The 69,135-nt window shown below is 52.6% G+C and overlaps 1 protein-coding gene across 4 annotated transcripts; it reads left to right on the top strand.

The window, feature by feature from the left end:
* Positions 1-14,316: 14,316 nt before the first annotated feature.
* On the top strand, positions 14,317-46,007 carry LOC104297138 (methylenetetrahydrofolate dehydrogenase (NADP+ dependent) 2 like). Of its 4 annotated transcripts, XM_054172569.1 has the most exons (11): positions 14,317-14,492; positions 17,908-18,092; positions 18,590-18,712; positions 20,440-20,592; positions 21,725-21,832; positions 24,374-24,466; positions 28,417-28,542; positions 40,307-40,396; positions 44,012-44,132; positions 45,021-45,173; positions 45,931-46,007. In XM_054172569.1, exons 1-11 carry the CDS (start codon positions 14,347-14,349, stop codon positions 45,983-45,985), a joined length of 1,353 nt encoding a protein of 450 aa, XP_054028544.1. In that variant the 5' UTR covers positions 14,317-14,346; the 3' UTR covers positions 45,986-46,007. The 4 variants fall into 4 exon arrangements, 3 of the variants coding, with proteins under 3 accessions (XP_054028544.1, XP_054028542.1, XP_054028543.1); XR_008462849.1 differs by lacking the exons at positions 40,307-40,396; positions 44,012-44,132; positions 45,021-45,173; positions 45,931-46,007 and adding exons at positions 35,656-35,980; positions 36,228-36,247; XM_054172567.1 differs by lacking the exons at positions 40,307-40,396; positions 44,012-44,132; positions 45,021-45,173; positions 45,931-46,007 and adding an exon at positions 35,656-37,418.
* Positions 46,008-69,135: the final 23,128 nt, after the last annotated feature.

Below are 69,135 nucleotides of genomic sequence, written 5' to 3'. Positions count from 1 at the left end.
CAACTCCCTCAGCCTATGTTCTCAGCACCACTGCAAAGAGCAGAAGGTGTTCTTGTCTCCCCAGGACAGAGGCAGCACAAATGGTGCTCAGCTGACTTTGTGTTGCCTTTTTTTCCCTACAACAATGTCCTGATAATGCCCCTTGAAGTATGAGCCAGCCTAGCACAGCCTGGAGGGACATGACTGAGCAGTGGCTCCTGAGCACATGAGGCATTTGTTTGAGTCTTGTTGCATCTTGAGCTTCCTCCCACTCCTGCTCTCTTGGTGTGGTGGGTGTTTGCACAAGACTTCCCAAAGCTCTAGTCTGGGCCAAAGGTCAGGCCAGCTCTTGAGGAGTTTGGTGCAGCAGGGAGTTGAGGTACTCCAGCCCCTCAATTAATGCTCTTCCGAACGTCAAAGCAAGCCCTGAGTTACACCACGGGGAAATGACTGGGCAAAGAAGCTCCTTCATGAGCGTGGCAGATGCTACACAGCTGTCAACAAGCACATTTGCTGATTGAGGAGAATTTCCTCTTTGGCATGGTGAAGCAATCTCAGAGCTTCTTCACCTCTTTTTGCAGTGACTTTCTGCCTCCCTGACACATCACCGTTCTGCTGTCACGAGCTGCTCCGCGCTCAGAGCTCCCCTCAGAAGCAGTCCTGTCCCAGCTCAGCTGCTGAATGGGTGCTGAGTCACGGCACAGCTCACACCACGGCCAAGCCAGAGGGATGGATGTCAAAGAGCATGAGCCAGCAGTGTGCCCAGGTGGCCAAGAATGCCACCAGCATCCTGACCTGTGCCAGCAATAGCGTGGCCAGCAGGAGTAGGAAAGGGATCCTGCCCCTGTGCTGGGCACTGTGAGGCCACACCACAAATCCTGGGATCAGTTTTGAGCCACTCCAAGGAGGGCATTGAGAGCCTGGAGGGGGTCCAGAGAAGGACAGCAAAGCTGGGGAAGGGTCTGGAGAACAGGGCTGGGGAGGAGCAGCTGAGGGAACTGGAGGTGTTTAGTGTGGAGAAGAGGAGGCTGAGGGGAGACCTCATTGCTCTCTACAGCTCCCTGAAAGGAGGCTGCAGTGAGGAGGGATTGGTCTCTTCTCCCTAGTCTCAGGTGATAGGAGGAGAGACAATGGCCTGAAATGGTGCCAGGGGAGGCTTAGGCTGGAGATGAGGAAAAATGTCTTTGCTGCAAGAGTGGTCAGGGATTTCTCCCAATGGCTGCCCAGGGAGGTGGTGGAGTCCCCCTCCCTGGGGGTGTTCAAGAAACCTGTGGCCAAGGCACCTGGGGCCATGGTTTAGTGGCCATGGTGGGGTGGCGTTGGACAGGATGATCTCAGAGAGCTTTTCCAGCCAACACAACTCCATGATTCTGTGGCTTTACTCTTTGCAACTGAAACAGATTGCTTTGAAAAGTTGCACTGGCACAGGGAGGTGGAGCTGGCCCAGAAGAACATGGGCACATTGGCTGAGCCCTGAAGAGATTAACTTCCAAATCCTGCCCTCCAAATTGCTCCAGTACAAAGACTGCAACTTGTCCAGCTCACAAGGAGCTGAGTTTTACACGAAGCTGGCTTGGAGGTGTTTTTTTTAAGGCCCTCTAAATGATTTGTTATGAAATCTCTCCCTGGAGACAAGGCAGAGTAGGAAGCAGCTATCCAGATGGCTGAGAAGGCAGCAGAAAGCAATGCAGTTCAAGATGCTGTTGCTGGAGCTGACAGTTTGAAAGCCATGGCCCAGTGAGGAGCTCCTCACTGCTGGCTGCCCAGCTGCATGTTTAACTGCCGAGCTAAGGCAGCCATTGATGCTCCTATGGATGTCACCAGCTCAGCCTGCTCCTGCACACACATTCCTGCTGACTGATTTGGGCAAGGCTGCAGCAGCTGCTCAGAGCAGGGAAGTCTGCTCTGTTCCTGCAGAGCTGTACATGACACAAGGCACCAGCCTCTGCCCAACAGAGGAATCCTTCTCCTGCATGAGATGGGCTCCCAGTGCACCATCTGCAGCAATTTCCTAAGGGCTCAGCCACTGCTGCCCTCCATGAATTGCTCAAAAAAGGGGTAAAATGCAGGTCAGCCCCAACTGTTCTTCCACACCTGGTCTACTTAGAGTGACAGAGGAAGCCAGGGGGGAAACCAGCTTCGTCTAAGCTGCCACTGACGTCAGTGTGAGGAGGACTTGATGCAACAAGCGAAGCCCTTACCCTGAAATCCAAGCTCAGAGCCAGAGCAGCAAGCCTGTTTCCACAGAACACCCTGCAGAAAGAAACACAAACTGGTGGCATGGGAAAGACTTTCCCAAATAAACAGAAGTCAGCACAGAACAGCTCAGCACAGAACACCCTATCAGCTGCCACGGGCCAGGAGAGGGCAGCTCACTCGTGTTGGGAACGTGAAATATGGGGAGAGAAACGCCAGAAACCAGTTCCCACAGAGCCAGTTCATAGAATCACAGAGCCATAGAACTGTGGAGGTCAGAAGAGACCTTTGAGATCATCAAGTCCAACCACTCACCCAGAGCTCACAGCCCCAGCTGCTAAGCCACCACCACTGAACCACAGCCCTCAGCACCACATCCATGTGTCTGCTAAATCCTTCCAGGGATGGGGACTGCACCACCTCCCTGGGCAGCCTCTTCCAGTGCCTCACAACCCTTGCTGGGAAGACATTGTTCCTCATACCCAACCTGAACCTCCCCTGGCACAACTGGAGGCCATGTGTTTGCAGAGTCTTCACAATGCTTTTGCATCTGGCACACCCAGCACACCACCTCAGGCTCTGCTCTGAGTGTTTCTGGAGAAATGGGATTCTCAGCTAGAAAATGTCCTTTTTCTGTGGCAACTTGTAAGGAGATCTCACAGAAACAGGCAGGGTCCTAGGTGAGTTTGGGTGGTGTGGAGCAAGGACTAGCCTCCAAGTCAGTGCTTCCCTGTGGAGCTAGAGCCTGTGGATCCCTCAGAAACCTCATGAGCAAGGCAAAGGCAACTACAAATAGGTAGGAATTAGGTATTTTAACAAGAAGGCAGAGAAATTGGTTGGTGTGCAGGGCAACACCTGACAGGCAAATTGTGAACACAAAACTGTTCTCAACTTCCCTCTTCCTGGGGATATTTTGCAATTAAGCAGGGAGTTGATTTACAAGCTTGCAAACACCACACTAATAAATCAGTCTCTGCTGTCAGCTCCACCTGCCCAAGCCAAAAGAAATGAGGTGTCCATTGCCTAACATCAAGTTGGGTTTTGCTGCCCAGACCAAGGTGGTGGGGGGAGGGAAATCATACAATTATTACATCTTTGAAAAGATCTTAGGGGGAAAATTCTGATCGGTCTTCACTGGCCCAGAAAGCCCAAAGCAGCCCAGGGCAAAGCAAGGCTGAAATAAAGCAATGCATGATCTCCAAGGACTAGGAGGAAAGGGTGGGATGGCTGGGGCAGCCCTGGACTGCCCCTGCTGCTCAGAGGCACCCCTGGATCCTCTGGCAGACTTTAAGCCTTGACCACTTTCTAGCAGGCTGGAGAGGGCCCCTACCACTCCCTGCTCACACAGCAGCCAGGGCTCTCTGCTTTTTGGCTCACAACTAAATCCACAGTGCTCGAATCTGTGTGCCGGGCAGAGAAACCAAATGCAATGGGAACTTCTCTTTTACACAAAGGATTTCATGTCTCAGTTTCTGCTTCCATCTTTTAGGCTTAGGAACATTAAAAATAACTTGGTCTGGGCTACATTTAACACAGAGAGTCACACAGAATGGTAGGGGTTGCAAGGGACCTCTGGAGATCATCCAGTCCAACCCCCCTGCCAAGGCAGGGCCACCTAGAGAAGGTCACACAGCCACATATCCAAGTGGTTTTGCAATGTCTCCAGGGATGGAGACTCCACCACCTCTCTGGGCAGCCTGCTCCAGAGCTCCAGCACCCTCACATTACAGCAGTTCCTCCTCATGTTCAGGTGGAACTTCTGATGGTCAGGTTTGTGCCTGTCACCCCTTGTCCTGTCCCTGGGCACCACCGAATAAAGCCTGGTCCCATCCCCCTGCCACCCACCCTTGAAGTATTGATCAGCACTGATGAGATCCGCCTCAGATTGCTCTTTTCCAGCCTAATTCTTTCAGTCTTTCCCCATCACAGAGCTGTTCCAATCCCCTCAGCATCTCTGCAGCCCTTTGCTGTCCCCTCTCCAGCAAAGTCCTTGTCCTTAACCTCCAAATTCTGGTGCCTAAACGAAAGTCCGTCCCTGTACGAGCTCCACAGCTGGCACCGGCACTGCTGGGCTCCCAGTAAGTGGAGCTCACTGGGACAGGCAGAAGCGGCGGGCACGGGGACCGGCGGGGCACGGAACCCGACCCCGTAGCCCCTCCATGCACCCGTGCCGTGCCGTGCCAAGCCGGCAGGTGACAGGCAGAGGAGCGGGCGAGCAGCGGCCGCCCGAGGATGCGCAGGGAGGAGGCAGTGTCCGTGACGGCGGGTGAATCACGTTTCCCCTGCCCGGCAGCTCCCGGAGCAGGATAAAAGCCCCGCGGACACCGTGGCTGCCCAGGCTTTTACCGCAGCCCCACCGCAGCCAGCACCGCCATGGGACAGCGCCTTCGCCTCCTGGCCGCACTCTTGCTGGCCGCCGCCGCCGTCTGCCAGGGTAAGAGGCTGCGGGAGGGTCCCGGGGGCTGCGGGGGGTGCCGAGGGGGTCCCGAGCCGAGGCTCAAGCGGCTCCTCCCGCTGCCAGGGGTGCCGCTGGCCGGGGAGTTGCGCTGCCGCTGCCTGCGCACCGTGTCCGAGGTCGTCCCGCCGAGGAGGCTGGCACGCATCGAGCTGCTCGCCGAGGGGCCGCACTGCTCCGTGCCCGAGGTCATGTAAGTGCCCGGCCCGGTCCTCACCTCGGTCCCGGTCCTCACCCGATCCCCAGTCCTCACTCCGGCCCCATTACTCATCCCACTCCCAGTCCTCAAAGGGTCCCGGTCCTCATCCCGGTCCCAGTCCTCACCCATCCGGGACGGTCCTCATCCTGCCTTGATCCCCACCCTGATCCCGCTCCTCATCCCGGCTGCAGTTCTCACCCAGTCCCCAGCCATCATCCTGGCCGCGGGCTCAGTGCAGCGCTGGTCTCACCCCTTGTGTCACTCTGCAGAGCCACGACCAAGCAGGGACAGACACTCTGCCTGAACCCCTCTGCACCCTGGGTCAAGCTCATCCTCACCAGGATCCTCAAGATGAACCAGCAGGGGCCAACCCTAACTCCAGCCCTTCTGGAGGCCAAGGTAGCTTCTGGCTGAGTGTGAAATCAGCCTGGGTGTCCCAGGAGTAACAGGCACTGGTCTCTGGAGGGCAATCTGCCTGGTTGTGCCACCACCACCAGCAGCAGGCACCTCTCCAGAAGACACATCTCCTGTGGGACTTGGTGTGTGGCATGCAAAAAGGAGAGATCTCCTGACTGGCTTTGTGACTTGACTAATGCCTGTTGCAGCTCTGAGGAGGAGACATCTCCAAGTGAAGCTACTGGTGAAGATGGATGCTGGAAGAAGCTGACAGCCCAGCTCTCCAGTTCTGATGGCTTTATGGACCAGCTGTTCTACATTCAGTCCCCCTGAGACCCTCCCCTCCCTTTGCCCTCGTATTTATTACTGCCCATTCCTACCTGTGTATTTATTGACTAGGATAAAGAGATTGAAGCAGTTTGATAAGGCAAGACAGACCTTGCTAGACACCTCTGAGTGAGCTTCTGCACAAACTCTTCCTCTCCAAATACTATTTGCCAACAAGCTCTTACAAACAGCATTAATACCCAAAAAGAAGAGGAGGCCAGCGTGGAGACCTTTGTGCCAGTGTCTGCAGACAGAGTGATCACAGAGGTTGGAGTGGGACCACATTGCAGTGGCTGTTGCCTGCCCCTTGCTGTCTACAACTACCTGAAGGGAGGCTGTAGCCAGGTGGGGGTTGGTCTCTTCTCCCAGGCAACCAGCACAAGAGGACACAGTCTCAAGCTGTGCCAGGGGAGGTTCAGGCTGGATGTTAGGAAGAAGTTCTTCATAGAAAGAGAGATTGGCCATGGGGATGTGCTGCCCAGGGAGGTGGTGGAGTCACCATCCCTGGAGGTGTTTAGGAAGAGACTGCATGGGGTGCTTGGTGCCATGGTTTAGTTGATGAGATGGTGTTGGGTGAGAGGTTGGACTGGATGATCTCAAAGGTCTTTTCCAACCTGGTTAGTTCTATTCTATTCTATTCTATTCTTGGCACTGGAGTGCCTGCTTAGGCTTAGATGGGAATAAAGGAATCCCAGAATGCCAAGGGATCCCAAGGATCATCTGGCCCAGCTTCCCTAGGTGATGGTTGAAACAAGGGCAGCGTGGTGCTGCCACACTCAACCTGCTGCCTCCGGTGCCTGAAGGAGCCTTGGGCTTGGAACGTTCTTTTCCCACCACTGCAACTCCCTAGCAGCTACTGTGGAACCCCCCTGTGAGTTAGCACAATGGAATGACAGGAAGCTTGCTCCTCAAGTCTCTCTACTCAACGTTCACAGTCCTTTGAGAGCTTCCATGGAGCTGGGAGGTTTCCTGCTGGGATGGTTTTGGTTTCAAACAAAACCCTGCAGGGACTGGGTGGTTTGTTCATTTCCAGACAAGTTGACATTGGATTGTTTGGTGTTTATACACAAGCCCTAAGAGAACAGTAAATGTTCTGAAGAGGTGAGATATTTTATGTCTGCTTGGTATGACACACTGTCAGAATCCAGAGGGGAAGGGCAGTTTCATATATTCTGCTTTGGGGAGTTGTGTTTGCACCAGGGGGTGATCATGTCATGAAACAGACTGCAATAAAACCTACTTTTCTTGTTGAAAACTCCAGCATGTTAATGTCATTCTGTGTGGATTGGAAGGGCTGTGGTTAGTAGGTCGAGAGAGGTCCTCCTCTCCCTCTGCTCCACCCTGGGGAAGCTGCATCTGGAATATTGTATCCAGTTCTGGCCCCATCAGGTCAAGAAGGACCCCAGGGAACTGCTTAGTATCATAGTATCAGTCAGGGTTGGAAGGGACCACAAGGATCATCTAGTTCCAACCCCCCTGCCATGGGCAGGGACACCCCACACTAGGTCAGGCTGGCCAGAGCCTCATCCAGCCTGGGCTTAAACACCTCCAGGGACGGGGCCCCAACCACCTCCCTGGACAACCCATTCCAGGGCTTCACCACTCTCATGGGGAAGAACTTCCTCCTCACCTCCAGCCTGAATCTCCCCACCTCCAGCTTCATTCCATTCCACTACCTGACATCCTGAGAATTCCCTCCCCAGTCTTCTTGTAGCCCCCTTCAGATGCTGGAAGGCCACAATTAGGTCACCTGGGAGCCTTCTCTTCTCCAGACTGAACAGCCCCAACTCCTTCAGTCTGTCCTCACAGGAGAGGAGCTCCAGCCCTCTGCTCATCCTCATGGCTCTTCTCTGGATACCTTCCAGCACCTCCAGATCCCTCTTGTACTAGGGGCTCCAGAACTGGAGGCAGTACTCCAGGTGGGGTCTCACCAGAGCTTAGCAGAGGGGGAGAATCACCTCCCTTGACCTGCTGGCCACACTTCTCTTGATGCAGCCCAGGCTCTGGTTGGCTTTCTGGGCTGCAAGTGCTTGGATGAGTCCAGCACAGAGACACAAAAATGATGAAGGGAATGGAACATCTTCCCTGTGAGGAGAGGCTGAGGGAGCTGAGGGCTCTGTAGCTTGGAGAGGGGTGCCCTCATACATGTTGATAAAGATGTGCAGGGTGAGTGCCCAGAGGCTGGAGCCAGGCTCTGCTGGGTGATGCCCAATGACAGGACAAAGGGCAGTGGGTGGAAGTTGAGGCATAGGAAGCTCCATGGAAACAGGAACCCCTGTGAGGGTGACAGAGCCCTGAACAGGCTGCCCAGGGGGGTTGTGGAGTCTCCCTCTGGAGATACTCAAAACCCACCTGAACGCGTTCCTGTGTGATCTGCTCTAGGTGCTCCTGCTCTGGCAGGGGGTTGGCCTGGATGAGCTTTGGAGGCCCCTTCCAGCCCCTAACATTCTGTGATTCTGTATTATGGCATAAAAAACACTGACAGAGGACTTTGCTAAAACACTAAGAGGTTCAGTCCCTGAAACAGCTTTTCTCCCTTTCCTTCCCACCATCCCCTCCTGCCATTTACAGGGGACCTGAAATTACTGCTCCAAGAGCCCACAGACCTAAGTTACCTCCTGGAAGAGATGTTTAGAAGTTACTCTGGGAAGCTGTGGCTCAGTGCAGCCTGCTGCAATTCTTGCCTTGCTGCCCTATGTCATCTGTTTTCCTGCAGATGCACTTAATCTACTGAAATAGCAATGGGATTATCTTGTGCAACTCTGGACTTTTGCCTCTCCAGCCCAATTTCAGCCATGGACATCGATTGCCTAACAAGAATCATTAGTAAAGCAAGAGACATCAAAAGCCTCCCTTTATTTTAAGTCCAGAAGGGATTTAGGATGTTTTAGAGTCAGGCCTTTGAAATTCTCCAGACACTAAGAAAGTTAAGCTGGACAGTCCCCTAAAGAGCTCCAGATAAATTCCTTATAAACCATCACACTGCAGCTATGGTTGCAACTTAAGACTGGATTTAAGCCCTGCAGTCACTTGGTGTAAAAAGTGGAGCCAGAAAGAGGGCTTCCAAGAAAAGTTCCAGCTTTGAGTGATTAGCTTAAGGGGCTTTGTGCTGTACTGTAATGAACCTGATGAACTGAGGTCTTGGGTTGAAGGCTGGACTTGATGATCTTAAAGGTCTCTTCCAAGCACAACAATTCTATGATCCTATGATCTTTAGGGGGATGGTGAGCAAAGTGCTGTGCTCTCCAGAGCTGCAGAGGGGTTAGGGATTGCTTCCTCTAGACTATCCTCACTTCTGGCCCTTTCATTTGGACCAGCATCTTCTGCTTTCCAGGAACACCACACTGCTCAGCACAAGGGGCTCCAAGTGGATTTTTACTACCACATAAACAGATCCTCTTTCTTTCTCTACTCAGACCAAGCTAGAACATCCTCAGGCAATTCTTTGTGCATTTTCTCCCGTGCCACTCTCTCCAAGAGACAGGAGCCAGGATCAAATACACATTTGCACAGCCCCAGTTCTGTAAGTCTCCAGCTGATCCCAGTCTGCTGGCAGCACACAGGCTCTCCAGCAGTGACACACTTCCATCCCTTAGGCCATGGAGATCAATTTTCCAACCCTCCTCAGCACAGAAAGGTGTGTCCCAAATTACAGAGTGCTCAGATTGACCTAACACAAATCTGCCTCTGTCTTTCCCCAGCCCACCAAGTTACCTGCAGCTTTTCCCCAGGTGATTTCCAGCCCTTTCCAGCCCTGCTCATAACTTTCAATCAGCTCTCACCTCAGCCATGAACGCCAGCATTCCACCCTTGGCTCAGAAGGAAACACCTCTTCAGCCTCCAGAAGCAAACCTTAGGTAGCAACCATTTGTCCAGGCCTGAAGGAATAAAAACCCAGAACAAAAAGTTAGTGATGGAAAAGTAGAGAGTTTGAGCTCTGCTGGACAGCAACTTTGTGCCATAAAACCACCAGAACCAAGTACAAAGAGAGAGGAACTTTGCACCAGTGGCAGTTACTGCTGCCATGTGCCCACTTCCTCACAAAGGATGGTGAAACTGGGCAGATGTATGAGGGAATGTGGGGTCCACAACATTTTCAGGCAGATCTGGGACAACACACACATTTTCAGTAAAGAAAATGTCACAAGCTTAGAGAGTGTGGCACAGATAACACCAGCAATACACCACTGGGGGTTAAGCTTTTCTCACCAGGATCAGGTGATAGAAGGAGAGGAAATGACCTGGAATTGTGCCAGGGGAGGGTTAGGCTGGAGATGAGGAAAAATTTCTTTGCTGCAAGAGTGGTCAGGGATTGGCACAGGCTGCCTAGAGAGGTTGTGGAGTCCCCCTCCCTGGGGGTGTTCAAGAAACCTGTGGCCATGACACCTGGGGCCATGGTTTAGTGGCCATGGTGGGGTTGGGTTGGACAGGATGATCTCAGAGAGCTTTTCCAGCCAACACAACTCCATGATTCTGTGGCTTTACTCTTTGCAACTGAAACAGATTGCTTTGAAAAGTTGCACTGGCACAGGGAGGTGGAGCTGGCCCAGAAGAACATGGGCACATTGGCTGAGCCCTGAAGAGATTAACTTCCAAATCCTGTCCTCCAAATTGCTCCAGTACAAAGACTGCAACTTGTCCAGCTCACAAGGAGCTGAGTTTTACTTGGGGACATGGTTAGTGGCCAAGTGGTGGTGTTGGGTTGCTGGTTAGACTCACTGCTCTTGAAGGGCTTTTCCAACCCAAACAGTTCTGTGATCTTGGCTGCATTTTGAACATGAAAACAAGATTGAAAGTTGTGCCCTGCCTTGCTTTGATTTCCAGGTTCTTTAGTTACACTGCTGACTTGGAGAGAAGTTACTTTTGGGGGTTGCCTTGTCTTACAAACCAGTGTTCTGCCAAAAAAAACCTAGGGAGCAGCTCTGTCAAATGCAAAGCCAGCTGAAGAACAGTCTGGCAAGCCACAGGAGTGAAGGGACCTGGGGTGGGGTTTCTGGGAACTTCAGTGGGGCTTCACTTCATTTTAAATTCACAAAGACCTCTCCTGCCCAGTTCAGGAACACTGCAAAGGGCATCTGCATAGCAAAGTAAAAGCAACAGAAAACCCTGGGGTTGTGTTTTGCTGATGCATGGTATTTTTAAACAATGATTTAATTGGTGCTTTTCTTCTTTTAACAGCACAAGCTTTAACTGAGAGCCACAGGAGCATCCCTTTATCAGCCCCAACCGGGAACGTGTGGTTAGACCACATGCCAAAACTCTTGGCAATGTTGGTAGCTCCTAATGATTCTTTCAGAAGAGCCTACAAGAGGCTGCAAATGCAATTCATATCTGTCAAGCAGGCTTAAGAGATGCTTCCCTGGGCTGAAAATCCACATTCCCTGCTGTTGTGCTCATAGCAAAGAGCTCAGGCACCCACTCTAGGTACCTCACTTGGACGTGGGCAAAGTTCTGCAGTGAATCACAGTCTTCCAGAAGAGTCCTGGCAGAGAAAATGCTCCTCTCACAAATTTAGCTGGGAAGTGGTGCCACCTGAGTAGGATCTGCTTCAACTGACAGAGCATTTTACACTCCTTGCAGTTAAAACAGACTAATAATTGAAAGCAATGAAGAAGTCAAATTATTCTGTGCTCCTGCTAAAGCTGCAGAATTTGGAGCTTGTTACTGCTTAGGAATTGTTGTGCTGCTCTTAATAACAGCCATGACTGCCTGCCAACGACTTTGATGGCACTCACATCAGTCACTGCAGAGTCAGAGCGTGCCAGACAATAGATGCTAGTTATTAATCACAAATGCACCCATCCACAAACTTCAGCATCCTGAGAGCACTGATTCCCTGTGCTGACATCTGTAGAAAGGGAGGCTGAAGCAACTTGGACTAAAAGCTCTCATTAAAACAGACTTGGCTGGGTATTTAGCTCTTCAAACTGTATTTGAGCTGAGATTTTTCCAGCCATGCAGTGTTGCCTGGTAGCCTGAGGATTCCTAATGGAAAGGACAGGGGGAGTTTCCAAAATACTGCCTGTGCTTTGATGCCTTTCTCTTCAAGATCACAAACATGAATTTCCACCTTGAATCCATTTCTCTTCCATTTCCCACAAAGAATTTGTGTTTTCTGTTTCAGCTGACAGCTACAGGGAACAGAATTTGTGCTGCTCTCTGTTTCCCTGCCACCACCATCCAGGAACAGGTCCTAAGAGAAGGTAAGATTAAAGTAAGTGGAGCGGCTGGAGGCTCCTACTTGATAGAGCAGTGACTAGATAGAACAGGATGCAATTAATGCCATCACTAATCACAGAGTCATAGAAGGGTTTGGGTTGGGAGGGACCTTAAAGATCATCCAGTCCCAATCCCCTGCCATGGGCAGGGACACTTTCCACCAGCCCAGGTTGCTCAAGGCTTCATCCAGCCTGGCCTTGAACACCTCCAGGGAGGGGACATCCAGAACCTCCCTGGGCAACCTGTTTCAGTGTCTCCCCACCCTCACTGGAAAGAATTTCTCCCTTATCTGCAGTCTCAATCTTCCCTTTTCCATCTCAGCGATGCCCACGACCTTGCGAACCAGCTTCGGCTTCCCGAGCAGCGCATTCGCAGAGCGCAGCAGGAGCGACAGCGAGGCTGAGGTGGGGGATGAGCGCCGCCTGGTGGCCATCCTCCGCGTAGCATGGCTGGCCCGGGCAGGGCAACACTCCTCCGGCTTACACCCAGCCTGAGCCCGCAGCAGGTGCTGCGAGTGCCAGGTCATGGCAGCATCTTCACCCCGGAGCTGTTCATGGAATGTGTGGACGTGGTGTTTTGGGACATGGCTTAATGGCCGTGGTGGTCTTGGGTTGACAGTTGGGTTTGATGATCTTAAGAGGTTGTTTCCAAACAGAACAATTCTAGGATTGTTCATCCCCAGTACGGGTATCCCTCAAGCAGAGAGGCTGCAGGTGGGGGTAGCACTGTCAGAAAGCAAAAGAAAGGCAGAAAACAAGTGTTCTGAAAGTACAAACTTTCCTAGGGTAATGAGGCTTCTTCTTAAATGACCCAAATGCAAGCCACCTGTGCCACCACCATCTGCAGAGGTCTCCACCACAATGCCCTGGAGCTGGCATGGGCAGGGACAAAAAGTCACACCCCAGCACACAAACCCATCAGCCTCAGGCTATTGATGAGAGAAAAAACCCAGCGGAGATGAAGACTTTGTAGCAAAGGGTAACTCTGCAAACTGACACCAGGCAGATGTTCACACCACAAACAGCAGATTGGGAGGAACCTTGCTGCTTTGATGAAGGAGCAGACCAGCTCAAATCAGGCCATCCTCAGATAACCTGAGGTCTGAATCCCAGAGCTCCAGCAAACTGTGCCAACTCAGTACCAAAGTTCAACCAAAGGACACCATGTTAGACCCCACGGGCACCACCAGAGACCCCTCAAAGGCTACCAGAGGTCCTTCAGAGGCCACCAGACACCCCAGAGGATACCCTAGAGCTGGACTGTAATAAATATGTAAATATGGTGATTAGCTCCAGGAAATAATCTGCATATGCACACCTGTCCCTGGCAACCAAATGCATGTGTTCAAGAAACAAAAAGCAGCTGCTCCATCCCCTCGTGGTGCAAGAACAGGGACAGGAGGCTCCTTGCTCCCAGCGCTGTCAGGATACAGCTGCTGGCCTCCTGGCACCCCCAAGGGAGGCTCAGGTGCGTTTCAGATAGGGGAACAGAACCACAGAACCATTCAGGTTGGAAAAGCCCCTCAGGATCACCAAGTCCAGCCATTAACCCTGCTCCACAAGGGTCACCCCTAAGCCATAGCCCCAAGCACCACATCCAAATCACCTTAAAACACATCCAGGCTTGGGGACTCCACCACCTCCCTGGGAAGCACATTCCAGTGCCTGATCACTATTTCCTACTGTCCTGTCTAAACCTACCCAGAGGCAGCTTGAGGCTGCTCCCTCTTGTTCTATCACTAATTATCTGGGAGAGGAGACCAGCACCAGCCTCTCTGCCACCTCCTTTCAGGTAGTTGTAGACAGCCAGGAGGTCTCCCCTCAGCTTCCTCTTCTCCAAACTGAACAGCTCCAGCTCCTTCAGTCACTCCTGGTAAGATTTATTCTCCAGGCCCTAACGCTGGGTGTACTGCACCCAGTTCTGGAGCCTCTGTGCCAGGAAGGATCTGGAGGGGCTGGAAGGTGTCCAGAGAAGGGCCAGGAGGAGGAGCAGAGGGCTGGAGCTGCTCTGCTATGGAGACAGACTGAGAGAGTTGGGGCTGTGCAGGCTGGAGAGGAGAAGCTCCCAGGAGACCTCATTGTATCTACCTACCAGGAGCTGCAGGGGGCTGCAAGAAAGCTGGGGAGGGACTTCTGAGGGTGCCAGGGAGGGATAGGACTGGGGGGATGGAACAAAACTAGAAGTGGGGAGACTCAGATTGGCTGTTAGGAAGAAGTTGTTGCCCATGAGGGTGGTGAGAGCCTGGCACAGGCTGCCCAGGGAGGTGTTTGCAGCCAGGCTGGAGGTGGCTGTGAGCAACCTGCTGCGGTGTGAGGTGTCCCTGCCCGTGGCAGGGGCTGGGACTGGCTGAGCCTTAGCTCCCTTCCAGCCCTGACAACGCCGTGGCTCCGCGGCGCCGCTCGCCGCCGTGCCCGGTCTCTTTCCCGGGCCGGTGCCTCCCCGCGGCCTCTCCGCTGGGCCCCGCCTCCTCCCGCGCCCCGCCCCCGCGGCGGCCGCCCCGGTCCCGCTACTCGCCCTTGCTCCTCCCCCGGCGGCTGGGCTGCGGCGCCGCTTGCGTCGGTGGGTCGGGCGCGACATGGCGGCGGCGGCCGCGGCCGCCCTCTGCTCGTCCCGCTGCGTGCTGCGCCCGGGCTTGGCGCCGCTGAGGAGGTGGCGCAGCCTCGCTCGCCCCCTGCCCCGGGCCGCCTACAGCACCAGCAGCTCCCCTCGCAGCGCCGCCAGGTACGCCCGCGGCGGCTTCCTCCTCGCTCCCGCCTCCCTCTTCCTCCTCCTGCTCCTCCCGCTGCGGCGGGGGGGCGGCAGCCGCCGTGCACGGTCGCCATGGGCGGCCCCGAGATGAAAGGGGCCTGAGGCCTAGGGGAGAGCCCGGGGGGCGCCGCCTCGTCCCCCGCCTCCGGCGTCAGGCGCGGCCCTGCCGGGGACAGGCGCTGGGCAGGGCGGGCTGCGGCGCCGGCGGTGCCGGTCCCGGCGGGATTTGAGGGGTTCACGGAGCTGGGGACCGCCGACTCTGTCACACTCCCTGCCTCGGCCCCCAGCGGCGTCCCGCGGCACCCTGGGGGTGATCCTTACCCTTCCCCTGATCCTTGCAGGCTCTCGGAGGCACCAGGATGCGGTGGGCTTGATCCTGGTGCCTGACAGACTGAGAGTTGGGGCTGTTCAGTCTGGAGAAGAGAAGGCTCCCAGGAGACCTCATTGTGGCCTTCCAGGATCTAAGGGGGCTCCAAGAAAGCTGGGGAGGGACTTTTGAGGGTGTCAGGGAGTGGTAGGACTGGGGACAATGGAGAAAACTAGAAATGGGGAGAGTCAGGTTGGATGCTAGGAAGAAGTTGTTCCCTTGAGGGTGGTGAGAGCCTGGCACAGGCTGCCCAGGGAGGTGGTGGAAGCCTCCTGCCTGGAGGTGTTTGCAGCCAGGCTGGAGGTGGCTGTGAGCAACCTGCTGCAGTGTGAGGTGTCCCTGCCCATGGCAGGGGGTTGGGGCTGGCTGAGCCCTGAGGTCCCTTCCAACCCTGACAGTTCTGTGACTGCAGATGGCTGCATGTTTCTCATGGGGCCAAATATTCTTCCAGAGTCCAGTGGGAATCTCCCCAGCAGTGACTTGTCCCCATCAGTGACTTGTCTTTTCCATGGGACCCCTTGTCAGAAGGGAGTCTGCGTCCTCCTGGTAGCCACCCTTTATGTACTGGTCCATGGTGATGAGGTCTCCCCTGAGCCTTCTCTTCTCAAGGCTGAGCAAACCCAGCTCTCACGTGGCAGCTCTGCAGGGCCTCTGCTCATTGGCTTGGACTGGATAACCTTCAAAGAGTTTTGAAGTGCACATAGGGAATGTGACAGCATTTGCTGAGTTGTGCTAAAGAAGTGTTCTTGATGTTAGCCTGCTGTGTGAAAACCTGAGTTGTTGAATGGAAGACTTAATGATTTTTGTAACTGACTTGGAACTGCTCCCACCGTGGCAACCTGCCTCAACAGGGATTAAACACCAATGTTCCAGGAGTTTGTGACCTTAACCTCCACCAAAGCTTCCACCGTGTCAGAGTGGAAATGTTTCAGTTTCGGGGTGTTCAGAGTAGTCAGGCAATGAAAAAGATCACTGCTGAGGGATGTCCTGCTTTTATGCTCTTAATACCTCATCAACCACTTTTCAATCTGCTGGGCCATTGTTTTGTGTCTCTCTGTCTGTCTTCTTCCCAAGAAGGTTTTTCTGGGGGACTAACCCCCCGCTTCCGTTGCACAATAGGTAGTGCACGTTGCTGTGATCCGCTTAGTTTGTGCCCTTGTCTTAAAATTGTAGATGAAACCCACTAGAACCCAAATTGCAGTGTGGCCAGCAGGAGCAGGGAGGTCATTCTGCCCCTGTACTCAGCACTGGGTAGGCCACACCTTGAGTCCTGTGTCCAGTTCTGGGCCACTCAATTTAAGAAGGATATTGAGACACTTGAAGGTGTCCAGAGAAGGGCAACAAGGCTGGGGAGAGGTCTGGAGCACAGCCCTGTGAGGAGAGGCTGAGGGAGCTGGGGTTGCTTAGCCTGCAGAAGAGGAGGCTCAGGGGAGACCTTCTTGCTCTCTCCAACTCCCTGAAGGGAGGTTGTAGCCAGATGGGGGTTGGTCTCTTCTCTCAGGCACCCAGCACCAGAACAAGAGGACACAGTCTCAAGCTGTGTCAGGGGAGGTTTAGGCTGGAGGTGAGGAGAAAGTTCTTCCCAGAAAGAGTAATTGGCCACTGGAATGTGCTGCCCAGGGAGGTGGTGAAGTCACTGTCCCTGGAGGTGTTCAAGGGAGGATTGGATGTGGCACTTGGAGCCATGGCTTGGTTAGTCATGAGGTGTTGGGTGACAGGTTGAACTTGATGATCTCTGAGGTCTTTTCCAACCTTATTGATTCTGTGATCCAGAGAAATAACAAACACTGCTGTGCCCCCTAGAAAAGAGAGGTAAAATACCGGGGGGGGACTTCAGTTTACATCAAGCAGAGCTCAAGCACTGAAAATCCAAAGTGCTCAAACAGGAGGTGTAAGAATAAAGGCATTAACTATGGTGATTGCATTTAATTCACTCAAACAGTTCTTGGGAAGAAGAGTGTGTGGGCTTGCTGTAATGATGAGCAGCTAGACACCTCATCATCCCCACTGGCAGAATCACTGGCAGGACGTTTCTGGGTGGCCTTCGCTTGTGCCAGTGCTGAGGTCTCCCTTTGTGGAACCGAAGCGTGCGTGGGAAGGGTGAACATGAAGTATTCAGGTTCCATTTCTTCTGTTTAATGAAGCAGACCAGCAGAATGGTAATGCATGAGTTCAGCTGCTCACTGGGGGATGCCTAACCATGTCAGAGAGGAACAAAACCATCTGTGTGTGCTAAGTGAGGTAACAATTGTTTTACCCTTGGGTTTTGGCCTTGAATTGGTGAAATGTGGGTGCTGGCCAGTGTATGACAAAATTGTTTGCTGTTGTATGGGGGTGAGTAGGGTTAGTGGTTGGACATGATGATCTCAGGGGTCTTCTCCAGCCTCTGATTCTGTGATTCTATGCTTGAAAATTCTTGCTGGGAAACATCTAAGAAATGCTATAATCAACCTAAGTGATGGTTCTTGCAGTGGTAATAATAATAATAATTATTATAACTATTCCTAATAATTACTATTAATAGTGCTTGTGATTTCTTATACTAAATTATATGTGTTGTATAAGAATATTATTATAAAATATTCTATGTTTAGAATAATAATCATCATCATAAATGGAGCAAAAATGGAAATGGGGAGATTTAGATTGGATGTGAGGAAGAAGCTCTTCCCCACGAGGGTGGTGAGAGCCTGGCACAGGTTGCCCAGGGAGGTGGTGGAAGCCTCCTGCCTGGAGGTGTTTGCAGCCAGGCTGGAGGTGGCTGTGAGCAGCCTGCTGCAGTGTGAGGTGTCCCTGCCCATGGCAGGGGGGTTGGAGCTGGCTGAGCCTTGAGGTCCCTTCCAACCCTGACAACAACTACTACTACTATTATTACTATTATACTTGAAATGCTTTTTGGAATATCAGGAAATTAACCAATCAGAGCATTTGCAAATATGTAAGATGGAAAATCTCACAGTGGGAAGGGTCTGGTCTGTGACATTTTTGACCTAAACCTGGCCTATCTTTTTGTCCTTCCAGTGATGAAGCAACCATTATCTCAGGGACAAAGCTTGCTAACCAGGTTCTGAAAGAAGTTCAAAAGGATGTGGAATCCTGGGTATCCCTTGGAAACAAGAGACCTCACCTGACTGTCATACTAGTAGGAGACAACCCAGCCAGTCACATCTATGTCAGAAACAAGATGAAAGCAGCTGCAGCTGTAGGTATGTGTTAGCTCAGAAGTGTCCCTTTGGTAAGGACAAGTCCAATACTGATTTGCTCAAGTGCTTTGCTACCTGGGACCTCTCCATCTTCTGAAACCAAGGGGAGAAAAGGAAACATCAAACAATGGTCCATGGTCATCTTAGGTTGAAGGTTGGACTTGATGATGTTAAAGGTCTCTTCCAATTGATCTATGATACTGTGAGGAGAGACCCTCAGTGTGGTTGCTGTCAGTGTGTAGAAGAGTTAGAGGATTTATTTCCCACATAGTCCTAAACTGTTGTTTAATTTTGGAGCTCCTATGTCCAACTATAGATTCTTGGTTTTCCTGTGTGTTTTGTACTTGGCATCTAGAAACAGAGCATCAAAGACCAGGTAGGGGAAGCAGAATTGTGAGCTAGCCCTCCATAGTTATTTAAGGTTAAGCATTAGGCAGAGTTTGGGACAAATTGTAGGTAAATTTCCAGATCCTAATGTGTCTCCTCCTGGCTTTTTTCAGGCATTTCTAGTGAGATCATACTGAGGCCTAAGGACATTTCTCAGGAAGAGCTCTTGGATGTGACAGTAAAACTCAATAAGGATTCAACAGTTAGTGGTTTATTAGTTCAGCTACCTCTCCCAGGTAAGGGACAGCTTTTGTTCCAGTCATATTCAGTCAATGTAAGGAAAGACAGCATGAAATTGTGGGGCCTATTGTGCTTTTAATATGCTTTTTAACAGATTGCACTATTTTGTCTTCATCTCCAAGAGCTTTGCCCTTTTTCCATCCCCTGTATCACACCAGCTTGTGCTGTCTAGCAGATGATGCTGTGGCCTTTCTCACAGTGATTCCAGGCTTTGCCTAAAACACTTGCTCATGTTTCCTGTGCTGTCCCTAATCTTCCAGGTGAGCTTTGTGCTAAGGTCCTAAAGGCATCTACTGTGTTCTTGGGGTTTGTTTCTCCTAATTTGTTATCAGCTCTCACTAAAATCTTACTAGGCAGTAGCTGGCAAAGTGATATTTAAGGGTATTTAAGGGTATATTAAACCTCATTTTAGCCAAAAGCAAACTGAAGTCAGCCACTTGCTGGCCACAAGGTGGAAGTGTAACCCAAGCGAGGAGCCTGGCATCTTGCACACCAAGTAAGTAGAATCTGGCCACTTATGTCTTGAAATTCAGTGAATTTAAACCTGTTCAACATTTGAAAGTTAAAAAAAACCAAACCAAACAAAAACCAAACCTGGAGATCATTCCAGATGGGTCAGTTCAAATGTCTGATGCTAGGCATTAAATATTTAAGCTCTAAATACTGAGGATCTCTCTCAAGCTGCAGCCCATCTCTCACAGCAGGTACCTGAAGGCTAGTTAGCCTTCTTCCAGCCTCTGAAACTTGCTGGCTTGAGGCCTGACTTACAAAATCCTTGGAGCAATTTTGTCACTAGCAGGACTGTTTCAGTGTTGCATTGGTAAATGTGCAAGTTGCTGTGAACTGAAGATGCTCAGGAAGTTCTTTGCACAGCAGATGCCAGATAGACCTCCAGTTCCTGAGTCACTTCACTTCTCCCAAAGGAACTTCAGAAACAGAGGGGCAGAAAGCTAAGTCATCTCTTGCACTTGGACTGGATGATCTTTGTGGGTCCCTTCTAACTGAAGAAGTTTATTCTCTCCTGTTCTTTTCCAAAATTCATTTGCCTTGCATTGTAATGGAGGCAGACACAGCCTGGAAGCTGTGAAAGTCTCACCAGTGGAGGCTGCTCATTCCAGAGCTGAGGTTGCTGTGTGGGGTTTGGGGGTTTTTTTGCAGTCAGCCACATACAGGTGTGGCTTTTGATCAGCACTGGGATAAAAATAGAAGCAGCAAATAGCTTTGTTCTCTTTGACTTTGGTGAGCTGGAGCAGCTTAACTTTGAGGATTGTCATCTTTGCCTGAGGAAAACTTCCCTTCTGTGCACCTCTGGAGTGCCTGACTTCTGATGTGGTGGTGCTCTGGTGGAGAGTTCCCTCTGTCTTCTCATTGCCTGGAAGATGGCTGTGAAACATTAGATATTTGTTTGAGACAGAGCATCAAAACCTCACCATTTCCTCAGCTGTAAGCAGCAGAGAATTGTGAGGCAGATGAGTACAGGCCCAGTGTCCCCCTGCTGTGAAAGGCTGGGGGCAGGCAGCTGGGTGGGACTGACCAGGTCACCACAGCAGCTGCCACAGGGCATCGTTTCCTGTGCAGCAGGTGGCTTTGGAGGGGGAAGTTGTGACTGCTGCTGTGCAGGGAGAGTGCAGACTGTTCCTGCTGAAGACCAGCAGCTCCCCTGGGTAGCCCCAGCTCGTGTGCCTGGGGGTGAGGAGCCTGCTGAGCGCGCTGTGCTCCGCAGGTCACATCGACGAGCGCACCGTCTGCAACGCCATCGCGCCCGGCAAGGACGTGGACGGCTTCCACATCATGAACATCGGCCGCCTGTGCCTGGACCAGCCCTCCATCATCCCTGCCACTGCTGCTGCTGTCTGGGAGATCATCCAGCGGACTGGTGAGAGCCCCAGACACACCCAAACACACACAGGGCTGTGCTGCTGAGGGACAGGGAGGGCGCCAGCCTTGGGACAGTCAGATAGGAGTGACAGGAGAGCTGGGGAGGGACTTCTGTCAAGGGCTGGGAGTGACAGGACAAGGGACAATGGCTTTGAGCTGGGAGAGGGGAGAATGAGACTGGAGATGAGGAAGAAATTCTTGACATTGAGGGTGGGGAGACACTGGAACAGGTTGCCCAGGGAGGTCGTGGGTGCCTCTTCCCTGGAGGTGTTCGAGACCAGGTTGGATGAACCTTGAGCAGCCTGGGGTGGTGGAAGGTGTCCCTGCCCATGGCAGGGGGTTGGAACTGGCTGATCTTCAAGGTCCCCTCCAACCCAGCCCATTCTAGGAATCTTTAAGGTCTTTTCCAACTGAAGCAAGACTGTGATGCTAAGAAGCTCCTTTTATCTCAGAGAATGAATGAAGGATCAAGTAAGGTGTGAGTTAAAAGGTGTGGATTACCTAAATGTATTGGGCTGCTGGAAGAACAAACATTTAGAGGATTAATCTAAATAATGAGGAGGTGCCAAACAGATGAGATCTTTTTGCCAGCAGCATAGCTATAATTAAGTGTAGACAGCAGTCTGTGTAGAGCACTTGGGGAAACACTTTGGTTACTTATTTTCTGCACTTTATAATGTTGCAGGCAGCTTCCTGTGAGATTATTTATCCAACAGATTTGAATTCTTGTGGGGAAAGGCAGGAAACAGCAAAATGGGGAGCATTTAATTCAGTACCAGAAGGGATAAAGGGTGCAGAAGCATTCAGTAGTTGTCACTGCATAGTACATGAGTTCTTACTGAGAGATCTGAGAGCTTCCATTGATTGCCCTTTGTGGCAGGAGAAGTGAAGTCCCTCCAAAGGGTGATGGTTCAGAGACCCGGAACGAGCTGCCAGTTGTGTTTCTCTCGGCTGAAAGCTGTTTAGTGGATTCATCCCTCAAGTTCAGCCATGTGCATTTTGCAGCAGTCTCTGAGAGCAGATGTTTGTATCCTGGTGACTGAGAGGAGGGGTTGGGTACACCAACACAGTGAGATGCAATTTCTTTGTGGTACTTTTCCCCCCCCTCTCTTTTCACTTTTCCCCCCAAGGAATACAAACCTTCGGAAAAAACGTTGTGGTAGTTGGGAGATCTAAGAACGTTGGAATGCCTATTTCAATGCTTTTGCACACTGATGGAGAGCATGAAAGGCCTGGAGGTAAGTCCATGACTCTTCCTTCAGTGTTTCAAATCATTAAAGCTGACCAGAGGATTCAGATAAAGAGAAAAATCTTGTATTTCTTGCACAATCTTTGCAACCAGAGCAAGGAAATAAATGTGGGAATACATTTTCTGAGGTACTCTCAGTCTCTGGACTTGACTTTCTGTGGTGTCATGTCATCGTTTTGTCCTCCATTTGAAACAGATGAAGATAGTTGGCCCTGAAGGCTGAGGGCAGCATCTGATGGTGTGGCCTTGAAAGAGCTCCAGGGATTGGTGTGATGTTTATGCAGAGCTGTTTGCCTTGCCCTCCTGCTTGTGTGGCATTCCATTTCAGGCTTGTGATAGATGTGTGCACACTTCTAGGTACACACAGATACAAACAACAAACTCTGTCTGACATGGTTCCTGTGCTGGCTGGGTGGTGATTGTGAATACATCCCAGTGAGCCACCAAGGGCCTCTTGGTGTGAGCTCTGTGATGTTGCACATTGGCTTGAGGGATTTTCACTTGCTCCTCCTGCAGTGCACTTTTTATCCCCCTGGAAACTGGATGCTGGAATAGAAATACTTCTAATTCTGCTTAGAGAGGCATGCATGTGCTGCTGTAATTGTGCTGCAGAAAGACACCCAAATGTAATTTACATAGAACCCTGACCTTTTGCAGCTTCATTGTGCTGCTAGGAGCTGCCCTGGTGGTGTGTGCAAATGAGGTAAACAGGAATGTTTCATCCCAGGCATATTTAATAGGAGTGGAGTGAAATCTGTTATTAATATAATAAAACACTAAAAGCTTCTTTACTAATCACAGAGTTGGGTTTTCCATTCAGGCTCTGTGGGAAAGTGGCTATTTGCAACTTCTCTCAGTGTTTGGATTGTAATTAGCACCAGCACATGGTTCTGGTCTCAGCCCCATTCCCAGGCAAATGAGCAGCGTTTCTGCCCTTTCCTGCAGACCTTTGCTTGTGTTCATTACTCAGAGCAGAGCTTGTGTTTGAAACAGGCTTTGGGCCACGCAGAGGGATGTTGCAAACTGTTTGCCAGTTTCTCAGCTGGAGATGAGGAGATGAGCCTCCTGCAGTTCTTGGAGCAACTTGTTGCGAAGCCCGGGGTAGTTGCCTGGATGGCTTTTGGCTGTAGCTGTCAGCCTTGCTGTTAGGTGGCTCCTTGGTTGTTTGCTTGTATCCTGGGTTTCTAATTGACTTCAGCACCTGTTTGCAGCACTTTTAACACAGATGGAGTGGAAGATTTTTTTTTTCTTTAATCCTTTTTTTATTATCCAAGACCTACAGTTGAGTGCTGAAAGAGCACTTCTCAGGGTGTCACTCGGGACAGGGTTTTACCAGCAGTGGGACTGGACTTGAAGAATTTCTATTGAGAAATGGTGCCAGGTGGGAGAGAGAAGATTAATGCACTGCTTGGTCACCTGAACCAGCACACTGGAACAGGCTTCTCAGGGAGCTGTTGAATCCCCATCCCTAGAGATGTTTTAAAGAGGCAGAGGTGTGATGCTGAGGGACATGGTACAGCACCAGCCTCGGGAGAGTTAGAGGACCTCGATGATCATAAAATCCTGGGATGGTTTGGTCTGGAAGGGACATCCAAAGGCCATCCAGTCCAACCTCCCCCTGTAGTCAGCAGTGACATCCTCCACTAGATCAGGTTGCCCAGAACCTTGAGCCTGACCTTGACTATCTCCAGGGATGGGGCCTCAACTGCTTCCCAGGGCAAGCTGCTCCAGTGTTCCCTCTTGAAGGTTGTTTCCAAGCACAGGGGTTCCGTGACCGTATGTCTGTGATTTGGGCTTGGGTTTTGGTGTTGCTTTTAGTTGTTGTTTGTTCAGAGGTTCTCAACAAAACTGAAAAGCTGGGGTCTGCTCCTGGAGTGTTTTGAATGTAGAAGCTGCAATGTCCTGCAGATGGCAACATCTGCTCAGGTCCAACCCACGCCCGAGCCCTTGCCACCCCAGCTGGGGTTGTATAGTCAGGCCCAGAGACCATCTCTGCAAGTGAAGGAGCAGGTTTGTAGTGAGGTGGGGGTTGGTCTCTTCTCTCTAGTGTCAGATGATAGGAGAGGCAATGGCCTGAAATGGTGCCAGGGGAGGCTCAGGTTGGAGATGAGGGAAAATGTCTTTGCTGCAAGAGTGGTCAGGGATTGGAAGAGGCTGTCCAGGGAGGTGGTGGAGTCCCCATCCCTGGCGGTGTTCATCAGCCATGTGGCCATGGCACCTGGGGCCATGGTTTGATGGCCATGGTGGTGGTAGGTTGGTGGTTGGGCTTAATGATCTTCAAGTTTTTTCCCAACCCAAACAATTCTCTGGGTCTCTGATTCTCGGAGTGAATTGATCCTGTGAGCATTGTTAAGCATAAAGGGCTTTTTCCTCTGTGTGGCCAGCAAGTGGTGTGAGTGCCTGTGCTGCACCCCGGGACAGCTCTGCTGAGCAGCTGTGCTGCTGGCAGTGTACCAGAGTGGCAAGGAGCTGTCACAGGAAGGCCTGCAGAGTGTTGACTGCCAGTGCAAACCAATCTCTTCCATTCCAGGCGATGCTACGGTGACCATCACTCACAGATACACCCCGAAGGAGCAGCTCAAGATCCTCACACAGCTGGCTGACATTGTCATAGTGGCTGCAGGTAATGCTTGTCACTACTCCAGCCACAACCTTTGACACCCACAGTGAGCCTTTGGGGCCGGTGGCACTGCCAGCCCTTCCGTGGCTCGGCAGGCAGCCGGCGCGCTGCTTGCCGAGGCTGCCGCAGCCAGCAGGGTTTCTGGCTGTCAGGAGGGTGAGGGATTGGGTGCTTTGTTCTCGTCCTTCACATCTGCAGACTCATAAACTGTTTCTCCTCACATGTGACACCTTTCCCTTAGGGAGACTTGAGAGTGAACTCCAGATTGGGAACCAGTCTGTGCATAGTTTACACAGCTCTCATTATGTAAATTCAAACATTCCCCTGAGTCACCGACGTTTGGACAGGAGGGTTTCTTTCCACCAGCTGGAGGCTGCCTTCATAAAACAATGGCATCATTCCCTTGCTGTGCCTTGGGAACATTTGTGATTAATGCCTGAATTTCCTTTTTGTTCTGTTACCATTATCCTGTGAAGAGGAAGAGAGTGGGAATGGCCTGGAGGAAGGGGTCAGAAAGATCAGTGTCCATGTTCTTAAAGCAGTGTAGAAACTCTTGCAGTCTGACTAGGCTAGAACAAAGGGACAGGCAGAACTCTGCTGCTGAGCAACCTCTGGGGTTTGTTTATGGTTCTTGCAAATATAAATTGGGTTAAAACACACAAACTAAACAATCCAGCTCACTAAAGGTCTTGGCTAAATTTTTGTGTCCCCTCACAGCTCAGGGTGTCCTCCTTTTCCCACACCATTTACGAGGCCTACAAGAGGAATGTGTCTTTCCTCTTTTCTCCTTCCCTCCTTCCTCTTCATCATCCTCAAGACCAAATTCTTGCTTGCTTATTCACCACATGAAGACAGATAGGTACCTGTCTGAAGCTCATCACTTCCTGCTGAGGTGAGATGCCCTTTGCTTCAGGGCTTCACTGCACTATCTCTTTCTCATGCCAGGTCAGGAACAAGAACCAGCTCAGTTGTCCCACAGGTGGTGACTCAGCTGTGGGCCTGAGCAGAACTCTCACACCATGAATGAAAGGTAGTAACCTGTGTGCTACCTGGAACTGAAGGAGTACCTCTGCATCCAAACTCACCACTTCCACTTGAATCCTCACTTTGGATGCTGAGCAGTTTGTCAGCAGCTGTCCTAGTGAAATGCTCCCATAGCAATCCAGCCACCTTTGTTCTTTGCCTGGTTCTCTGGTATCCTGTGTAGCAGGAGCATGCTGCAGCTCTCATTACACAGCAGGAGATAGGCTTGGAATAACAAAAAACCCCAAGGGGGCTGAATAGTGCAGCCCTGCCCTGGTGGGTGCTGTATAGGAAGGTGGAATCCCTTCGAGGTGCCTCCTGCTGCTTGAGGACTGTGCAGCTTGTGCCTTTGGGATCACACAGTGCTTGGGAATGTGGGACCTGGTCAGTGGCTCTTGCAGAAAAAGGTAGCTTCTGCCCTGCCAGGTGGAAACAGCTGCTGGATGGGAAGCAGCTCTCTGCATATGGCTGCATGTAAGAGCAGCATTCCCCTTCTCACTCCCTCTGCCCATGGAGTGCTTCTGGAGGAGCCATCTGCGTTCTGAGAGCTTTTCTGTCTGCTTGCACTCATGGCTTGTGTAGCACTTCAGCTCTGGTGCTTCTGATTTCTCTCTTGAGCTGCCAATACCCATCTTCAGTGGTTGTCTCTCATTTGCCCCCAGCCTGGGGACCCCAGTTTTCCTGCTTCCTTTCGTCATGACTATCCATGCAATTTATTCCTTCCCTCCCATTCCCTCCCAGCTTCTTGCATCACAGGTTCCAACAATGCTGCTCTTGTCCAGCCTACCCCTCCCTAAAAATCTCTGTCTCTCTGCTTCCAGGTGGAGCTTTCTCAGCTCCTTCAGCACCCTGCAGCTTTGGAATTTCTAGCCAAAGCAGGATGTTTCCTCCTGAGTACACCTGGCACTTTGCACCCCACCACAGCTTCCTATCCTTGCCTGCTGTCCTTGCCTATACAGGCATCTCATGGAGTCTGTTCCTCTTGCCATCTCCCAGGCCTGTAGTAGAAGAATAAGTGCAGCTCCACCTGTGGTGCTCACATAGCCCCCCCGCCAAGTCCTTCCAGGGTGGTGATGGAGGCAGTGGGCAGTCTTAGCCTAGTCAACCTGCTCTTCTGTCTGGCTTGAGGGAGAAGACTCATCTGCCTGCTAGGTTTGGAGAGGGGATAAAGAGGAGAAGGATATGAGGTGCCAAATGCCCGATGAAACCCCTCTGGGGCTACTTGCTGTCCCTCAGGACATGATTCGTGATCCTCTTGAGCAGGGGTCGCAGGTCTGTCAGCCCCTTTCACTCAGGCAGCGAGTGGCTGGTTAGCCATGCCAGGAGCTGGCTGTTTTCCAGCCCTTGTCCCCACGATGGGATTAATCAGGGCCTTGTTTCCTCTTGTTGCAAACCTGATTCATCATGTCCTGCAAAAATGACCAGGGCAAGGCTCTTCCAGCCGGTGCATTTGAGGAACAGCTGCTCTCAAGGCTTATCTCTTCCTGCTTGCTATGTAAAGCAGGCTTAAGTAAACAGATCTGCTCATTTGGTTTGGGGGTTAGTTTATTTGTTGCTCTTAAGTATTTGGCCTATTATCAAACCTTTTCACAAAGGGTGTAACTGTGGTGCTTCCGTTAAGGCGCTCCCAGCCCTGCCAGCCCCGGAGCAGCTCCCCCCGCTGGGCTGAGCCGGCACCCAGGGAGCAGCCAGCCCGCGGCTGCTTGCGCAACGCTGGAGGAGACACAGCCAGATGTTATCGGGTGGCACAGGAAAGAAGTTGAGGTCTTGGCTTGCTCAACAGTAGAAGCAGAGTTTCAAGCTTGTGTCCTATGGGGGAGTGAGAAAAGTGGAGCCAAGGAGGTTCTTGTATTGCCTGTATCACAGTGAGTGCCTGGCTGTCATCCAGCACTTCAAATGGAGCCAGAGCCCTTGTGGACCAGTGCTTGCCTTCGATAAAGCTACAGGCTCCAGCCCTGTGGATTTGCTTTCTTCTGCCTTTTTAGTCCTTTCTCCACCTGAGAGAAAGCTGCTTTGGTGGGGACAGGGAAGCTTAGATTCCCCCTTTGGAGACCTCTGTTCCTAGTATGAGCTGTCCTCCCAGAATTGCTCAAGAAGCAAGGCAAATTGGAATCCTAAAGTTGGAATTTTCCATCCCTCACAGCTGGAAGTTGCACAGCAGGAAAGAAGAGGAGGAGGTCATTTGAAGTGAACAGAGAGTTGCAGTCAAGGTGTGATGGGCTGCTGCAGGAGATGTGTAAGGACCTGATGCTGTTTGCTCTCCGTTGGCACGCAGCAGCTTTGGTCTCAGGTGCTGCTTTGCCTTAGCTTTCCAGGAGACACTTGGCTTGTTGCAGCTATCCAGGCATGGACTTCCAGATGCCTGGTCACCCAGGATGCAGCTTGTTTGCCCCACTCTGGTTTAGCTGGAATTTCTTCACAGCAGCAAAATCCTACCCCAGGACACTGCACAGATGTAGCCCACTGGGAGGTGCTGAAGGGGTGTAGTGCTGAGGCCAGGCCCTCGTGTCAAGCAGGGAGGTCTCCCAGTTTGCTGAAGCAGCAGGACAGGCTGTTTTGTAGAAGCTGCCCAAGTTCAGATGGGGGAGAGGTCAGAGTCTGTCACCAGGGCAGCTTTTCTTTGGAAGTGCTCTGAAACTGCCACAAACCAGCAGGCACTTGGTCCATTGAGGTCATGCAGGCTGTGTTTGTGAGCACAGGATTAGTTGAGCGGACAAATAGCCTCTTTCCTTCTCAAGAGCCAAACTCTATGGAACTGAGGGGTAATTGTTTTTTTTCTCTGTGTGGTGTATCAAGAAAAACTCAAGGGAAAGAGTTGTCTTCTTTCTTGTGCACACATAGAGGTGCATGCACACCCCTTTGACACAGTCTGAAACTGCTGACCTAAGACTGCCTGGCCATGTTAATCAAATATCTCTTGATGATTCCAGGTATCCCAAAGCTGATTACAACTGATATGGTCAAAGAAGGTGCAGCTGTGATCGATGTAGGCATCAACCATATCCATGATCCTCTTACAGGAAAGACCAAATTAGTTGGGGACGTGGACTTCGAAGGTCAGTGAAACACTCTGTGAGCCTGCTGGGTAAATCTGCTGAAGTTCCTGGGATTCATTCAAGCTTGGAGCAGCCAGTGGCTCAGATGGAACAGCACTTGCAGGAGTGTTTTCTGATTTATTTACTTAAACTGGAAAACAAACTGTGTGTTTGTGCACCTGCTCCCCAGAAATGGTGAGCTGTTGGAGAGAGAAAGTGTCACTTGCAATGACACAGACCCGCAGAGCAGCCCTTATGGCAGTGTGGTGGCAGGAGATGCTTGCTCTGTAATCCTCTGAGAGTCTGTGAAGCTTTCAGGAGTAAGCAATAAAAGTGCTTTCTGCTCTTTCACAAGCACAGATCCTGCCACTGGTCACAGCAAAAGTCATTACACCACAGCTTCTCAAGCCTCCCTCACTCTGAGCACCTGTGAAAATGTTACCTTCTGCTTCAGCACTGCCCCTCGTGCTAAGGTTTAGTGTGGGTTCATCTTCAGCTGTTGATCTTGGTCCAGGCAAGCCTAGCAGATACAAATTGGTGTTCCATATTGATCTTTCTGTGTTTGCTGCATTGCAGAGCGAGTTCACAGTGTGACTTGATTAAATATCTCTGCTCTGGAGGAGCTCCAGACTGGAATAGCAGGATTGTTGCAGCTGAAAATCAAAGCTTATTGGCAGAGTTGAGTGTGGGAAGCTTAGACAGCATTTACCCACATTATTAATGGTTCTCAACAGTTCCTTGTTTTGATAAGTATGAAAATCACCCACAGGTTGGTGGTTGGGTTTTTTGTTGTTGTTTGTTTCTTTCCACAGCTATTAACATCTTGGCTGGCAGAATGTCTCAAAGCTTAATTATATTCCAAATGTTTCTAGCCAGCTGTATGTGTTTGTAATTACATCACTCCCTGAGTTCCTGCTTCTTTTACTCATCACACCTGATGCCCTGTCTGTTAGAGCAGAAGAAATTACCTGCACGAGTGTAGCTTAAGTGGTTGTGCTGGCATCTAACTGTGTGTGTTCCAGGGAGCTCCAGCAGGAAGGCACTTGCAGAGCACGCCTTGGAATGTTTGGCTGCCTTTCTTCTCCTGCTTCTGCTACCACAAGTGAAAGGTTCAGAGATTCGTGGAATGGGTTGGGTTGGAAAGGAACTGCAAGATCATCCAGTTCCAACCCCCTGCCACGGGCAGGGACACCTCCCACCGGCCCGGGCTGCTCAGGGCCTCATCCAGCCCCCAGGGAGGGGGCATCCACAACCTCCTTGGGCAACCTGTTCCAGCATCTCCCCACCCTCACTATCAAGACTTTATTCCCAATCTCCAGTCTTAGTCTCCCCTCTTCCAGCTGAAAGCCATTGGCCCTCATCCTGTCAGTTGGACTTGGTGACCCTGAGGGTCTTCTCCAGCCTGAATGTTTCTGCGATTCTGTCACTCCCAGCCCTTGTCAGAAGTCCCTTCCCAGCTCTCCTGTAGCCCTTTTCAGGTACTGGACTCCCTGTTCTTGTTGTCTGCTGCCAGGGCTGACCTGCAGCACAGAGAATTTTGAGGATTTGGGGTTTGTTTAGCAGGTGTGGGAGCAGCAGAGCTCTGGCTTTGAGAGCCATGCAATTGTAGCCTTCTGTTTGTTTCTCTTGCCATCTCACCTAGGTGTAGATGCAGCGGCAGGGCCGTGACTCAGAGTTTCAGCAATGCTCTGTATCTGTCTTGTCATGTCTGCTGTGGGCTGTGCTCAGGATTTTACCTTGGGGGGAGGGAAGATCCAAAAAAAAAAAAAAAAGAGGCAGGAACTTGAGCTGGGATTATGGCAGTGCAGTTGCAGGTAGCATTGCAGTGTGCATTGCCAGAGGGAAACTGCTGCTGCTTCCCTGGTATCGGCGAAAGTTTCAGCAAATCGCCAGCAGCACCGAACCCATCCTGGTGTGCACAGCCCTCAGCACTGCAGTGCAGCACCCCTGGCAGCTGCTGGATGGGCAGGGAGGAAGTGGAAGGAGCTGGGTTGTCATGTAGCGAATCGTTTCAGCCTCGGCCTCTGTCTGATCGCTTGGCTGAAGCTCGTAGATTCACAGAATGGTTTAGGAAGGGACTTTAAAGTTCATCCAGTTCCATCCCACTGCCATGGGCAGGGACACCTTCTCACCAGCCCAGATTGCTCAAGGCTTCATCCAGCCTGGCCTTGAACACCTCCAGGGTGGGGGCATCCATGATGTCCTTGGGCAACCTGTTCCAGTGTCTCCCCACCCTCCCTGTCAAGAATTTCTTCCCAATACCCAGTCTAAACCTGCCCTTCTCAAGCTTCAGTCCTGCACTCCTCCTTCCATGAAGGAGGACAGTGAAGGATAGACCCTGGCTGCCCTCACCTGCTGCCCTCCTCCAGCTCAGTGCCATTGCCCCTCATCCCATCACTACAAGCCCTTGTCCAAAATCCCTTCCTGGCTTTCTTGTAGGCCCCTTTCAGGCCCTTCACCAAAGAAGTCCCAGTTTCGATTGCAGCTTAAGTGAGAATGATTTTTGCAGCACCCATTTCACCTCCTGTAGCCCACCAGTGCCTGCTCTCTCATCATCCACTTCTGTAAGTGGCTGTGGAGGGAGGAGAAATTTGACTGGCCAAGGAAGAGATGGAAGTGGCTTTCCTCACCTGGTCATCTGCATGAAAAATCTCCTGTAGTGGAAGTTAAGTTTATGAAATGGGTGGAAACTGTTTTGAGTCAGTTGCCAGATCCTAGCAATACTTGGAAGCCATCCTCTGATCTCCAGGGGTTAGGTTAGACACTGAAGTTTGTTTTTATCTCTTTAGCCACAAAAGGATGTCAGTGCAATTTCTTGTTCATTATTAAATTCCAAGTGAGAAGTGCCTGGAGGAGGGAAAAAAATCCTACCACAGGCCAGGAGAATTTGATAGCAGCTCTTGAAATCTCTGCTAAAATCTGCATTGCTTTTGAGTCCCATCCACTCCTGCTGCAGGCAGCTGAGCTGCATCCAGTCACCCCCAGCCAGGGACCTTGCCCTTGACTGCTTCCACCAGTGGGCTGAGGACCCATGCTCTCAAGCCAAGGAACATGCTTTGGCTGTCCTTTAAAATCCAGCAGATAAGGAGCAACAGGTCTCTTGAGTTGTGAATAGTTCACTCTGCAGTTCTGAGGCAGTAAAGAACAAACAGGCAAACCTGGAGGTCACTGTGAGGTGCTGAGATGCCTAGCCTGGGATTGCTGGGACATCTCAACCTGCCTGTCCATGTCCCCATGCATCACCAGCCCAGCACTTCCAGTGCACCTCTGTTTCTGTTAAAAATTAGCCAAAACTCTGTGGTCCAGGCAGGGAGATGCTTAGCAGCTTCTGAAATGGCAGGGAGGAGGAGAAGTGGGGGCATCCCTTGGTTGTGGCCAGCACCATTTTAGTTCCTTTGGGGCAGCAAGTTTCAGTCTCAGGAAGGGAGAGGTGGTTCTGTGAGCAGGGTGATGCAGGTGTGGGTGTTCTTGGCCCTGGTTTATAGGGCTTTTGTTGCCACAGCAGTAGTACTAAGTGGGCAGGAGGGCTACAGAGACAGGAACATGAAATAATGCAACAACTCACCCACAGCACTTAGCTGGAACAGCTCTTTTGGGTGGAGCAACCCTTCCAGGAGTGGCTGGTAGAGCAGGGTAGCAACAGGCCAGTGCAGCAGCTAACCTTGGAAACTGCAGCTGGCAATGCCCATGAAACCACAGCATGCAGGACTCCAGGGGGGTTTGCTTTAGTGCTTCCTCTGCTTTCTGATGATTCCTCCCACCCTTTGGACAAGCACACAGTAAAGCTGGGCTTGGAGTCTCTGTTGGGTGCCTGTGTAGAGGAGAATTCTTCTAGGAAAGGCCCAAGGGAAGTGGGGCCTGTGGAGGGGTTTGTGAAGAAGAGTTGTTCTGTTTTGCACAGCCTGAGGCAGTGTAAGAGCTTCTGGCAAGTGGTGGCAGCAGCAGCAGGGAGGGCTTCCCAGAAAAGAGTCCCTCAAGAGATGGCACAGAGGCCATCCCATCCACCTGCCTGTGCCTAGCTGAGTGCAAAGAAGCTGATGGGCATCCTTTCACAATGGAGATTCCTGCCCAAGATGCCTCTCTTGCTTGGCTTCTGGAGGTGCTGGAGGAGGACAGATGTTTGCACTGCTGGACTTGCAGTACTGGGCCATAATTCCTTGGTTTTCATTTGGTGTGCTGTTTAAGACAGCTGCAGTAGGGGAAACAGAGATAGCATCAAAAGCAGTTTGATGTGAGAAGTGGGGCAGATACTTGCTGGTTGCATAGTCAGAAGAAACCCAGAAGTGTGCAGGGCAGAACATGGGCTGCCTGCTGTGACTGCTGGGCACGTGATTGACACTTCTGCAGGGCTGCAGCAATCCAGAGGAGCTTTACAGGGAGCAATAAAGCTGTGTGGAAACAGTGCTTAGGCAGGAACTGCTCTGCATCACTTAGTGCAGATGCACCAGACCCAGAACTGCCTTCAGGTTGAGACTTGCCCTCTGGTTTGTGTGATTAACCCTGCTGGGTGTCTGATGTCCTTAGCTTTAAAGGAGCCTAGGAATGAAGGGCTGCTTCCAAAGCAGTGGATCCTGTTTTTCAAGGAAACAATCTACAGTTCATTTCTTCTGAAGAATCAAAGGAAGATTTTAAGGTTCTACAGAAGCTGCAAAATAGCAGCTCCTCCCCCATAGGCAGCTGATTTGCATCCCAGCATATTCCAGTTGGCAGAGGAGCTCCTGGGAGAGCAGCATGCATCCAGAGGGAGCACTGAGAGCTGACAAAGTTACCCTGCTGAGCAGCAGAACACAAGGGCTCCAGAAGGAAGCCACAGTGCAGCACACAGAGTGACAGAATGCCAGGGTGGAAGGGACCCCAAGGCTCATCTGGTCCAACCTTCCCAGGTCACAGTTGAGTTGAAATGAGCTGGCCCAGCAGCCTGTCAGGCTGAAGCTGGAAACTGTCCAGTGTAGGGGACTCCACTGCTCTCCCTTGGGAGATGATTCCAGTGTCTCACTGTGTTCGTGGGCAAACATTTTCTTCTGGAGTCCATTGGGAATCTCCCCAGCAGTAACTCTTGCCCATCACCCCTTGTCTTTTCCATGGGACTCCTTGGAAACAGGGAGTCTCCATCCTCCTGGTAGCCACTCTTGTACCAGCACCTCACTTGTCAGCATGAGATTGGTCACACTGAGGTGCCTGCTGCACTTCAGCAGGAGAGGAAAAATCTATTTACATGTTTGAGGGCCAAGTTGGCTCTCTTGCCCTGCTGCCCACACTGCTCTGGCTGCCGCCCAGCACACAGCTGCCTGCTGGGCTGCATGAGGGCACTGCTGACTCCTGGGGAGCTTCTCAGCAACCAGCACCCCCAAGTCTCTTTCTTCAGAGCTGCTCTCCACCTACTCTGCACCCAGCCTGGATTTGTGCCTGTGGTTGGCTGGACCCAGATGCAGGACCTGCTGTTCTTCAGCAGAGTGAGATGTTCACCATTGACTTCTGCTCACGCCCCTTTTTAGGTCCCTGCCCTGAGGTTCAAATGGCAGGGAGGGAGGGGGGCTGTTTCATTTTCACCCCTTGAAATCTAGCAAATGCTCTGTCCCCAAACCCCACTCTCCAGCTTGTCAATGCTCTTGCACTGTTTTTGGTGAGCCCCTGAATTCTCCACAGCACAGCAGCACATGTGCTCAAGATGGGTGCAGTTAAAGCAGCAGCAGGTTGGCTTGTTTGCTCCAGAAGAAGGGACCTCGTGTCCCACCCACTGATCTCTTCCCATAGCCAGGTGTAGCTTCTCTGTAGTGACCTCACTGCAAATCTATTTGTGTGTCAGAGTTCTGCTTGCTCAGTTTTCCCCTCTTTCTCTGGGCCTGCCTTGCTATAAACAATGCTTTTAAAAGTGGGGTGTGAGTTTCCATGAAATTATTTCTAAGCAAGCAAAAAGAAAAACAAACCCCAAACAACAGCCCTCAAACAAACAAACAAAGAGCCTCTGCCAGAGGCACTTGGGGAAGAAAACTTCTGTAGTAATCAGGTTCATAAGATGCCACTTGGCCTAACCATTATTAGCAGACAGCTTGCTTATTAGCCCTTGTCATGCAATGAATTCCCAGCCTTTGCAGCTCCTTCCTGTGCAAGTAACTTGCAGTTCCAGAGGACTGCATTTGGTGCAGCAGATAGGGATGTAGAGTCGAGATTTACTGCTCCATTAGATGAATTCCTTGTGCACAGAGGTGACATAATGGTTCAGAAACAAGAACCTCTACCTCTTTACCTCTTAAGCACTCCAAGTGTGAACTAGCTTTGGGTAGTCTGAGGTGCTGGAAGAGGCTTTAGGAGGAGCTGAGTGTTGGTGGCTGAAGTTGCAGTGGGAATTTTGCCAGGAGAATCCTTTTTTCCTTCCCCCCCTTGGAAACAACTCTCATTTCTGTGCCTTGTCCATACTGGGGAGCAGCACACCAAATCGACCAGGAAACTGAACTTTTCACCCTCTGTGGTTTAATTTCCCTTCTGTGATGACAGAATGTCTTTGTTAGAAGGTGCAGGCCAGAGTTGGGGGAAAGAAGCTGAGCAGGTGACTTAGCTACTGCTCTGCTGTCAATGTTAGTGCTCTCTGCGTGCTGCTTCCCAGGAATGTGTAATGGGAGGCTCACCTCTTTCCCTACAGGAGATCCCCAGCTTCCATGCTGCTTCTGGCTGTTGAAGGTGCACCATCACTGTTGGCAAATGGATGTGATCCAAGCTCATGCTGTGCCCTTGTGTCACCCAGATGTTCCTGGGCCAGCAGGTCAAACAGTCAAGCACTGCCCCTTGCCAAAGAAGTGAGGCAGCATTGACTTTCCATCTGAGCACAGGGCTGCTTGAGTGTGTGTTGCCCCCATCAGCACAGGGCAGCCTGCTGCAGGTAGATCAGCAGGAGCAGGTTGTGACACCAAACTAGCCCCTGGGTGACAGTGCTCAGATGAAGAGAGCTGCCTTGCTGCCCTGGTCCTGGCTGTGTTCTGTGCCCACCGTGGCTGTAGGAGGACTCTGCTTTAACTTCTCCTGTGTCCTGCAGCACTTGAACTGTGCTCCTTGCCAGCTGGGCATATGTGGGCAACTGAAGGGACACAGTGGCTTTGGAAATGTTCTGAGTCAATCCCTTTTTCTCTTCTCTCTTAGAAGTGAAGAAGAAGGCTGGCTTTATCACCCCAGTGCCGGGAGGGGTAGGACCTATGACTGTGGCCATGCTTCTGAAGAACACTCTCCTGGTGGCTAAAAAGCTCCTTTACTAGAGCCCCTGGGCTGCCTGGGAAGAGGAATCCAAGCTGTTGTATTTATTGACACACCAAATATTTATTTTTTACTACAAAGATTATTTATTTCTACATTGTATTTATTTTTTCATGTGGAGTACACTGAACCTGATGCTTTACAAGCTGTTAAGATACTTTGTGTAACCTCCTACGGACTTCTGTGAGCAAAGCTCAACGGGAGAGCTGTGCAGGTACCTTGGTGGTGTGTGTGAAGTGCAGCCTGAAGCATGAATTACACACGTGCCTGTGTATCTGGGGAGGGGATGCAATTACCAAGGGCTTTTAAGCACTTAAGACCCTCATTTTTGATCAAACAGTATGAAAATTCGAAGTTTCAACAGGCTAGATACCCTTTAAAAAGATGGTTTGGGTTCTGAGGTCATGAAATGCTCTAGGTGTAGTTTGGGGTCTTGAAAATGCCTTTATTTGTTTTTCAAGCACTTGGAGGCAGCAGCAGGTATCTTGGATCCAGAAGGGGTGCAAGGCTGCAATATCTGTTTTGACTGCAAGGCAGCAGTGCTGACAGGAAGGCAGATCTGTGTGGAAGCAGTCAAGTGAAGCTGAGCACTGGTGACATTCTGACTTTAAACATACACAAGAGAGGTGACTAAAATTGAGGGCAGAATTCTTTCTTTTCTTTCTGTGTCTGGATTTGTTTGACAAAATGTTTTAGTGTGCAGTGCCCAGAGAGAAACCTGAACAGCTGGGTGGGCTGGATGGGCAGCACTTGGACAGGATGTATTTAAAACTACTCTGTGTGTACATGATGTATAGTGGGGGGAGAAGAGGGAGAGGAAAGCAAGAGTTTATCCTGCTGAAATCTTTTTGTGTTGGAATTTTAAGCCATTTAATTATTCTCTTCTTTTCTGAAACTGCATGAAGAGGTCTTTTGGAGTCCATGGTGTGAGGCTCAGCCCCGTGAATCCTTGGCTGCCACCTTTTGCTGCTTAGAGGGGACCGTGTGGGAGAATATGATGTTTCTGTTTCCTTAAATGGTAGTTCCAGGATGGATCTGGAGTGGTTTCATGCAGTGTAACAGCTGGAGTTACTGCTAAGATGCCAGTTGAACTGAGAGTGTGCACTATGGACACAAAGAGCCTACCCACTTCCCTCTGGTGTCCAGTGGGAGCCAGTTTGGACTCTTCGTGGGTTTATCTCAGTTGGGGTGACTGTGATTTCTTTTCATCTAGAGCCTTAGGGGTTTGCCAGCAGGACTGAAAGGAGAAGAAAAACCAAATTGTGGCTAAATACTACTGCTGTTAAACAAAGAATGTGCTTGCTGTAATAAAAGAAATGAGATGGCCTATCACTGATGTGTTGATTGTTCTTCTGCTGGACTTCCTGAGAGCTTGGTCCGAGACCAAGAGAGGCTGACAGAATCTTTGCTGAGTATTCAGTGCCAGTAGTACAAACACTTGTTGAAGGTGTAAAGGTCAGGAGGATCAAGGTGCCTGTGGAGAACATATTTAGATTGGTCAGCCCATCACTGGCTAAGATGGAACAAAACTTGGTCACTGTGATGTTCATCTTGGTGACAGGTTTCAATGTGGTTCTGGCTGGTTTTTGTCAGTGTGCTAAGATGGAGCAAATGCAGCTCTGTTGCCTGTGCAGTCATTTTATTCATGTTTGCTGTGCTAGATTCCTCTTTGTTTTCTTCAATTTAACTGCCTTATCTCTGTGTTTTTGGGGTGGAATAACAGTTTGTGGTGTTTAGCTTACATGGCTTGAGTGAGTCTGCCTCTGTCATGGTGGGGTTGGGCTCTTCTTCCTAGTCTCAGGTGACAGAAGGAGAGGCAGTGGCCTGAAATGGTGCCAGGGGAGGCTTAGGTTGGAGATGAGGGAAAATGTCTTTGTTGCAAGAGTGGTCAGGGGTTGGAAGAGGCTGCCCAGGAGGGAGGTGGTGGAGTCCCCAGCCCTGGAGAAAAGAAGGCTGTGGCCATGGCAGTGTTGGGTTGCTGGTTGGACTGGATGGTCTTGGAGAGCTTTTCCAACCCAAACCATTCTGTGTTTCTGTGATTAACCACCCCCCAGAGCACATTGGTGTGCCCTGTGTTGGGCAGTCAGGACCTGACCCACCGAGGGCTGCTCCCAGGCCTGCTGCCCCCAGTGCGTGGCCTCCGCTCTGGGCTCCAGGCCGCATCAGGCCCCCTCTGTGCGGCCTGGTGCTGAGAGCAGGGCTGCTGGGGGCACTCGGGGTGGCCAGGCAGCACAAACACTCCTGGCAGAGCAGAAGCTGCTCGGAGCAGTGTTCAGGCAGGTTGCCATGGAAGGGAAGAGCCTCCTGGAATGCAGTCCCTGAGCAGGGCATAATTACAACGTGCATAGCCGGCTTGTGTCTGTGCCTTGACGCGGGAGGTGCTTCGGTGTAATCCTGCAGGCCTCGGAGCAGAGGGCAGGGGAGAGGGAGGGCCTGAGCCCACCAGAGCTGTTGGAGTGTTTCCCAGGAGAGCTTGGGGTTGAAAATACAAAAAGGGTGATGTGCTCGTGTTGCTTGGAGCTTGCAGGTGAGAAAACAAGAGCTGCTGGTGGGGTGAGGAGTGCAGCTCTCCTCTGGTGAGAGCTGGGGGATCACCCTCATAGGATGTTAGGGGTTGGAAGGGACCTCCAAAGATCATCCAGTCCAAGCCCCCTGCCAGAGCAGGAGCATAGAATCCAGCACAGGTCACACAGGGACACATTCAGACAGGTCTTGGAAGCCTCTAGAGAAGGAGACTCCACAACCTCTCTGGGCAGCCTGCCCCAGGGCTCTGTGACCCTCACAGTGAAGAAGTTCTTCCTCCTGTTGGAACCTCCTGTGCTGCAGTTTATATGCATTGCCCCATGTCCCATCCCAGGGTGCAAGTGAGCAGAGCCTGTCCCCTCCCTCTTGACCCCCAGCCCTCAGTGTGTGCTCCACTGAGCTGGGCCTTTCTGCTCTGCTGTGTTGTGGTGGTCATTTATTTACATTCTACCACTTTCTACACAAGATCTGTGGATCAGCCTAACACTGCCACATGTATCTTCCTACCCAAGAAACCTGCAGAGAGACCAGTCCCTCTCCTTCCAAGCTGCTGTGACTGAGGAAGTTGGGCAGGGCTTGGGGCTGTGGAGAGAGGCTTAGTGCAAGACGTACCACAGGTATGGCTTACAAACACTTTGTGTAAGACCTGTGATTGTTCTCATGATGTTTATCTACTTTGAGAAGGTAGAGATGGGCTTTTGTGGCAGGAACAGTGAAGGGATCACCTAACAGAGAAGGCCACAGCTTGCTTGATCTCCACCGTGTGTTTTGCCAGCACCTCTGCTCTGCCAGCAGTGTGGAGCTGCAGCCAGGCTCTGCACAGGGCTGAATGCAGCGATAATGTGCACACCGGAGCCTGGGATCAAAGGCCTCTTGCTGGCAGTCACTGATCTAGAACATCATCCCTTATCTTTGTGTCTGATCACTTCTCATCTCTGCACTAGCTGTTCTCACCGTGCCGCTTCGGGATGGCAGGGAGCTGAGGCACGAGGCGGAGACCGGGGAAGGACCGGAAGAAAAGCAGGGGCTGATCCCTGGATCCTGACCTGAGCAGCATCTCAAACGCCGACTGTCCTCCTGGAAGTGAGAGAAGAGGCACGTGCTGGGGGCAGGAGAGCTCACCCTTCCCGCCACACCTCGCTTTTCACTTCGCTCACCTCTCGCCGTGCTGCGCCTCGCTGCTGTGCTCCGGCAGATACCAGCTCGCTCCCTCTCTCTCTCAACTCTCCCTTCGCATGCACAACGATGCCCACAGGTAATAGGAAACCAGGGTTTCAAAAGAAAACCCGATCCCATTGCAAGATAATAGCAGTTTCCTAAATAAATGTGTGGTTGCCCCAGGGGTGAGGTTGTTGCCAGATGCACCTCTCTGTGATTGGCGAGAGGAGCAGATGACGCTTCGTGGCGTATAAGTGCGAGAGACAACACGGGAGCAGCGATAAGCTGAGCGAGCCAGCCTTCTGGAGAGGAGAGCTGAGAAGGTGCTAAAGCAGCTGCTTGCCATGGCATTTGGAATGCTAATCTACATCCTGCTGAAAGGTAGGTTTGGAGCAGGCTGCTGGGTGTCCTGAGGTAGGAGGCTGCGTTGGACAAGAGTTGGCTCTTCCAGAAAGCAGCAGGTGGGGAAGGGTGGGAAGGGTGCAGAGGCAGAATTGCTTCAGCAGTTTTAAAGCTGGCTGAGATTTGAACTGATAGGCTGTAATTTAGGTGCTTTGAAAAGAAGCTACTTAGGCTGGTAAATAGGTGTAACACTGTAGTAGCTGTGTTGTAAACTCTGTGAGATAATAGAGGAGAGAAGAGACTGGAGAGATAGTTTGGAGATTTGCAAACAACAGTTTTGTTTCCCCACAATCCTAATTATGTGGTACAAGGAAGTTTGAGGCGAGACTGAAATGAGTTGTGTTGCTGCATGGCATCAGAGCTGTGCTGAGCAGGTCCAGCTTCTCTGGGTGGAATGCAGCTGGAGTGGAGATGCTGAGTTCTTCCCTTACAGTAAGCATCTGTTTGCTTTGCACAGCAATGGGGGCACTGAGCGAAGAGGCAGCTGTTACTGGTCCATCCCTCAGCACAGACTTATGGAATAATTGGACCAAAAACCACGCTGAAGGTATTTCCTCTTTCTTCTGTGAGTCTCTTGTTAATCTGTCACTGAACAAACCAGCAAACAAGCAAGCAAAAGAACCCCAAGCCAAACACCTCCCTCAGAATCTGCTAGGGTGCTAGGTGCTGTCATGCTCCTGTCACTCGGACTCTGCTAAATTCTTGCTGTGGTTGATTTGTTTCATGGACCCTTAGAAACCTCTCTGAAGTCATTGTTGCTCACCTGGGTAGGCTCAGCACGGAGCTGAGACAGATCCTCCTCAGCTGGAGGGTCCACAGCCAGTTACCGATTGAAGCGGCTGTTTAAGGCTCACTGGGACAGCTGCCCTGGGCTTCTGCTGGCCGTGTCTGTGCCTTTGAGCCAGCTCTTGGTTTGCAGCTGTCTGCAGCGTGAATCTTTGTGCACACAAGTGAGAGCACAGCCAGCACAACTTGCAGTGATGTCTCTCATTGCTGTTACTCAGCAGTTTCTTCCTTTCTTGCAGTTTTGCTCTGGGCTATCGCAGCTTCCGCAGCCCTCAGCAGAGTGCTGCCTCTCTCTTTTCTGTCGTCTTCTTTCCTGACTGACATGTGAACTCAAGCTGTTTACCTGCCAGCACCTGAGACCAGAGCATGCTGTTTATCCTGCAAGCTGCATTCTTGATGTTACTTGAGGTGCTAGTGATGTCATTGCTTTTGGAGAGCTGTGAGATCTGGAGCTGAGGTTTTGGCAGGTCAGTAAAGGAGGAGAGGATTTGAGCTGTGATACTCATTAGTGTCTTTGTACTTTGAAAAGGACAAAAACATGCATGCAGAGCATCTGCTCTAAGTGTAAGTCAGCACAGGATGTCTTACCAGCTCATTGCTCAGTAGATGCATGGACTTTATTTTTCTCCTAACAGGCAAACTGTTCTTTTTCTGCTCTTTAATTGGGCATAGAGGTGCAGTGGTAGAGATTCATCCACCTGTGGGTTTCACATCTCTGTGTGCAAAGTGTGGATAATACACACACACACACACACATCTGGATGTGAAGTGAGGAAGAAGCTGATTTTTGGCTGCAGAGTAGCACTCTGGGCTGGGTTACTGGGTTTAGTTACCCCCTTTGTAGGATTTGTAGAAAGCAGGAGTCATGGGTCATCTTTTAACAAACAAGAGGCCTACTTCCAGGGCACAGCCACAGCTGTGACTGTCCCTTGGACCTTTCTGCTAGTTGTGGCTGTGCAGGTCCGCTGGACACCAGGAGTGTGCTCCCCTCAAAGGCAGGAGCAGATTCACAAGCCTGCAGGCACACAGGGGCAGTTAGCAGCCTGGGGTAGCAGACCTTTTACAAAGGCACTGGAAGGCTGGAAAACAGCATTTCCAGAAAGAAAGTTGCCAAGAAATGCTTAGTCACCAAAAATCCTGCCTGTGCCTCTGAAGATTTCCTGTGGCTCCTGTTCCTGTGCAAGTTAGGTTTATAGTAAGGTTCATAACCATGGAGCCTAAGAAAATGAATTCCTGGTTCAGCATCACTGGAGGAACTGGCAGCTTCTCAGGGGATTGTAAGTCCTCAGGAGACTGAGGGCCAGTTGCTGGGAAGCCATCAGTTGCTGCTCTGTCCATTTGCCTTCCATTTCCTCATTTTCTGTTACTCATTACCAGCGCTGGGGCTGGGAAATGCTGGGCTCAGTGATCAGCCAGGGGGGAAAAGGGGATGGAGAAGATGCCTGCCTGGGAGCAGTAACAGTAGGGATGAAGAACTTGTGAGGCTGTCTGGGCTGAGGTCTGTGTAGCAAAAGAGGCAGCTAGGAGCAGGGCAGGGCTTGGCTTCACCGGGGAAAAAAATGAGATCCCTTCACTGCCATGAGCTGCTGCTTCCCTGCAGCCTCTACAGGAGGCTCTGACCCTGGGGCTGACCCTTTCCCTCCCTCCCCTTTCTGACTCTGCTGTTCCTCCTCGACACACCATACTTGAGGGCTGAGCTGTCCTGCCCTCAGTGGCAGGGCTGTCAGTTTTGGCATGCCCAGGCTCCCAAATACCTGCAGTTGGGATTTCGTGTCAGGTCTTGCCAAGTGTATCTGTGAGAGTGACTCAGGGCAGGCAGCTGTCAAGTGCTTACACAGCATGCTTGGCTCTCCTCACGTGACATGAAAGGGCACATGGATGTGTTTATTCAACAGCTAATGCAGTATCTAGGTGGATGGTGTGATAGGACTGAACTTAATGCTCTGGGATGGGTTAGAAAGTCCCCTTTTTGGTTTTCAGGACTCACCATAGAATGTGTCCAGAGAAGGGCCAGAAGGATAAGCAGAGGGCTGGAGCTCTTCTGCTATGAGGACAGGCTGAGAGAATTGGGGTTGTGCAGGCTGGAGAGGAGAAGGCTCCCAGGAGACCTCATTGTGGCCTTCCAGGATCTGCAGGGGGCTCCAAGAAAGCTGGGGAGGGACTTTTTTGGATTCAGGGAGTGATAGGACTGGGGGGGATGGAGCAAAACTAGAAATGGGGAGATTCAGATTGGATGTCAGGAAGAAGTTGTTGCCCATGAGGGTGGTGAAAGCCTGGCACAGGCTGCCCAGGGAGGTGGTGGAAGCCTCCTGCCTGGAGGTGTTTGCAGCCAGGCTGGAGGTGGCTGTGAGCAACCTGCTGCAGTGTGAGGTGTCCCTGCCCATGGCAGGGGGGTTGGAGCTGGCTGAGCCTTGTGGATCCTTTCCAACCCTGGCAATTCTGTGACTCTGTGATCATTCCTTCAGAGGTAACTTGTACTCCTGCAGTGCCAAAATAAGCAGCAGCTGGCATTTCTGGGGGCACGTTTCACAGCTGATCCTGCAGCCCAGGCTGGACAGAGCTCTGCTCCTGAGGGGGGAGGCCTGAAGTGTTCACTTGTCAGCAGCACAGAGGTGTTTGTCTAGCGAGATGCTTTCTAGGCAGGTTCCTGCTCCTGGCTGACCTTTGTCTCAGATGACAGTGCCGACTTCCAGGGCACTCGGGAGAGGTTTCCTGTGCCTGCACCCTGCGAGGCTTCTGCCAGCCCTTGGCAGATGGGAGGCTGCCACCTTTCGGCGGCGGCGCGGTGCAGGCGCAGGTGTCCTGCTCTGCGTCTAGCCGGTGCAGGCTTGAGGAGAGGTGGCTGGGGATTGCATGCCTCTGCTCAATTCAGAGAGTTGTGATGATGGGTTTGCATGGAAAGACTTCCTGGGCAGTCCTGGCTGCTTGCAAGGATAACTGGACACTCAGCTAACCTTAGGCCTTGGAGACTCATCACTCACACAGAGCTGCAGAGCTGGCAGGCAGGAGGGCTAGAAATGCAACAGTAAGGAGAAAGAAAGAAGGAATTAACTCATGGTTTAGATTCAGACTGGGAAGCATGGTGGGAACAATTCAATGCTCTTCCTGTGTCCTAAACCCCTAGGATCCCTGGGGTGGATTTCTGGTTGGATTGCAGATGTCACCCTGGATGAAGCTCCCATAGCCATTTCTTACTCTGCTTCTCAAGGGCAGGTCCAGGCTCTGCTGGGATGGCTTAGAAGCTTGTTCTGCCATGTCACAGTAAAGCTGTGTTGAGTGTCCTCTGCAGGCAGTGTCTGTTCCACTTGAGCTGTGAAAACACCCTCCAAAGGTCTGTTTTGGCCTAGATCTAACATGGCTCTTCCCCCTTTCCCAGCAGATTACACAGAGCAGCCAAAGCTGTTGAAGCTGATGCAGACCTGCCTTGAAGAGCACCACAGCTACTGCATCAATGGGCTCTGCGCCTTCCACAGCGAGCTGAGGAAACCCATCTGCAAGTAAAGAGCTCCTTAGAACCTCTTCCTAGGGCATAACAGCAGTGCCACTGCCTCTTGGGCTGCTGCCTCTCACTGATCTACTCTGACTCATTGTCAGCAGAGCACAGCTTTCAGGTGCCAGTCAGGTATTTGCAGGCTTCCAGTCTGGCACAGGCTTGAGTGCTGTGATCCCTCAGGACTCTTCATGAGACACTAGTGATGACCTAGGGTGAGGGAGAGGGGAAATGCATCCCTGTGAGTGCTGTGGTCCCTCAGGATTTTTCATGAGACACTAGTGCTGTGCTAGGCTCAGGGAGAGGGGAAATGCATCCCTGTGAGTGCTGTGGTCCCTCAGGACTCTTCATGAGACACTAGTGCTGACCTAGGGTGAGGGAGAGGGGAGATGCATCCCTGCTGTGGTAGCATCTCAAGTCACAGCTGGTGCTGGACTAAGTAGAAGAATCAGCAGCTTTTCACAGTGGACACAATGAAGGAGGCAGGATCTTCCAAGATGCCACCTGCAACTCCCTTATTCCACAGCTGTTTACACACCAGTCGGGACTAGGGGGTCCTCAGGACTTGCTAGGATGCATCCTGGACAGCTTTGGCCTTTGGAGGCAGCAGCTAAGGATCAGCAGAGCACAGTGCTCTTTGTCCACACCCTCCAGGACAAGGGTATGGTTAGGCTGTGCTGGCTGCTGTCACTGCAGTACCTGAGCTGGCTTTCAAGCAGGCAGGCAGGGCCAGCTGGTAGCCTTGGTGCAGTGAAGAGGTTCTGGTGCAGCACCAGGTCCCTCCTTTAGACGACTTCTGGATCATTTAGAGCTGATGAAAACCGAGGTGCCCTCCTGGGGCATGAAGCCCAAGCAGCTGTGAGTAAGCTCTGCTGGCTGTGTGTTGGTTTTGCAGGTGCCTGGCAGGTTACAATGGAGAGAGGTGTGAGCACCTCACCCTCAACTCCTACGCACACAACTCCTACGAGCGCTACATCGCCGTGGGCATCGGCGTGGGCATCCTCACCAGCGGCGTGCTCGCCATCATCTACTGCTACGTCAGGAAGAGGTACCTGCTGCCCTGGGGCCTTCTCACTTGGGCTGGGCATGGAGACACACTGGGCAGGGGGCTGAGGGCACTGCAGCTGTGATGGAAGATCTGCTGATCTTACTGCAGCCACCAATGTGCTCATGTGGCCCAAAAGGCCAATGGCATCCTGAGGTGCATCAAGGAGAGTGTGGCCAGCAGGTTGAGGGAGGTTTCTCCTCCCCCTCTGCTCTGCACTATTAAGGCCACATCTGGACTATTGAGCTCCCCAGTTCAAGAAGGACCGGGACTTACTGGAGAGGGGACAGCAAAGGGCTACAAAAACATGCTGAGGGGACTGGCACAGCTCTGATGAGTAGAGACTGAGAGAATTGGAGCTGTTTAGGCTGGAAAAGAGCAGCCTGAGGGGGATCTCATCAATGCTGATCAATACTTCAAGGGTGGGTGGCAGGAGGATGGCACCAGGCTTTGTTCAGAGGTGTCCAGTGACAGCACAAGGGGTAACAGGCACAACTTGACCATAAGAAGTGCCATCTAAACATGAGGAGGAATTGCTGTAATGTGAGGGTGCTGGAGCCCTGGAGCAGGCTGCCCAGAGAGGTGGTGGAGTCTCCATCCCTGGAGACATTCCAACCCCACCTGGCTGTGCTCCTGTGGGACCTTCTCTAGGTAACCATGCCTTGGCAAGGGGGTTGGACTGGCTGATCTCCAGAAGTCCCTTCCAGCCCCTGCCACTCTGTGGCTGTGTGATTAAATCACCTTCTGTTGTCCATTCCAGATGCAGGAAATTGAAATCCCCCTACAAAGTCTGCGTGGGCGAGACGGCGCTGTGAGGAGCTGCCTGGAATTCACCTGGCAACGCGCGCGAGTCCTGCTGGCGGCCACCCTGTGCCCTCAGGCAGCTACCCCAGCCTGGCTGGTGGGATGAAATGAAGGGAATGACAGCAGGAGTGCCTGAAAGGATCTCCTGCAGAACTGCTGGGCTCCCTTTGCCTCTGAAGACAGACTCCCCCTTTGCAGTAAAGGCTGTGAGATGAGATGAGCAGGTCCCAGCAGCTGAGGATACCTGCAGCCCTCTCAGTGCTCCCTTTCTTGGTATTGCAGAGGGGAGGGCTGCTTGGTTTCAGCTGTTTTCAGTCATTTCAAGCCCTCCTACAGTGTTCTGCTCTGATCTTTTCTCTCTTTAAATATTTTTTCCTTTTCATCTCCTCTGGAGCAAAATCACAACTGTCCCACAGCAGAGCTGTGTTCTCAACCTCATGTGCCGACAAGAAGCCAGTTGGGTTCTGATTTCAGTGCCTGCTGCCTGTGTGTGTGGATAAAGAGCCCCCTTCCAGCACAGCAGTGATCTTGAAGGTCCTCTCCAACCTAAATGGTTCTATGATTCAGGGTGCTAAGCAAAGTGTAGGCTTCTCCTGCCATGAAGGACAAAACCATCAGACTCTTTGGACTGAGGGTAATGGATGGTTCTCAAAAGCTTACCTGAACTTAGGAAGAGAGAGCAAGCAACTCCTGGACAATCAGCTCAGGACACCTCTGGGCCTGTTGTTCTAAGCAGAGGAATTGGACATCTTCCTCCATGTGGATTGTTGATTGTGCTCCTGACAAGGAGCTCTGCTCTTCCCTGACACCATGGAGCAGCTCATCAGCTTGACAGAACTTCAGCAGACCATGAGCTGGCTGCCATGCGATTGCAGCACAGGACTCCTCTTGCTAGAGAAGCTGGCATTTTGCTGTGAAACTCCAGTGTAGCTTTGCTCAGGAAACGCTCCCTTTATGCTGCTCTCCCATTCTGTGCATGATGGACCACTCCAGGAAGAAAGAAATGACCACAGGGATTGTACTCCACCCTGGACAAACAGGGAACATCTCTGATGCTGGTTTTTCTTCCTCTGGCCTGTGAAGAGTCACAGAAGTGAAAAGATTTTCTTCAAGGAGTAGGGGAGGGAATGGGTTCTGAAGACAGTGGCACTAACTGTGGCTCCTCACTGGCACTTGGAGTGTTTGCCAGTGAGATGGCTCTGAGGAGGTCTCAGTTCGGCTGCTGCACGTCCCAGACACATCTGCTCTGCTTTGTCACCTGTGAGAAAAAGACAGTTAGATGCTGTGTGGTTTTCTGGGGTGACAGAGACTTCTAAGCTGAGGTGCCCTGCTGGAAAGCTCAGATGCTTTGTTGTGAGGGAGTTTTCACAGCAGGATGGATGTCATTTGTTGAACCCCCCTGTGTGTTTGTGAGACCATGATAAGGCTGCAGCACGTCTGCAGGCTGGGCTTGGAAAGGGCCACCGCACCTCTGGCACTCCAGTGGGCTGCAGCTCTCTGGGCTTCTCACACAGGGGGCCCTGGTCAGTAGCTGAGCCCTCCTGGCTCTCCATTTGGTGGCAATCAATAAAAGATCACAGCACACACCTGGCTGGAGTCCCCCTGCAGCAGGCTGCTGTGTATGGCACAGGCAGGAGGGCTGGAGAGGAGCTGGATGGAGACCGGCACCAGTCCTGTCCTCTGTGCCCTGGAGCTCTGCAAGGCACGGAGCTGACTCTCCAACTCTCAGCCCTTTTGTTTTCCTCACCTCAAGTTAAATCTTCAGATGTCTCTATTTGCTCCTGTCAGTTCTGCTGCATCCACTGAGAGACAGCTTCTGCTCTTCACCATTTCCAGTCAGCTCCCAGTAGCTGCCCTAAAGAGGGAGCAGTCGGCTGTGAATTGCAGCCTGTGCATCCACACACAGACAGGATCCCAGCCCTCACCTCCTGCACCCCCAGGGCAGGCTGAGAGGAAATGCCTGCTTAGAAACGTTTGTGTCCTCTGGACAGCACCGGTGGAGCTCACCCCTCCTCAGGCATCCCAGAGAGCCGTTTAGAGCTAGACAGGCCAAAGGGTGCAAAGCCTCCAAGCTTTTCTGCTGGAGAGTCTCCTCTTCAGTGAGTTGTCTCTGCCTTCCTGCACGTTGTGAGTGTTGCCTTCCCTTCCAGAGCCTTTTGCAGCACAGAGCCTTGGCTCAGAGCAGGCCCACAGCTTGCTCGGGGGGTACCTGTACTTGATACCTAAGGGCAGGAGTTCAGACAACTGAACTTGCACTTGGCCAAAGCAAAGGTGGCAGAGAGAGATGGAATTTGTTTGGGTTTAACCACCTGCCTGGATTGTGGAACACCCTTTGCATACCAGTGGCCATGCAGGTCAAATGCCTCTGAAGAAGTGTTGACTGGTGGCAGTGGGACTGTGCCTGCAGAACACACACTGGCTTCCTGCTGTTAATGCCTGCTTAAACATAGCTGGCAAGGAAGCTTTATTTCAAGGCCACAGTTTAGCAGGAGACTGAATAGTGAAAGACTTTTTCTAGTTTGGCTTCTGGTCCAAGGCAGCTCTGGAAGGGCCAGCAGTGAAGGTGTGCTTTTGCTGCTAGTGGAAGGAAAGAGTGAAGCACCAGAGGAGCTTTTGCTGCTAGTGGAAGGAAAGAGTGAAGCACCAGAGGAGCTTTTGCTGCTAGTGGAAGGAAAGAGTGAAGCACCAGAGGAGCTTTTGCTGCTAGTGGAAGGAAAGAGTGAAGCACCAGAGGAGCTTTTGCTGCTAGTGGAAGGAAAGCTCAAGAGTGAAGCACCAGAGGAGTCTGTGCCATGCAAAATGAGGTCTGAGACAGAATGAGAGTAACAGACAAAGATGAGGGGATGGAAAGAGGTCCTTGCTCTATTTTAGTTTTCCTGTGTGGTCTTGAGGCTTCCAGAACTGGGTGCCTCACCACCTGAGTGCACCAGCACAGATGACAGCTTTCTCCATCAGCTGTAGCCCATGCAGGAGCAGGGCATTGTCACTGCATTCTGAGGGACTCAGCAGGCCCAGGCTGTGCTTGGGGCATCGCTGCAGGAGTGAATCATGCTGCTGTTTGATGCAGTGACCTGGCTGGGGAAGGCTTTGAGGAGTCAGCCCTGCTGAGCCCTGCCTTGATAAGTGACAGATGCTACTGGGCCAGTATGGTGTGTTGCTGCTTACAGGGCTGAATTTCCTGCAGAACTGGCCTGTCAGAGGATCAGGATCATCTTTCCTGGCTCTTTTATCAGGCTCAGACTCCTTCAGTAATGGCATCATTAACAGGGTTGTAAGCTTCTGCTTCCTATCAGCTGCATGTGCCCAGCAGTGTCACTTCAAGAGGAGCCCCCATGTTTGTGTGGCTTTTAGGCAGCCCAGTGTCAGCTTTGATGGAGCCCCAGCTCAGCAGGGCCAATAGAGAAGCATTCAAGACTAGGCCCTGCCTTTCTGAGGGCCAGAGCCTGGCTCTGTGTGTGGCTGGTGGAACCACACTGGCTTTTCCTGCAGTGCATCTCCAGCCTAGCTGCCCTCCAGCAACCCAGCCCTCAGCCTGCCTCCCTGGCACCTGCAGCCACCACGCAGCTGTACTTTGTTGCTGATGCTTGGCTGGGACTCCAATCCCTCCCCTGAATCCAACACCCAGCTTCTGCTGAGCTGTGTGGGTGGCCTGCAGTTCCCTGGCCTCAGCAAGCTCTGTGTAAGTGATGAGGTGCAAGGCTGTGGGAAAGGACTGGCCTTTGAGAGCTCTGCCTTCAGCCCTGGGAGGAGGTGTCAGGGAGCATGCTGGTAGCTGGTGTTTGGTGTCCTGCCTGCCCTAGAGGGAGCACAGTGCCTGTGATGGGCTGGTGAAGCTGAGAGACAGCTTTCCCTCAGAGGTTTTCTCTTACCCTTGGTAACCAGGAGTATATTTTGCATAATAGCACAAGAGGGTCTCTGCTCCTTCCCACTTACCTTGCCCCCCTCCAGCTTCTTCTAGTGCACAGAAGAAGTGGTTTGTGCTCATGTGGCCAGCACAAGGCTACCTAGCATGGGGATGGGTGTAAGTACTGGGCTGTGTCCTCAGAGCTAACTGGGATGCTGGTTGCTTGCCAGTGACTCTGGGCCTTATGCAGAAGACCCACCCAAATCCAAACACAAAGGCAAGGAAACAAACCCTAAAACCTCAGGTGGCTCTCAGTGTGCTGTTCCAGCCCTGCCATTCTGTACACCCACTGCATGTTTTGTCCCATTTGTGCTCTGTGAGATGTGCTGTAGCTGGAGAAGCAGCCCAGGAAGAGCAGCCCAGGGCAAGAGAACTGATTTCATTGCCCTCAGAGCAGTTCCCATCAGACTTGCAGCCTGGAGGCCTTGGTGGGTTTGTCCTAAGAGCATCCCTGGGAGCAAGGCAGTGCTGTGGGGTGGTGTTTGCATGGGAGCAAGGCAGTGCTGTGGGGTGGTGTTTGCCTGGTGCACATACAGAATCCAAGGGCTGCACTCCAGCCTGTCCCAGGTTGGATGCTACTCAGCCCTGCTCTTTGCAGGAGCTCCTGACACCGAGCTGAAGCTTCCTGGGCTGAAAAGCTGCTGGACTCTGCATGGCAGAGCCCTGCTGGCATCAGCTGCTGCTGCATGCCCTGTGCTTAGCCTTGGCCTGAAGAGGGAGGTGCCTGTAGAGGTCCCTCCTGTACCACAAATCCAGCAAACCCTGTGGGCCTCTGAGACACAGTTCAACAGCAAAGTGCAGGTGCTCATTAAGAGCTGAGTCTGAGCATGGCAGCAATAAAGCCTTGCACTGTGCCCAGGCTTTGGGAGGCAGAGCAGCAGCAGCTCTTGGCAGGCTGAGGGAGGCGTCGCAGAGCACAGCCCACACCACTGCCTGGTGCAGCAGAGGGGGTGGTTTATTGTGCTGTTGCTGGGAGCTGTGTTGCACCAGGCTCCTGTGCCAGCTGCTGTGCCAGTGGGAAGAGCACTCTGAGCTGGCTGCTGGGGTTAGAAGCAGGGGCAGGGACTGGCTGTGGTTGAGAGGCACAGAAAGCAGCAAATTGCTTCTTCTAAGCTGCATGAAGCCAGACATTGGCATCACCCATGGGTCTTTGGCCTGCCTATGCAGGATCTAGCTGCCTGCTTCCCTCCTGCTTGCAGACAACATTTTGCCTTTGTATTTCAGAGGAACAGCAGAAGCCTACAGCCTGGACAGACAGACAGACAAGTTGCCCTTTGCCAGATTTGGTGGATACCTTGTTAGTGGAAGGATAGAAACTGAGCACTGAAGGCTAGATCTCGTCCATCCTGCTGGGGCTTCAAGCTGATAAAGGAAGAGAAGTCAAACTGTAAGCAGTAAGTGGCACACAAAGCCAAGCATAGCACTCAGGAGGCTTCTGGGGGGGAGTTTTCTGTGTGGTTGATTTTAAAGAGCAGTTATGGTCCACAACCTGCTGCTAAGCTCACATAGAAGCAACAGTTCACATCATGACACGGAGGCTGAGGTCAGACCCAACTGTGAGGTTCTTTGAGTCCAGGTTCTGATTTCATGGTACACAGCACCAGTCAATGACAGAAAGTGTCACAGACAAATCTGGGTAAAAACTGGTTTCAGTATTCTCTGGAGCAGTTCAGCATGAGCAGAGCTTGAGAGCTGAGTCATGTCTGGCTTAGCTGCTTTGGGAGAGCTTTCCTTCTGATGGTTCAGGTTGGTGGTGGTTTGGGGTTTTTTGTGGAAGTAAAGCCCTCTGTGCAGTTGAGCTGAGCTCTGAGCTCAGATTTCCAACTCCTAGAAAGGCCAGAGGTAGCCAAACAGGAGCTTTTGGTTCCATATCTAACACTAAGGGTGAATGGAAACTGCACGCTGAGCTTATCTGGTGAGTGTTGGCCATCAGCTTCCCTTGTTGAGGTTCCCCAGTGAAAGGCAAGAGCCCTTCCTCTCTCTTCCATGCTCATGATTGCTGTGGTGGGAAGGCAGATGCTGCAGCTGGGCTTCTGACCAGGGCATCGTGTCTGCTCTGCCCAGATGAGCAGCACTTGGGTATGCTTTGGTGAGCACAGCCTTGCTGATGTGGGCAGGGTTGGTGCTCAGGATCTCCCACACCATGAATAACTCAGGTCCAGAAGCAGCTCTTTCTGTCAGGGCAGTGCCCTCTTGGCTGCCTGGTTTCACCCCAGTGAGAGGCAGGCAGGACTGCTGAGGAGCTGAAAGGCAGGAAGTTCCCTTGCCCTTTCCCCTTGCCTCATTAATTCTTCTCTTGACATTTCTGGTGGCACGTTTATGACTTCTCTTGTGCAAATACATCTCAAAGATCTCCCTCGGGCACTTCTCAGCCTGAATTCCTTTCTACATCACTGAGTACTTTTTCCATCAAGTTTACAGCAGCAAAAAAAATGTTCTGTATGAGCAAGGTGCTCCCCTGTGCGTGAAGAACGTGTGCAGGAGCCAAGAAACACCAGGAGGCTCTTCCTGACTGCTGCCAAGAGGAGCCAGGGAGTGACGCAGGCAAAGGGCACGACCCGCGACGCACACTGCTCTCAGGCTGTGACCCTGGGGAAACACTGAGGGCAGGGGCAGTCAGGCAGACCTTGTGGCCACTCACACTCCTCCCAGCTCCACAGAGAAAGACCTTGGAGTCCTAGTGGGCAGCAAGCTCTCCATGGACAGCAATGTGCCCTTCTGGCCAAGAGGGCCGACGAGATCCTGGGGTGCGGCAAGAAAAGTGTGGCCAGCAGGGCTGGGGAGGTTCTGCTCCTTCTCTCCTCTGCCCTGCTGAGACCACACCTGGTGTATTGTGTCCACTTTGGGGCTCCCCAGTTCAAGAGAGACAAGAGGTCTGCTAGAGAGAGTCCAACAGAGAGCCACGAGGATGATTAGGGGACTTGAGCATCTATCTCCCCTGTGAAGAGAGACTGAGAGCCCTGGGGCTGTTTAGGTTGTTGTTTAGATCATTAAGTATTCATGAGATACAGCAGAGCCTCCACTGAAGGCTCCTGTGGCAGCTGGAGCCTCCACTGAAGGCTCCTGTGGCAGCTGGAGCCTCCACTGAAGGCTCCTGTGGCAGCTGGAGCCTCCACTGAAGGCTCCTGTGGCAGTTGGAGCCTCCACTGAAGGCTCCTGTGGCAGCTGGAGCCTCCACTGAAGGCTTTTGAGGAGAATTAATCATAAAGCAGGGATCTGTGATTTTCCCAATTAGCTCTGGCCTATCTCTAAGCCTTGCTGCAGGCTATAGTGAAACCTTTGCTGTCTTCAGTGGGTGCAGACTCAGGCTGCTTGAAGCACCTGAGTCCTTGGGTGTTTGTGTCCTTTGAGTGCCATGGGATTCTGCCAAGGTCCCATTAGTTTGTGGTGCTTCCTTTAGAGAGGAGTTGCCTGATGTGGCAGACCAAGGCAAGAGCCAAGGCAGCTGGGTGCTCAGTAGCAACTCACAAATGCAAGTGTGTGCTGGACATTGCTGGGAGTGACCCTGGGAGCTGTGAGTTCAGCTCTGCCTCCACACATGCAGTGCTTGAAGGGGCTACAAGAAAGCTGGGGAGAGGCTTTTTGCAAGAGCTTGTAGTGAGAGGACAAGGGAGAATGGATCAGAGATGGAGGAGGGCAGATTGAGACTGGAGATTAGGGAGAAATTCTTGACAGGGAGGGTGGAGAAACACTGGCACAGGTTGCCCAGGGAGGTTGTGGATGCCCACTCCCTGGAGGTGTTCAAGACCAGGCTGGATGAGGCCCTGAGCACCCTGAGCTGGTGGGAAGTGTCCCTGCCCATGGCAGGGATTTGGAACTGGATGATCTTTCAGGTCCCTTGCAACCCAACCCACTGTGTGGCTCCGTGATCCGGTAGGTTGTGGGCACTGGGCATGTCTTGATGCTGCCATGGGAGAGGTGTCAGAGTAGCTCCAGGGATGCTGTGGGGATGAAAGTGTTGCAGACCATGAGGGTAGCTGCTAAGTGCTGGGGGATGGCAAACCAAACCTGAGCTTTTAAGTGACGTCTTGCATCTGTGGATGGAGAGGTGAGCTCACCTGCAGTGTGCTTGGTGGGGGGGAGGCAGGCTCCCCTGGCCTGTCACACTCAGTGAAGGCTTCTCTGCCTGCTTCTGCTGCTTGCCTCCTGCAGCCCATCAGCAGCTGGGGGCAGTTCCAGGCATTACTGATTCTAATAAAGTGGGTTCAGGACTGGTTTGCCTCTCTGGAGCTTTCAGGAGATAACCAGCAGAGGCTTTTGGCAGGAGCAGTAAAGCTCCCAGCCTCAGTTAGCAGGCGGTGAGCAGCGTCTGGCCCAGCAGCCATGGGGCAGAGCCTGAGCACTGCACAGCACCTGGAAATGATGGAATCACAGAGCTGATCCACTTGGAAAAGCCCTTTAAAATCAGCAGGTCCAACCATTCCCTAACTCCACCAAGGCTGGTGCTAAACCATCTCCTTCAGCACCGCATCTCTGCCTCTCTTCAGCACCTGTAGGGGCAGTGTGCTTGGGGACCAGTCAGGCTGTGTCCAGCACAGGGGCACCGGCCTCTGCTCCCCCGCACTCACTCTGCCCATGGTCTCTGCCAGCTCCTGCAGTGCTCCAGAGGTGCTTGGTTTGGAGCTGATGGGGGATGTTCTGTCGTTGGGGTTGCACATCCTTGCACCACGGTTGCTTCCAAGCCTTCGCTTCCTTTGCTTGTGAGGGCTTGCATCAGACTGTCAGGCTCTGTTGAGCAGAGGCATTTGCCTCTATCTGCCTGCCTGCTAAGGGAAAGGTTAGCAATTTTTATGCTTTAAATGCCTCTCATATCTCCTCAAGGGCACTGAGTTATCTCATTCCCTAGCTGTAGATACTCCTGCAGTGGGTCTAAGTTACAGTTTCCTCCTGCTTTATCTGCAAAGCAATCTGAAGCCCAGCTGAGTTCAGAGTGCAGCAGACAGTGATTTGCCCTGGGAGCAGTGCGTCAGGACTGCACTCCACTGCCTTCTCCTGCTGCCTTTCAAGGGCAGGAGAAGCTGATGGCCATTTAGCTCCCAGCAAACACCTTTCTCAGATGGGGCTGTCTGTGCTGGTGCTGCTGAGGATGGCTCAGAGGTGTGAACAGCAGGTCCAGCGTTTCCCATGGTGGTGGCAGCAGAACAACAGCAGAGCAGGCTGTGTCTCCACTTGGCTCCAGCCAAGGCAGAGGCTGCTCTCAGTGACTCAGATCATCAGGAGCAGCCTCTCCTGCTCCCTTTTCACCCAAGGGACTGGGACAGGGGGAGAGGAGGAGGAGGAGGAGGTGGGGTCCTGTCTTAAGAAGCTTTTGGTGACACCAGCCTCACTGAGGCTATTCTGGGAACTGGACTGAAGCAAGCCATGGTCTAAGCTTTTTCTTCTCTGTGGCATAGCATGACTGATGCCCTTCTTAGCAGAGCCTGGGGGTGTGCAGGGGCAGGAGATGCAGAATGGGAAGGTGATGAAATGCTTATGTCAGTCTCCCTGTAGTTCTGTGCAGGATGAGCAAGACTTGTAAGTCCAGGGCCTTTTTCTGATGCATGCTGGGGAGGAAAATGCTGGCAGCCATCACAGATGGTTTCCCTCATTGACAGTGCCCCAGCAAATGCTCTGAAGATTCCTAGATTCACAGAATGGGTTGAGTGGAAGGGACCTGAAAGCTCATCCAGTTCCAGCCCCCTGCCATGGGCAGGGACACCTCCCAGCAGTCCAGCTTGCTCAAGGCCTCATCCGACCTGGCCTTGAACACCTCCAGGGAGGGGACATCCACAGCCTCCCTGGGCAACCTGTTCCAGTGTCTCCCCACCCTCCCTGTCAAGAATTTCTCCCTAATCTCCAGTCTTAATCTGCCCTCCTCCAGCTCCAGTCCCTTCCCTCTCATCCTTGTCAAAACCCAAGGGCTCGGTAGAAGCCATGAAGCAGAAGCATTCGGCCATGCAATTGGAGGCCCTCGCTGTGGTCAAGAAGGGTTGTGCAATGTGGCCAGTGGGGTTGCAGCAGGGAGATGGGCATGTGTGAGGCTGGCCTGCTGTGAGCTTGTGAGTGCAGCTGAGGCACTTCCAGCAGGATATTTACAAGCTGCTCACATCCTGTTTATGGAGCCCACGCCGGCGATCGAAGAGCCTGGCCCGCGGGCTCCGGCCGCGTCGACGTCTGCGGAACAGGCAGCCCCAGCCCCTGCAGTGGCAATCAAAGCTGCCCCACTGCAATCAAGCCCATGCAGCAGAGTGTTGCATAAGAGCACTCCAGGAGAGAGGGGGAAGAGGCTTGCAGAGAGGCCTCATCTTTATCACAGTTAACCTGTGCAGGGTTTGGAGCGCTTTGGCAGGATGGGTGATCGGCTCTGTGCACAGCAGCTCTGCCTGAAAGCCTCTCTCCTGCTTCCCAAGGGCCAGTGGTACAAGAACCAAACAAGGAGAAGGCTCAGGAAGGCAGGATGGAGACAGAAGAGCAGGGCCACGCTCTGCACAGGCTGCCATGCTTCTCCTGAGAGAGGCTCGATGGCCTGTGGCAGGCTGCTGGGCAGGGTGGATTAATGTGGGTGTGGAGCTGCAGTGGGAGTGTTGTGTGTGGAGGGGTGACCTCTGCTGCAGGCTGGGGGCCAAAAGAGCCTCATCCTCAGCATCTGATGTGGAGCCTCTGTTCAGACTCTTCCAAAGCTGCAGTTCTTGGGGATGCCTTTTTGCTTTGCAAGTCCTGTAGAGCAACTGTTGTTACTGAGGAGCTGAACTGGAGTCAGAGCCCCAGCCTGTGTGTGGCAGCTTTGGCTAATTGACCCTTTTTAATGTAATTGATGTGCTGATTGACCCAGAGCCCTTTCTTCGGGTGCAGAGGACAAAAAAACCCAGGAGCATCAGAGGAGCACTGCCAGCCCCAGCTTAGCTCTGCTCTTAATAACCAGCACCAATCTAATTAAACCCAGCCCTGGCCTTGTCCTGTCCCACTTGATTTACATAAAGCAAATCTCCTGCACCTCTTAAATAACACCAAGCTGCAGGAAGGAGGACAAGGGGGTGGATGTGTTGTACCACACAGAGGAAGTGTCACAGCCAACAAGCTGCTGGCACCTCTCCCCAGGGACATCCACTTCCAGATTCCTCTCCTGGTCCCATCTATCATGCACACAGCAAGCCACCAACACCCTCCCATGGGTGGAGAGGTGAAGATGAGCTCCTGGGGGGCAGGCCTAGGCCTTTGCCACTGCTTGGCCATTGGGAAAACCCACAGCTGCTTGCTGGGCAAGCAGAGAACATGTGGGGAGTGAACACATTTTGTTGTGCTTTTTAGTCCAGGAGAAATCTGAGCTGCACTTCAGGGGAGCAGCCAGCTCTGACCAAAAAGTGAGGTCTGTCTCCTGTCCTGGTGGCTGATAGCAGCCAGTCCTGCAAACATGGGAGGAACAAGCAATGTTGCAGGCAGGTGGTTCCCACCTGTGCCTGTCTCTGCCCCTCTCAGCCCCACAGGGGCCCCCAGCCTTTCCCTGGGGCTCCCTGTTGGTACCCAGCCCGTGACTAAGCTGGCTAATCCTTGTCTTCAGTCTGTGACCTAGGAACGGTGTCTGGGGAGGCTTGGATACCTGAGGTGGTGTTCAGAGCATGGATGGGAGGAGAAGGTGACTGGAAGATGATTTCACATAGTTTTGGTCATTTCCAAAGCAAAGCCCAGAGGTTTCCTCATGCCATGTGAGTCACGGTTGGCTCCTGGGAGCTGGAGGTGTTCAGCTCACTGGAGATCAAAGAATTGGGAGCTTTAGAGCAGGCTGGGCCCAGACAGGGAAAACACAGAATGGGAATGTCTTGATGAGTTGTGCATGACCCCCCTGTGGAGGTGCTCAGGGCTAGGCTGGATGAAGCCTTGAGCCATCAAGTCTAGCTGAGAGGCATCCCTGCCCAGGCAGGGGGGTTGGAGTAGGTGTCTCTGAAGCCCCTTCCCACCTGAGCCCTTCTGGGATTCGGAGTGATGCGACCCCAGACTGTTTCTCCTGGTCGACTCTTTCCCCTTCTAGCTGTGTTTCAGCAGCCTGGCTCCAAGCTGGTGGGACCCCCAGGGAGTGCCATGGTTTGCTGTGATGGCTGGGTTGTAGGGGAGCCTCACTGAGGAGCAGGGTGTCCTAGTTTGCAGTATGACCGTGGTGCTGAACTGGGCAGCCGTGTTTATGGGCTCCCTGGGGCAGGTTGTCTCATCGCCTCTGCATGACAACAGCCGGAACAATGAAGGCCTGCTCCTGACAGCCTTTTTTTTGGTCACTTCAGTAATAGTAATGATTAAGAGTAATTATCAGGACAGTAATGGGAGTGTCCCATAACGCCATTGGATGGGGGAATTCCACTAAGTCCACCCGCTGCCATGCTTGCCTCTGGTTACCAGGCCAAACAAATACAGCGTGGACCCGCGCCTCTTGCCCACAGTTGGTTTCAGCTGGCTGAGCTGGTTTCAGCTGAATTGCTGTTTACTCCCTCGGCCCTAATGACACACTCCTCGTGCCCAGGGTGCCCCAGCTCCCATGCACATGGCTGGCTGCAGGTGACAGGCACCACTAAGCCGCAGCCAAAGTGTGGAGTCTATGAATGGCCGGAGTCCCCTGGAGCTCAGGGTGTGTCACAGCTGGGTGCTGCTGCTGCTTGGCAGCTCTGAGGCTGGGGAGCAGCCCACAAGTCAGCCTTCTCTCTGCTCTCTTGCTTTGATCCCCTCAGCCCCTGCAGGAGTGGCAAGGGTGACATGTGCTTGCCAGAGGGATTGAAGCCGCTGTAGGTCCGCTCAGTTGCTTGCCCAGGTACCCACATGGGATGGGGACAGGCGGAGGGCTCTGTCTCTCCTGTGTGGGTAGGCTTCAGCACACACTTCAGGGATTCTCCCCAGAAAGAGAGATTGGCCATTGGAATGAGCTACCCAGAGAGGTGGTGGAGTCCCCATCACTGGAGGTGTTTAAGAAAAGCCTGGATGAGGCACTTAGTGCCATACTTTAGTTGATGAGATGGTGTTGGGTGAGAGGTTGGACTTGATGATCTTTGAAGGTCTTTTCCAACCTGGATCATTCTGTATTCTGTCTTGGACTGGCCCTGCTCCAGGAGCAGATGTGCCACATGGCAGCCACCAGGAACAGGCTTTCATGTAATGGTGTCAGATACAGTGTCCAGTGGTCAGGGTCTGAGTGCTGCACCCAGGTGTGTGCATGCTGAGTCAGCAGGGAGGGTGGTCTCCATACCTGCATGCCTTCTGTCTTGCAGTGGTTAGCCCTCCTCTTCCTGGAGAAGGGAAAGTACTGGTAAAGAGAAGACTTGGTGAACTGAAAGGAGATGCTGATGGACAGGACAGCACTCAGGACTGCTGGGTGAGGGGCTGGTGTCCTTCTCCCAGCTTACTTGCAGCTTGTGGGCAAACCCCACTTTTCTTCCACCTTGGTCCTTCTCATATTCTTAACAACTTGGAGCAAGAAGAAACAGTGGCTAGAAAATGTGGGTGGTGATGCAGGAGGGCCTGGGTTTGATAAGAGCCTTTACAGGGGTACACATAAAACACTTGCCCAGGTTTGTTTAGCAGCAGGTAAAGGCAGCAGCCATGGAAGGAGTCCCTGGGTGAAAAAAAAAAGCTGCAAAGCCCTGGGAGGCGAAGAAATCCCTCAGCATGCAGCTCTGAGCTGTAATTAGAAAGGGAAAACACCAGCCCAGCATTAGGGAGCTCTGCCTGCCAGAGAGATGTGTTGAGCCATTCAGGAGTTGCCCAGGGGAGAGTAATGGAAATGTCACACAAGCCAGAAGAATAAAGCCTTAAACACTGCCCTGTAGGGAGCAATGATCTGGCAGAGCTGTCCATCTCCTGGGCCACCTTGAGATGGATGGGAATTGGCTGTGTGGGGTTCTCCCCTCACCAGTTAATGCTGAGCGAGGAGTCTGGCTCAGAAAGGGGAGATTTGGAAGTTCAAGCAGCAAAACATCCGTGTTGTGCAGCAGCTTTGACCTGAGCCTGCACTTACAGGAAGAGGCATTGGCCACTTCCAGCCTTGGGGCAGCTTTGGAGCTCCCCTGGTTTATGGGAAAGCCTGGCTGTTTAAGGACATCTGACCTAAGTGAGCCCTCACCTCCATGGCAGGCTTGAAAATGACCTTTGTGTGGAGTAAGTTTGGCTCAAGGTTTTCCTTACTTCATCTCCTCCAGGCTGTCTCATTTATGATCCCAGATAAATATATTCCCTTTTTAGGGCATTTGTGCTTTCTTGTGAGCCCCATGCTTGTGATTTTCATCATCTCCTGTGGTTCCAAGGAGAGTGCTGTCAAGTGAGCTGCACTCCAATTAGCCAGCTGCTTTGCAGAGCGTTTCTTGAGGACCTCTCACGAAGCTTGCTCTCCAGAAGTTTGCCTCACACAGTGACCCAAGCACCCCTGCTATGTTCAGAAATGCTGGCCCATGTTTCCAAGAAGTGCTGCTTTTGGGTGCTCTGTGTGCAACAGTGACACTGCAAGACCAGCAATGGCTTTCCTCTGCTTTCAGAAATGCTTTCTGACAGGAAGATGTTGATTTTTGCCAAGAGGTCCTTATTCCTGGGAGACAAAACCAGTGCAGATCCATCCCCACAGCAGCAAGGTGTAAAGCTGGGTGTGAGTCCTACAGAAAGCAGCTGCAGTAAGTGGTGTGGTCACTTGTCATGTTGGGTTTAGTTAGGGAAAAACACAAGACACTGAGTGGCAGTTCAGTGCTAGGAGTACTGACATCTTGCACAGCACTTCACCATCAGGACAGTGCCCATTCAGCCTGTGTTTTTAACTCTCTGCAGCTGAAGAGGGGATGCTGTTGGTAGAAAACCCTCTCTGTCATCAGTGGTAGATCAGCTGATGGAGTCACAGAGCAGTTGAGTTGGAAGAGACCTGTAAGATCATCAAGCTCAGCCACTAGCCCAGACAAAGCTCAATCCATACCCTTGAAATAATGATTGCTAGGAGTCTGCTGGGTGGATGCTTGTGGCATTGAGAGGACTGAGCACAACAGGGCCTTGAGCTGGGCCTATCTGCTTCATAAGGAGAGGCTTTCTTTAAAGGCAGTCATTAAGGTGAAGTAATAAAAGCAAGTACATCTTCTGCACAGTTCTGAGGCTGTCTCCTGGTGTGCTGCTTACTCTTTGCAAGGAATACCATGGGGTTCTGGGGGCTCCTTGCTGGCCTGATGCCAGGTGGCACAGATCCATCCCTGCACTACCTTGGGCGTGCCAGTTCACCCCAGCTGAAATCGAGGCCATAGCTGGAGCGCACCCATGATGCTGGGTTGCCCAATCAGCACCACAGGGGCATGTCACTCCGTACTGGGATGCACTGGGCCTGCCTTACAGCGAGCCTATGGGTGCAGGAAGGTGCTGCTCCCTGTGGAGAGCCTCTTGGCAAATGTGGCTCTCAAGGTGTGCACCGCGGCAGCCTCCACGTGGGGGAGAGGATGGCGAAAGGCCCAGCCGGGGATGCCAGCTGCAGGCTCACATGGCAGGGGAGAGAGAACATTGCAGAAAGGTGAAGCAAAGATGTGCCAGTGATTCCTGTTTTCCATCTATTCAAATCTGAAAGAGGAAATTCCAATGAATGCTCCCATTGTGTCAGCCTTCCTTGGTATCTGGGTACCGGTACAAGACTATAATTAGATGCTGTCCTCCAGAGGATAAATCACGCAGGAATTCGAGTGTAAAATAATTATGAAGTTGAAGTTCTGGGGTGATGCTGCTTTTTAAGACATCTCTGTGCCCACACACAGAAATGCTTCACTAATCGTGGCAGTCCCTTCCTTTACTCATTGTGATCCCTGAAAGAGCAGGCAATAAAATCTTTAATGAGGGGGATCAGCCCAAATTAAAGAAGCAACAGAAACAGTCATGTGGCAGCAAAAAAAACCCTGCTGTCTGCTGGTCTGACAGGGGAGTACTGGTTGGGTGGGGTAGGCCGGGAGCCCGAGGCTGGAGGGGGCAAGGGGGACTCAGGAAAAGATTCAGTGTCCCACTGACTTGTGGAGGGAGAGCTTCTAAAGGCCACTTTCACACTGATCTTGATGATATTTGTCTCACCAGCTCTCATACCCTTTGAGTAATGAGTAAGTGGTGCTGGCACAGGATGCTCTGGGAGTAACAGGTTGCCTTGTTCCATTTCAGCATCTCCACACCCCTGCAGAGCTGAGGCAGCACTCGGGGCACCAGGAGAGCTGTGGTCTGTAAGTACCAGCTCCATTCCAGCACCCAGAATGACTTTATTGCTTCCAGTCTGAACAGGGAGCTGATGTACATCATGTTCTCCAGTGTCTTCTCCCCTTAACTCCTGGATCAATAACCACTTGTAAAGCAGAGAAACTATGGATGCTTGAGTCATCAGCTGCACCTCACTATCACACTCCAGCTCCTTGCACTGAGAGATAGGCTTATCAGTTCTGCAGTGAAGTGGGTAGCACCTTGCCTTTTCTGACTGTGGAGAGCAGGAAGGTAGAGGAGGAAATGTTCCTTTAAAAGGAAAAGCAATAGCTGCTGTGGCTGAGCAGCTCACTGAGATAAAACACACTTTATATTGCAGGCAAGCAGGGCAGCAGGGCTTTGGGGATGGGTTCTCCCTCAGTTATCTGATGACGGGGTGTAGGCACCAAACGAGGCCTTGCCCAACACACCAGCAGCGTGCGTGGGCTCCAGCAAGAGGCTTGAAAGGACATTTGTTTGAAATAGCCAGAACTAAGTGACTGGAAGGTCTCCTGCTGCCAGGAACTGCCCTGTGCTGCCAGGCTGTGACAGGGCCGAGGGCTGGAGGGGCACCGCTGGCCTTGGGAGCGTGGCAGCAGATCTGGCTGCTGGGTGAGATGTGCCATTCCTGTGGCTGTGCTGGAACTTAATAGACCACTGGTCTATTCTATTCTATTCTATTCTATTCTATTCTATTCTATTCTATTCCTGCTCCTAGCACCAAGGCTGCCTGGCACAGCACATGTGTGCCCAGGGTCACTTCAGACACGCCAACAGATGGGAGGCAGCACGAGTTAGGCTGCCTGCCCTGACGTGCTGGCCAAACCTTGGTTCATCTGCAGGCAGTGTTGGTGGCAGTGCAGCAGCTCAGTGGTCCAGGTCCAGGCTGCACTTGTTGAAGTCTTAGAGCCTCACACCTGGCACCCATCAGCTGAGGCCATGAAGGATCACAGTCAGTTTAGTCGGAAAGACCTTTAATACTGTCAAGTTCAACCATTCTCTAACTCTGCCAAGTCAGGAGGGCAGTCAGCCATGGGCATCCCTTGCCCTCGGAGGTCCTGGGCATCAGCGCCTTTGCCAGATGCTCAGAGGGGACAGGTGATCTGTTTGCAGCGGTGCTCGCCAAAGGAAGGGATGGAGGAAGCTGGAGAGCAGGCAGCGGCCGCAGGGGGCAGGCGGGGGCGCGGCCAGCCGGGCATCCCCCTCCCTGGGGACTGCCGAGCTGGGGTGCAGCCCCTGCATCGCCGCGGGGTGCGGGGGGCCGGGGGCGGGCACGGCCTGCCGGGGGCGGCGGGCAGGAAGCGAGGAGGCCGGGGCCGGGCAGGAGCCCGCAGCCCCGCCGGGTTTCATCACCGCCGCGCCCCGCCTCTGCCGCCGGCCCATAAAGGTCCGGGGCGGCGCGGCCGGCACCACACCGCTCCCGCAGCCTCTGCTGCCGCTGCCTCCCGTGCTTCCTCCTCCACCTTCTCCGCTCCTCGGGACGCCAGGGCGATGGGTACCAGGTGTCTGTCGCTCCGCAGCCTGCTGCTCTTCCTCGGTGAGTGTCGGGGCCCCGCAATGCTCCGCTCTCCCCCGGGGCTTCTCTGCTGCCCCCGGGGGCTGGCGGGACCGGGCAGGGGTCGGACACCCGGGCTCAGTGCTGAGGTAGACTCTGCCTGATGGACCATCTGACAGAAGGCAGAGCTCAGCTGGCCCTCGGGCGACGTGAGGTGGTTCTTTTCTGAGATGAAGTCATGGGCAGGGATGGGAGCACCTGGATGGCTGTAAGGTGAGGAGCAGAGCACAGAACTGGCTCTGGTCGGATGTTCGGGGGTGTTTCATGGTTTGTGTGGCACCCAGGCATGCCCTGGTACTGAGCAAAGGTAGAAGTCCATCACTCTCCTCCCCAGCCCTCCTCAAGGCAGTGCAGTCTGTCCTCTGTCACCTTGACCTTGTTTGCAGCCCAGTCCTGCTTGCCTGCACCCTGCCATGCTCAGGGTGAGCTCAGCAGGTGGATCCCCACGGCAGCAGAGACTTCCTGATGGCAAGAAAACAGGTGGTAGCCTCCCTCTGCTTGACGCTTCTCCACCTCCTCACCAGGAGTGTGTTACTCCAGCGCATGACATAAGCTGCCTGAAAGTCTGAAGGGGTGAACACGTGAAGCCTTGGAGCATCAAGAGCCCTGGAGCCTGGGAGTGCTGTGGGGCAACAGCTGCTCCTTGCCACACTCCTTGGGAGGGTGCTGGCAGAGGTGTGACACGAGGTGGGACGAGAGCTGGCACGCTCAGGCTGCTGTGGTGCCAAGGCACATCGTCCTGCTGCCAGGCTCGGGGCCACAGGTGGTGAGGAAGCTCAGCTCCCGAGACCTCTTCTGGGGCAGCCGTTCCCTCATGGGCTCAGCTCCCCGCAGCGTGGGTTTCTCTCTTTCACCCTGGCCGCTGGCTCATGGAGCAGCCACTGCACAGCATCTTGCTTGCCAGGAGAGAGGGCTAAGCACCTCGTAGGCTGTGACTCAGCCCTGCTTGGCACTGGCAGGAACTGGTATGTCTTCTTGGATTTGTGTGTGGATTTATTTGTTTCCGGGGCAGGCACAGAGCCTCCTGGTGAGGGGCAGGTTAGTCATGGCTGGGTGGCATCAGCAGGCATGGCACCGGCGCTCCGCTGCCTTGCCCTCCCAGGGCGGCAGCGCTGCCGGCAGCTAAGCAGCTCCAGGCTGGCTGAAGCTTCAGCAGCTGCTGGCCTGACGTTTCCTCGTGCCACGTGTGGCCGTCAGCGAGGGGGCTAAACATCAGGGGCACTGCCTCTGGAGGTGAGGAAGGTGCCCGTGGCTGAGGTGGCTGGCCGGAGGCAGCGATGGATTCCTGCTCCCTCTGGGCTGTAGGGACCTCTGTCCCTGTGTGTGAGGTGGAAAGCAGAGTGGCCCAGGCAGAGGGGCAGCATGTGAAGGGGCTCAGTGGTGTGTAGGTGAGCAGAGGGGTGGAAGCAGCACTGAGGTGACTGGGTGCACAGGATGTGTCATTATCTGCCTTATCTCTGCTCCAGGGTAAGTGCTGGCACAGCACTGGAGCTGACCATGTGGGCCTGTAGCAGTTCTGGGGCAATGGCCTTCCTGTTCAGCCTGGTGCTTCCAGGGTTGCCTTAGAGCTGCTCTGGCCTGGCTCAGGGCATCTGAGGCTTTGAGTTGGCAGTTCTGAAGCCATGGGTACAGAGTTTGAGATGGGTAAAGCTGGACACAACTTCCCAGGAACATGTAAAGACACTTCAGTCCACCACATCTGGTGCCTCCATGTAGACACCAGGCCAGGTGCACATAGGCTGGAGAGGGATGAGAGGAGGAAAGGGCTGATAGCATCTCCTGTGACATGGGCAAGAAGAGCAACCTGTACATCTTGTATGTCTCATCTCAGGAAGAGGAGTGTTGGGTGCCTGCCTTGATGGACATCATCAGGCAACTAGGCATCAAGTAATCCTAGCCAGAACATCAAGCAGCAGCCAGATGACATACCCTGAGTGCAGGGATGGGGAGGTGTGCTCTGGCTGAGCTGGCTGAAATGATCTCAAGTGACCTCTTCCCCTTGCCCAAGAAAAGTGCTCAGCCTGTGTGGAGAAGGTGAACTCTGGAGGTGAGCAAGGGGTTGCACAGCCAAGCCTTGCATAAGAGCAGGGCCATGCAGCAGAGCTAAGTGGTTCACAAAGCCAGCAGGATAGACTGGCCAGCTTCCACATGTCCTGCTCAGCCTGCACAAGGAGAGCTTTAGGCAGGCAGACATGCTCTGGGTGTCTAAAATCAGGTGATGGGGTCTGTCTCTGGAGTTCAGATGGGCTGGGATCCTCCAGGTACATCTCACCTGGGCACCTCTCCCCTTGGCACTGTTTTGCAAGTGCAGCCCACCCAAGGAGTGTCAGTGCTGCCACTGTGGTAGAGGCACCCTGGGGATGGGTGTAGCATCACAGGGGCTTCTTCATGTGGACTTCTTGGTGACAGACAAAACCAACTCCACTGGTGACTGTCCTGTTGGACACCTGACAATTGCCCTTCAAAATGGGTGTGAATCCTGCAGAGGGACCTGTGTCCTGTGTGTGTCCTCTGTGTGCATCCTGCACAGCTCTTCTGGGAGACAGAGCTGCCTTCAGCAGGGGACCTCAATTAGCCCTTGCAGATCATCTCTGGTGAGGGCTGCAGAATGTGAAGGCAGCCAGGGTCTATCCCTCACTGTCCTCCTTCATGGAGGGATGAGTGCAGGACTGAAGCTTGTGGAGGGCAGGTTTAGGCTGGAGATTGGGGAGAAATTCTTGCCAGTGAGGGTGGAGAGCCACTGGCACAGGTTGCCTGGGGGGGCTGTGGATGCCTGCTCCCTGGAGGTGTTCAAGGCTAGGTTGGTTGAGGCTTTGAGCAACCTGGGCTGATGGGAGGTGTCTCTGCTCATGGCAGGGGGTTGGAACTGGATGAGCTTTCAGGTCCCTTCCAACCCACTCTAGGATTCCATGAACTGTTCCTGTTCCAGCAGCAGCTCCTGTGTCAGTGTCAGCCTTGCAGGGATGGTGCAGCAGTGAGTGCCACGCTCCATCCCTGCCAGGCACACCTGATAGCCACCATCTCATGCCTCTTATCTGGTGCCTGTAGATGTTTGCTTAGTGAACAGCAAAGTCATGACAGCACAGCTTCCTCCCCCAGCTCCTGCCCTGGGTATCCACCACCTGATAACTCTTCTGGGCCACCGTGGGTGCGGGTCCCTTATCCTCCTGCAGGATCCCCCTCCCACTTGTGTCAGAGGAGAAATATGTGCAGGGGGGAAAGGGCAGAAGTAAGAGTGCAGAGCAGGGAGAACTTTGCCCAAACACAGCAGGTCCTGCTGGCTGTCAGCAGATATCCAGGGCTGTACTCCAGCCCTGCCAGCCTGTGGCTGCAGCCAGGCAGGGGAGACTGTGGAACGGGACAGGACTTTGGTCAGTGTTGGAAGAGGTTGTTTTTAACCTGGCCCTCACAGGTGTCTTGAGTTCTGGCCTTTCCTCCTCTGGAAGGTGGTGCTAACCTGGAGCAAGGAGAGCTGACCCTAGGTTGGAGCTTTTCAGATGCAGAAAGCCAGGTTCTGGCAACTCTCAAACTGGGAGCTACAGCTTGAGAATGAGCTGCTCAGGTGATAGTGAGATGGAGGAAACATGCAAGCTGAAAGGGATCAGCAGCTGGCTCAAGCCATCTGCTCAGCTAAGGCTGACAGAAGTGGGGATCTCAGGGCCTTCCATTCCTGCCATTGTCCCCCAGACCAACTGTTGCTGCAGCACATCACTCAGAGGGCAGCAGCAGTGCGTGGAGGACAGGAGGGAGCTTCAGGTCACCAACTCTCCCTAGTCTCAGGATTCCAGCATCCCTTCTGGCAGTGCTGTGGTGTACACATAGTGGGACAGGGCACAGAGCACTCCTGGGAAGGACTGAGTCGTTAGATGTTCCTTTCCCAGCATCCTTTGGGACACCAGGCCTGTGGCTGAAGCTCCCAGCCTGCTGTTCTGAGGTGCTGCTGGCTGGCTGCCGATGGCTTCATCCTTCAAACACTTCCACTTGTCTGTCTCCAGCTGGCCTCACAGAAGTGTTCAGCTGCTCAAACAGCGAGCACAGTGCTGTTTGAAAGGAAAAATCCCACCCTGAAAGTAAACTTGCTGGGCCTGCCCCACTGGAGTGCGAGGCAGGTCCTGCTGAGTCACGTCAGCAGGCACCGACGTCTCCAGCTTGGGCTCCTGTAGAGTCAAGATGCCAACATCATGGGTCTGCTGCTGTGGCTCTCACTTGGTTGGACCTGCTCTTTGTCCTTTCTTCCAAAGCTTTGGTGGAAGCCTGGCTAAGAGCTTTATGAGGAGAGGCTGAGAGCCCTGGGGCTGTTCAGTCTGGAGAGGAGAAGACTGAGAGGGGATTTAATCAATGTCTATCAATAGCTGAGGGCTGGGGGGCAAGAGGGAGGGGACAGGGACAGGCTCTGCTCACTTGCACCCTGGGATAGAACAAGGGGCAGTGGATGTAAACTCCAGCACAGGAGATTCCAACTCAGCATGAGGAGGAACTTCTGCACTGGGAGGATCACAGAGCCCTGGAGCAGGCTGCCCAGAGAGGTTGTGGAGTCTCCTTCTCTGGAGCCTTCCCAGCCCCATCTGGATGTGTTCTGTGTGACCTGTGCTGGATTCTGTGCTCCTGCTCTGGCAGAGGGGTTGGACTGGATGATCTTTTCAGGTCCTTTCCAACCCCTAACATCCTGTGAGCCTGTGAATGCAGAGGGGAGGGAGGTGAGGAGGAGGAGGACTGGTGTTTTGAATGGGCACAAATGCCCCCAAATCCCTGTCCCTCTCCTGCTGCTCCTGTAAGGAGCTGCAGCACAGTCTCAAGGAAGCCTCCTTATCACCCAGAAAGAGATGAGCTGCAGGAAGTCCATAAATCACTTCTAGAGTTAACTTTGACGTGTAATGAAACTTTCTAATAACTGGAGTTGAATTGGAGTGATCAAGAAATTATGAAGGCACACTCCCTGCATTAGCCATGCATGACCTGACAAGTTGATGGAGGCAAACAGCCCAAAGACACAAATTACAGACTTCTGTGGAATGGGGCTGGTGACTCAGCAGTTCATGAGCAGGTTAGTTTGTGACCACAGCAGCAGGGTTAGCCAAGTGCATTTCATGGCCAGCTGAGGCAGATACTGACTGCTCCTGATGGGCTAGCCATGAAGCTGCAAGGACCTCAGCTGGCCTTCAAATCCTGCTTGGGAATGTTCATTTAATGAGAGGGATGCCTGAAAGCTGGGCCTGTGCAGCACTCCACAGCCAAGAGATGTCAAAATAAATGACAGAGAAGGGCTCTTGCTCCCCAGGGAAGTGCAGCTGTGCTCCTCAGCCTGCCTGCTGCAGCCTCCTCTTGTGTTTGGTGCCCACATCAAGCCCACTGAGCTGCAGGTTGCTGCAGGGTAGATGCTGAAGGAAGGACAGAGGTGGACCTGTCTGCTTCTGGGGTTCTGCCCAGATAAGTGACACTGGCACAGGACCCATGAGGTGGTCAGGAACCAATCTAGTCCAGTGGCTAGATGAAGAGGGTTTGGTATCTCC

Source organism: Dryobates pubescens, chromosome 24 (assembly GCF_014839835.1).
Source record: "Dryobates pubescens isolate bDryPub1 chromosome 24, bDryPub1.pri, whole genome shotgun sequence".
NCBI lineage: Eukaryota > Metazoa > Chordata > Aves > Piciformes > Picidae > Dryobates > Dryobates pubescens.
The sequence above is the reverse complement of the archived record's forward strand: the minus strand, read 5'-3'. Positions and strand labels throughout refer to the sequence as shown.

Coding starts and splice junctions, on each gene's coding strand:
- LOC104297138 (XM_054172569.1), top strand. CDS start 14,347: ATGGCGGCGGCGGCCGCGGCCGCCCTCTGCTCGTCCCGCTGCGTGCTG. Junction 14,493..17,907: donor TCCCCTCGCAGCGCCGCCAG/GTACGCCCGCGG, acceptor TTGTCCTTCCAG/TGATGAAGCAACCATTATCT. Junction 24,467..28,416: donor CATTGTCATAGTGGCTGCAG/GTAATGCTTGTC, acceptor TGATGATTCCAG/GTATCCCAAAGCTGATTACA.